Source organism: Bidens hawaiensis, unplaced genomic scaffold (genome assembly GCF_021521415.1).
Source record: "Bidens hawaiensis isolate Kalapana, Puna unplaced genomic scaffold, B.hawaiensis_p1.1 tig00012834_1, whole genome shotgun sequence".
NCBI lineage: Eukaryota > Viridiplantae > Streptophyta > Magnoliopsida > Asterales > Asteraceae > Bidens > Bidens hawaiensis.
In genome coordinates, this window is record NW_027492070.1 from 674,113 (window position 1) to 746,201 (window position 72,089).

At 36.6% G+C, this 72,089-nt stretch overlaps 4 protein-coding genes, 2 long non-coding RNA genes and 1 pseudogene across 7 annotated transcripts in view; 5 read left to right on the top strand and 2 right to left on the bottom strand.

The window, feature by feature from the left end:
- Positions 1-1,979, top strand: part of LOC143542357 (putative E3 ubiquitin-protein ligase XBAT31) — a 4,724-nt gene extending 2,745 nt beyond the window's left edge. Inside the window, exons 7-8 of the mRNA XM_077034961.1 lie at positions 577-838; positions 1,526-1,979. Coding sequence (XP_076891076.1) covers positions 577-838; positions 1,526-1,804 — 541 coding nt within the window. The 3' untranslated portion in view covers positions 1,805-1,979. The remainder of the gene's footprint in view (positions 1-576; positions 839-1,525) is intronic.
- A 16,789-nt stretch (positions 1,980-18,768) lies between these two features.
- LOC143542385 (putative protein phosphatase 2C 4) lies at positions 18,769-21,344 on the bottom strand. The gene is made up of 4 exons (XM_077034982.1): positions 19,713-21,344; positions 19,488-19,601; positions 19,137-19,401; positions 18,769-19,051 (listed from the first exon to the last, which is right to left on the bottom strand). Exons 1-4 carry the CDS (start codon positions 21,258-21,260, stop codon positions 18,936-18,938), a joined length of 2,043 nt encoding a protein of 680 aa, XP_076891097.1. The 5' UTR covers positions 21,261-21,344; the 3' UTR covers positions 18,769-18,935.
- Positions 21,345-35,740: 14,396 nt separating this feature from the next.
- LOC143542359 (uncharacterized) lies at positions 35,741-36,994 on the top strand. Its single transcript, XR_013136887.1, has 3 exons — positions 35,741-35,900; positions 36,005-36,067; positions 36,651-36,994. It is a non-coding gene; the product is annotated as an uncharacterized LOC143542359 (long non-coding RNA).
- Positions 36,995-41,910: 4,916 nt separating this feature from the next.
- Positions 41,911-42,773, top strand: LOC143542360 (uncharacterized). The gene is made up of 2 exons (XR_013136888.1): positions 41,911-41,981; positions 42,499-42,773. It is a non-coding gene; the product is annotated as an uncharacterized LOC143542360 (long non-coding RNA).
- Positions 42,774-44,434: 1,661 nt separating this feature from the next.
- LOC143542361 (mitochondrial import inner membrane translocase subunit Tim9-like) lies at positions 44,435-45,910 on the top strand. Its single transcript, XM_077034962.1, has 2 exons — positions 44,435-44,619; positions 45,704-45,910. Exons 1-2 carry the CDS (start codon positions 44,525-44,527, stop codon positions 45,891-45,893), a joined length of 285 nt encoding a protein of 94 aa, XP_076891077.1. The 5' UTR covers positions 44,435-44,524; the 3' UTR covers positions 45,894-45,910.
- A 13,540-nt stretch (positions 45,911-59,450) lies between these two features.
- On the top strand, positions 59,451-63,461 carry LOC143542387 (putative serine/threonine-protein kinase PBL9; annotated as a pseudogene). Its single transcript, XR_013136892.1, has 6 exons — positions 59,451-59,890; positions 60,882-61,192; positions 61,969-62,104; positions 62,204-62,346; positions 62,444-62,567; positions 62,878-63,461. The product of XR_013136892.1 is annotated as a putative serine/threonine-protein kinase PBL9 (transcript).
- Positions 63,462-64,188: 727 nt separating this feature from the next.
- LOC143542386 (serine/threonine-protein kinase PCRK1-like) lies at positions 64,189-67,409 on the bottom strand. The gene is made up of 4 exons (XM_077034983.1): positions 66,921-67,409; positions 65,465-65,732; positions 65,272-65,394; positions 64,189-64,800 (listed from the first exon to the last, which is right to left on the bottom strand). Exons 1-4 carry the CDS (start codon positions 67,313-67,315, stop codon positions 64,228-64,230), a joined length of 1,359 nt encoding a protein of 452 aa, XP_076891098.1. The 5' UTR covers positions 67,316-67,409; the 3' UTR covers positions 64,189-64,227.
- Between the last annotated feature and the right edge of the window lie 4,680 nt (positions 67,410-72,089).

Genomic DNA, 72,089 nt, shown 5'->3' on the forward strand with positions numbered 1-72,089 from the left:
AACCAAACAAATTACGATTGAACATGACGTGTTCGTGTTCGTTCGCCAAGGAAATGAACATGTTCAAGTCCGTTTATGTTTGTTAATTAAAAATGTAAACAACGGTTCACGAATGTAAATGAACGAACATAACTTATCATAGATGGAAGGCAATAATTGATCTTAATACAGTTAAAAGTAATGTGAAGAACACTATGTTGTGACTAAACTTTTTTAAAACTAGACTAGGTTGTAATTGGTCAGTTTTTAAATAAATATATTAATGAATTTAAAGGAATTTAAACAAACGTGAACTAACGAACATAAATTAACGTAAACGAACGAGCATAAACGAAATTAAATAAACGAACGTTCATTATCATAAATGAACGAACGAAGCATATCTTCATATTCTTTCATTTAACTAAATGAACAAAATTTTATGTTCTTGTTTGTTTACTAAATAAACAAACTTTCCACCGATTGGTTCATGAACTGTTCACTAAACATCTGTCCATTAACAGACCTGGAGTTACTAAAGTTTGTGTCTTGCAATGATTATTTTTTTTTTTATAACATTTTTTCAAATAAATGCAGGAGAATTCCATATTTGGTAGCATTAAAGCATAAGAATGAATCTTGTGCAGCTTTATTAGATCCATCATCTGCAGAGCCTTTAGTTTGGCCATCACCATTAAAGTTCATTAGTGAACTTAATCAAGATGCAAAAGCATTATTAGAGCAAGCTTTAATGGAAGCTAATAAGGAGAGAGAGAAAACAATATTAACGGGTGCAGGTTACTCGCTACCGTCTCCATCACATTCGGATACTGGAACCGTTGATGATAATATCTCTGAGGTAACTTCAATTTTACCATTCTATGTTTAGAAAGTTTGGAATTTGTTACTATGAAAGCATGAAACATTAGGCAAAAAAGTTGGTTTGAAAGGGTTAAAGTTAATGACTTTTGACTTTAAGTGCATGTATCTTTGTTGACTTTAGTCAATTTTGAAATCTTTATTGAGAAAGATTAACTGATTAAGCATCCTTGATTTTATTTATTTTTTTGGTGGTATTTCACTATTTTGACTATTTATTTTGAATAATTGCAAATTCAATCGTGGGTTTCTCATTAAGCAATAAAAGGATTTTAATTTACTATCATTTTGATGTTTATTTGGTGTGATATTATCCAAATTTGATCATGGCCTCATGGGTTTATGGCTTTTTGACCCAAAAAACTAAAAAACATACAACTTACTTGATTTTTTTGTGTTTCTTGGTGTTATTATCCAAATTTGATCATGGGTTTATAGCTTTTTGCAAAAAAAAAAAAAAAAAAAAAAAAAAAAAAACATACAACTTACTTGATTTTTTGTTGTTTCTTGGTGATCTGATCCAAATTTGGTCATGCTTTTGTGTCTTTTTGCCCAAACAAAATAAATAATACACTTTACTTAGTTTTTGGTGTTTATCGGTAGTATTATCATAAATTTATTCATGGGTTTTCTTTTAACCAACAAAAGATTTATAATTAATTTGCAGGCAAGCGAAACCGAGCTATGTGGTATATGTTTTGACCAAGTTTGCACCATTGAGGTCCAAGATTGTGGTCACCAAATGTGTGCTCAATGCACCCTAGCCTTGTGTTGCCACAACAAACCCAACCCAACAACCACTTCACTTACCGCACCCGCCTGCCCATTTTGCCGAAGCAACATTGCCCGTTTGGCGGTTGCAAAAGTCAAAGTCAACGATTTTGACCGTAACCTTGACCTTGACCTCTATTCTTCTTGTAAACTGCCAAAATTTAGAGAAGCTTGAAACTTTAGTGAGGGAAGCAGTAGCTTCAAGGGTCTTTCGGGTGTACCATCGTTTGGGAAAATGGTGGGCCGGGGATCCGGGAGGATATCCGTGGACAACGGGTGCGTCAACAAACTGTGAAACAACACGATTAAGACATTTTGACACGTGTCAAGAAAAGATCGGTTGAAGAAAGTCAGGGAAGTTGAATACCTGTTAAAAAATGTCTAGTTTCTATTCTTCAAAATGTGATTTTTGAATATTTGGAATTCTTTTCGTAATTTTTCTATTTTTGAAGGTTAGAAAATCCATAAATGTTTTTCTACCCTTCCTAAAGATTGTCCCCTACTATATATTTAAGGTAACCCTTATTTAGTTTTTACCTAATAAGTCTGTGTACTTGGTTTTTTATAAGTCATGTGATCAACTGATCATGTTTGTAGATCATTTATTCACCTCCTAACTTTATAGTTTCTGTTATTATTAAAAACGAATATAATACTTTATTTTGCAAAAAAAAACGTAGTTCTTTTAACTTAATTTAATACATGCGAAAGAAAGTTAAATATGCATGTTTTTTATGTTTTCATTTGTTGATTTTTAACGTGAATATCATGTAAACTCTTTTACAAACAGAGGATGGTATTTTATAAAAACTACGGTATCACATAAACTTTTAACCGATAATAATATTTTCAGAAGTTTAAAGATTTTAGTATGCCAAGACTATTTTCATACAAACAATGGAATATGTTAAATTTTTTAACTTTACTAAACTTTAAGGTTTTATTAACGTGTTGTGACTAAAGCTAAATCACACTCAAAAACTTGCATCAGAAAGAGAGAACAAGGGCTAGCTCACTTGATAGAGATACGTGTAGGTCCAGGGTTTAAATATTGACAAATGTTTAGATCTGTTAGCCTAAAAAAATAAAAAATAATAAAAATAAAGAGAAAAATTTTAAAAAAAATTACAGCAAGCAAGTGTTGATAAAATGGGTTCATGCTACAATTGAGAGGGGTGTGTAGTAAAATCAGTCAAGTCAAAAGGAGAAAGAAACACACATGGGAATCAGAAAGAGTGGTGTTGTTTTTGGTCTTGTAATTTGGATTGATTGATTGATTATGTCAAGGTGAAAGAGACAAAGTGTCCTTTCATATGATATCTTCATGCTACTACACTCAAATAAATGATTTTGTGAAGCATGATGGGGACAAAATGCCTAGGATTCTCTCCCATTGATAATTCAATTTCTTTTTCTGATTTCATTTACTCATTTTCTAACGTATGATTGAAAGAAATATTTAGTTTATATCACTGTGACTCCGTGAGTTGTAACTCGCTCCTAACTAACTCTTTGAGTTAAGTGCTATTTTAGTATCTGTGGTTTTGCCAACTACGCAACTTTAGTATATATTCTTTATTTTATGTAAATGGCTACCTCAGTTTTAAAAAACTTGCATTTTTAGTACTTTTTTTTTAATCCGGTCTATTTTTTCCGTTAAGTTATGAATAATTTGATAACTTCATTATTTTCTTTGTTTTTTCTTTTCTTTTTAACGCTTATATATTGTAAACCTTAAATCCCCAAATCATAACATCAAAAACAAAATCCTAAATCCCCAAATATCGTAAAAATTCAAACCCTATGATGATATGGAGAAAGGGTTTGGGGATTTAGGATTTGGATTTTGATGTTATGATTTGTGGATTTCGTGTTTACAAGATATAAGCATTTAGAAGAAAAGAAAAAAACGAAGAAAATAACGAAGTTACCAAATTATCCATAACTTAACGGGAAAAATAGACGGAGTTAGAAAAAAGTACTAAAAATGTAAGTTTTTTGAAACTGAGGTAGCCATTTGCACGAAATAAAAATGGGTACTAAAGTTGCGTAGTTGGCCAAACCACAGGTACTAAAATGACACTTAACTCTAACTCTTTTAAAAGCATGATTAAATTCATCCAGGGCTAGTTTTACTCGAGCAAGTTAACTCGAATAAATTTATGAGCGAGTTTGAGTTGAAATACCTCATTTAATTAATTAATTATCTTTTATTTATCTTGTAAATTGGTAGTTTAGTACTTTAGTAATATGTAATTTCAAACTTGTAAAACTTGGTATTGTTAACTTCTTATTTAAGATTTGTACAAATAAAATATAGATAAAGCAACCAAAAAAAAAGTCAATTCACCAAGCTACCATTTCTAGCAATCATTGGACCGGATGGGTCAGATTGGGCTTTTTTTTTTAAATAATATTTGGACCGGGGGCCTTTGCTCATTGGGCCTACTTTAGTTATTGGTGTATAACTTATAAACATGGAGATTAATCTACTATATTTGCATGATAAAAGTCAAACCTATTATCAAGTTCATACAATAAGGAATGCAACCAAAATAACATGGGTCATCTACTCATCTTTACCACCTACATAGTAATTTAAAGGGCCCAACCTCGTGGTTTTGATGTCTCTTTTTCTGATTTTCCATCGACTGTCTAATCGGCTTTGCTTCAATTGCTTTCAATGACTTCAAGTTAAAAAATTCCGTCTTTACATGTCATTGCTATCGACCCTTCACAACTATTGCTTACGTAGTCACAAACTTTTAGAATAAGAACCAACACCATAGATCTTTCCCAATTCAAAATCATGAATGGTAAAATTCTCCTGTGGAACCCTAAATTTGAAGCTCTTAGCTTTATCATTATTGTTATCATCATCCTGAATACTATTTGCCTTTGATTCAACATCCTTCTCCATTTCACCCCCAATCATTTCTCTCCTGAATTTGCCCCAAATTCGAACCCTAGATCATCAATCGCATCCATGCGAAACTTGTGTGCGTAAATGTTATATGATATACAGAGCTCTTAAGCTATTGACCGTTAAATCTTTAACATGAAGAGTTTATTCAACTAAAATAACCCAAATCCTATTTTCACTTTGTACATTTAAAAAGGAATCATCATCAACTAAAATTTTGAAGAAAATAGTTTGCCCGCCAGGTGTTTGACAAAACGCCTCAATGAAATAATCTTTGTTTTTGGTGTTTTGAGGAGGGGAGGGCAACGGGTGGTTGCTCTCCTCCTTCCTCTTTGGTTCGGGTGTTCATTCCTCAAACTCAACTCGAGTTTTGTTTTATTATTATTTTTCTTGGTGTGGTACTTGGCTACCGGGGTGTTTTGTGGGTCGGGGGTGGTATGACCGGGGCTATTGAGGAGGTTGTTTGGCCGTGTCCGTTTAGAGGCTTCCACTGTTGCCCGGATGGATTACCGGGGTCCAAGGGGGTTCGATTGGCCGCACATATTAAGCGGCTTCATTTGTCATTGGATGACAAGAAAGAGACCTTACGGGAGGCGATCTCGACAAATTTGGATTTGTTTATTTCGGTTGGTGAGGCTTTAAAGGTCTCGCGTAGGTGGATGTGTGGAGCGTGTATGGAGTCACATGCTCTCCGTCGGGGGTGCCATCATGATGACGGGTCGGTCTGGTACAAGTGTGTCACCGGAGATGTGGAGGAATATATAGTGGGGATTGGGAAGCCACATGTTGGGAGGGAAGTTGTCGCGGTGGGAAGGGTGGAGGTGGATGTAGCTCTCCTTGAGCGTGTCTTCACTCTTCCTATTACGACTGTTAAAAACATTCCTCATAGTTGTCGTATGGCTTTTTCCCAAGCCTTAGTGGGTGCTCTGGGTAAGGTGGCGGCTATGCCAGAGTCTGTTGAGGGGTGGGTAAAACTGTTGTTGTTACCACGTTGCACCTTACGAGTTTTCAGACCTTCTAATCGTCAGCAACGCAGGTCTGTCAATAGAAAGTCTGAGCAATGCCGAATTATTCAACGGTCGCTATCCGCTTGGGGTGACCGTGATGGTTTCTTTGAGCTCCTTATATCGCTTTTTAACCAACCCCTAGGAGATGCCCCGGGTGGTGATGCGTTTGTACCCGAGTCTGACAACGCCGGGTTGGGCGCCAATGTTAAACAATGTTTGCGAAAAGTTGCGGACGGGCATTTCACTGCTGCGGTCAAGGTATTATGCTCTTCAGGGGTTGCACCTTTCGGTAAGGATACTTTGAACGCTTTGTTGTCTAAGCATCCCATCATGGCATCTCCGATTATGCCTGCTTCCTTGCTTTCTGAGTCTCCCCTTGTCGTGGACGTTGATAGTGTGCTTGGGTGCATTAAGTCTTTCCCTAAAGGGACTTCGTGTGGGTGGGACGGTTTGTGAGCCCAACACATTTTAGATGCGTTGTGCGGAGAGGGGTCTCCGATTGCGGATGGTTTGCTCAAGGCTATCTCTGCGGTGGTTAATTTATTTTTGGGGGAAAGTGTCCTAAGGTGTTGGCAGAGTTTGTTGCGTCTGCCCCACTTACGCCGTTGCTTAAACCGGACAATGGGATTAGACCTATTGTCGTTGGGGCCATTTGGAGGTGGTTGGTCTCTAAGGTGGCTATGAGGGGTGTCGGGAAGGAGATGGTTAAATACCTCGGTGACTTTCAATTTGGGGTGGGAGTCCCCAGTGGGGCAGAGGCCGTGCTTCATAGCGCGAACAGGTTTTTAAATCAGTTTCATTCGGATGGGTCATTGGCTATGCTTACTGTTGATTTCTCCAATGCCTTCAACTTAGTAGATAGGACGACCCTTCTACATGAGGTTCGGAGTTGATGTCCTTCCATTTCTCTTTGGGTGGATTTTTTATATGGGCAGTCGGCTAGGTTATATGTGGGTGATACTTTCATTAAATCCACCACTGGGGTTCAACAGGGGGACCCTCTTGGGCCTCTCCTTTTTGCCTTAGCTTTGCACCCACTTGTTCACCAAATCAGAGATCGGTGCAAGCTTGTCTTTCATGCTTGGTACTTGGATGATGGCACGATTATCGGGGATACTAGAGAGGTAGCCAAAGCATTAGATATTATCAGGTCTGAGGGGCCTCGTTTGGGTCTTGAATTAAACGTTAAGAAAACAGAGTTATTTTGGCCAACATGCAATGGGGTGAAGGCACAGGAGGGGTTGTTCCCTTGCGGGATTGGAAGGCCGGTGCTTGGCGTGAAACTCCTTGGTGGTGCTGTAAGCCAGGATGCGGGGTTTATCAGCAGTTTGGCTATGAAAAGGGCATCTAGCACTGTGGAACTGATGAGCTGTCTCCCAAGACTTCGGGATCCTCAATGCGAGCTTCTTTTGCTTCGCTCATGTATGGGAGTCGCCAAGCTTTTGTTCGGTTTGAGAACATGCCAACCTATGTATGTGGGGGAAGCTGTTTCTATATTTGACAATGGTCTTCGAAGGGCGATTGAGGACATCGTGGTTTGTGGAGGTCCGTTCTTTGGGGATCTCCAATGGAGGTTGGCATCACTTCCGATCCGTTATGGGGGGTTGGGTCTCTGTTCGGCCGAGGATGTATCTACATATGCTTTTGTGGCTTCGAGACCACAGTCGTGGTGTTTGCAAGACCATATTCTTCGGGGTTGTGATTTTTATGGGTTGGACTCTGATTATGGGTGTGCGATGGATCGTTTACGTACTTCACTTCCAGATTTTGATCTTAGCGGGTTCTCTAATAAGGACACCGCCCCCCCTAAAGCACAACATGTTGTGGCGAGTGCCTTATTTAGTGGAATCGTCAAGAGTTTAGAAGTGAAGTTTGATCTATCCCCTCGCCAAAAGGCGGTGTTTGAATGCCTTCGGGCTCCTCGGGCTCAGGATTTTCTAACGGCCATCCCCATTGAAGGATTAGGCCAACGTATGTCGGGTTTGGAGTATCGGGCTATCCTTAAGTACCGGTTAATGATCCCTATGTTCCCGACGGATGAACCTTGCCCAATTTGTCGCAAGGTCTGTTTGGATTCTTTTGGTGACCATGCGGTGCATTGCAAAGAATTGCCTGGCTTTAAATACAGACATGATCTGGTTAGGGATGTTCTGTGTGATGTTCTTAAACGGGCAGGAATTTCTGCTAAAAAGGAGGCCCCTGTTAACTTTCTCACGGATCCTATTGAAGGGAGATCTACTTTACGACCAGCTGATATTCTTGTGTTCGGGTGGGCAGGGGCGAAACACGCCTGGTGGATCTTACATGAGTGTCTCCTCTTGTTGGGCTCAGGGACCGTGGGTTTGTTGTGGGTCAGGCTGCGTTGAAGGCTGAATCGGGCAAAGTTGTTAAACACGAGAAAGCTTGTTTAGATAATCAACATGTCTTTCTACCATTTGCCTTTGATATATTTGGTTTTCTGGCTCCAGAGGCTGTGAAATTTTTGAGTAGGATTCAGCGCGTCGTACACGGAACCTCTTCAGCTTTTAGGTCCCAAAGCTTCGTTTTTAGCAGGATTGGCTTTGCTATTCAAAAGGGGGTTGCGGCGCAGCTTGTTGCCCATTTGCCTGCCACTTTATTGTAATCGTTTTATTGTAAATTATATAAAACTTCGATTGTGATGGATTCAAAAAAAAAACTTTTAGCGAATTCAGGGTAGAGCTCAGCTTCACTTCAGGTTAATTTGGGTTGGTCGTTAACACTTAACACCGCACCAACCCCACTGCATGGAGAAAAGGGGGCACCAACCAATTAAAATATTCTTTCTATTTTATTTTTATTTCTTTCCTGCATAAATTTCCATACATGCCTAATAATCTTCAATACTTCATTTCAAAACATAAATTAATTTTTTTAAAATGCTCATACTCATAGATTTTTCGAAATTGCATATTTGAAATGTATGGTCTTGTCATGTGATAGTCTACTTACTATTTAAATGTCAGTTTTTGTTAGGTTTTTATCATTTATTACATCAATCATCAAATGGGGCAAAGCCCCCAAAAACCCCAAAAATAAAATAAGAGAGAAATGACACAAAATTGACATAAACCCAACGATTCCAACTGTAACATTTAATATATTTCGAAAGTTATAAAATAGACACCATATTTTACCGAACACTTGTTTGGACTTTTTGCCACTATCATATCATCTCCCACATGCTATCATTTATTTCACAACCTTCATTTGACCAAAATACTATTTATTTCACTCATTTAATCTATGATTTGGATTTTCAAATTCAAAACAACATAGAACATACATTTAAAATAAAATACAAAACTATTAATTTAGTGAAGAGGTATATCCCAGCAGAGCCCAGTTGGACCCACAGGACTCACCTTGAAGAGAGACGTCTGCGCAGAAACCAACTGGATCCGCAGGACCCACCATGTTCAGAGACGTGACGTCCTTACGCGCAGTACGCAAGCTGTTCCCGCAGGAAATGCCGCCCAATGGTGAAGTACTCCGCCTGTTCCCGCAGCTGCGGATACAAGCCATCAGGGAAGGCCACCCGCGCAGCAAGGCTACACGCACAAGGCACTTAGCTCTCAATAATTCAGTAGTCACCTGAGGGAATGAGCAAAGCCGGGAACAATCCCGCACAAAGGCGGGAGGGGGAATACTCCCGCCCAAATGAGCCAGTCCGTACGATACTGGAAGATCTTTTGTACTGTACCTGACGAGGTATGGGCAAAAGATCTGACCAGAGATACGACAGCCCATTGACAACAGTATGGCGAGCAGCATGCTCTTGTACTGTATGTCACTATTAGCCGCTACCTAGTTACCAACTCCTGTCATACCACGTGCATAGCCTGCAGTTGGTGAAAAAGGAATAGTACACAGCAGGCCTGGTCACTGTCAGCCGCTGCCTACCCACCAACTGCCAGCATGGCACGTGCGCAGGCCATAGTTGGTAGAACAGGAACACTATTCAGCCGGCTAAACCTTCTTGGAAACCTACCTTCGGCTATAAATACCCCAGATGGTATGATCATTTCACCTTATCTTGTATCTTACATCTTATACCTGATATCTGCTCTAGCAATATCTTAATATACACTTATATTCAAGAAGAATCTAGTTTGATTCTCACGCCGGAGGGTGGTCACAAGGAGGTACCCCCCCCCCTTCTTAGTGACGAGCTCACGGTGTCTGTTTTGCAGGTTATCAGAAGAACCATCTTTGCCGGATCTAACCCCTCGTGGGAAACATCTATTTAACCCCCAGATTATCCGTAATCTGCCCGGGGTCGATTAGTGTTTCTTCATTGGCGCCATCCGTGCATAAAAGCCAGAACTTCATTTCTTTTCAGTTTTTTCAAACTTCTGGAAAGATGGTTAAAGAAACTCCGGTAACCACAACCCCAGCTACTGAGGGGAATACCGGCAACTACACGGTTCTTACGAACACTACCCCAGTTACCCAAGCTGGGGTAAGTGCAGTAAATAATCGCTCACTGGGATTCACCGATACCCAATTAGAGAGACAACGAACGAGGCTCCCCGCCAAACACTCGATGAAGTTAAAGCGTAGGCGGAAGCACGTCAAAAAGAATTCCAAGCCGAGTTGGATGAACGCTTACGTTCACTCCAACAGCCTGAGGAATTCGAAGAGTACTGGGACAATGATTCGGAGGAATCCGATAGTGACGCAAACCCTCGTCATAGGGCGAAAGGGAAGCGTAAGGAAACGGACTCCCAACCGAGAAGGCGTTTTGGAGAAACCTTCAAACCAAAAAACGCAGGTGGAAACCCACGTGACTTCTCCAAAACATTTACACCAACTGCTGCAAAGGCGGGAACGTCCAAATTTGCAAGGGACATTGCGGAAGCAATCGTCCCGAAAAGTGCCAAACAGATGTCCAACATCGGCACTTACGATGGTATATCTGATCCAGACGATCATTTGAACAGGTTCATAGCGGGGGAACCGTCAGTAGTTGGACGGAACCTACGTGGTGTTACATGTTCCAAATGACGCTTGTTGGGGCAGCTAGAGCGTGGTTCGATCGTCTACCGGTACACCACATCTACGATTGGGAAGACTTCCAGCATAAATTTAGCCAACACTTCAGCCAACAGAGAAAGTATACCGAAGAGCAATGGACAATCCTCAAATGCATTCGAGAGGAAGATGAATCTTTGCCAGACTTCATCACTCGCTTCAACTCAAAGAAGCTAAGTCTGGGTAATATTAGCGAAGATCTTGTTCGCGCTGCTTTCATCCAGGGCGCGAATGACCCAGAGCTCATCCGCACCTTAACGGGTAAGGATGGCATGCCATCCACATGGGACGCCATCATGACAGCAGCTAAACGCTTTGCGGAAACGGAGAAGCAACTGGGTAGAGACCTCCCCCAGAGCACAAACCTCTACACCCAGAAAACAAGAGAAGACAACGTCCTTACCGCCCGACTAAACAAAAAGCGGAAGCTAGGCATTTGACAGTCAAGGGTAAACTTTGACACCTCATCCGGCTTGCAACATCGGTTAGGCGGAAGGGATAACGTACAGTCGAACCAGAACTCCAGATGGACGCCACTCACCAAAAGCGTCACCGAGATATTCGCCACTGAGGAGCTCCCATGGCCAAAGGCTCCAATAATCCGACATCGTCACAATGCTGATCGGAGCAAGAACTGTGACTTTCACAGGACAAAAGGCCACAACACTGAAGAATGCACAGACGTAAAGGACATCGTCGAAGCATTTGTCAGAGATGGGACGCTCGCACACCTCGTGGCGTAACAAACGCTGAGCAGGCTGATGCGTGTAGAACCCCAGCTGGGGAGAACAAGAATAAAATTGCAGCTTCAATGCCGGAGACTACATAATGCGCAAACAACGAGATCCCGAACCAGGTGCATATCGGCTCGATGGCATTCCCATCCCAACATGGAAGGGAGCTCAATTACACAGTTTGCATGTAGATCAATTCCAAATTTGTAAAGAAAAGGCCCAGAGCCACTTCTAATGGAAATGATTCTCCTTAGAACATCGATGCTGATGATTTTACATTTATACTTATGAACTTTCCACACGAATATGCCGGTTTTCACCGCATAATTACGTGGAAAGTCGTTGCGTGGGGAAGGCGGCAAAACCCGCATAAACCCAAAAAACGGCAAACCTTCACGCAGGGCAGTTAAAGGTAAAGTTCAGTCATCCCACTAAATGAAAGTGCCGGTCTATCCGCACGAATCATGATAGAGGAAACTGAACACTAACCTATTAACAACCGCGCGTCGAACGGTTAATTTATTCAACACTGATGCCGGTACTCACCGCATAATTACGTGGAAAGTCGTTGCGTGGGGAAGGCGGCAAAACCTGCATAAACCCAAAAAACGGTAAACCTTCACGCAGGTGAGTCATAGGTAAAGTTTAGCCATCCTACTAAGTGCAAGTGACGGTCTTACCCGCACAATCACGAACGAGGAAGCAAAACTTCAACCTATTATCTACCACGTTCATAGGTTAACTTATTCTAAACACTTAGAAAATTTCAAAGGAAAAGATGAGGAAAACTTCCACGCAGGTCAGATATAGGTAAAGTTTGGCCATCCTACTAAGTGCAAGTGACGGTCTTATCCGCACAATCATGAAAGAGGACGCAAAACTTTAACTTATTATCTACCACGTTGAAAAGTTAAATTATCTAAGTACTAAAGAAATTGCTAAGTTAAATCAGAATATGCGTGAAATAAACAAGGCAAGGGATTGGCAAATAATCTTTATTCCATCGAAATTCAAATATTACAAAGATTGCAGGGTACATACCCGCATACAAAAGAAGCTATACAAAAATAAAAATCTACTCTAATGGTGGAAAGGGATCTTCAGGATCAAGCTTCAGGACCACTTCCACTTGGACCCGCACCATCAGTAGAGCGTGGCGGTTCAAGGAAAGCTTTAAGGATAGCTAGCCCATCATCAGCAGCGGCAACTTCGTTTACCTTCTCCACCACCGGATGCGGGAAGGCGGCATACTGATTCACTGCTTGGTCATAAACAGCTTCAGTATCCACATCATACAAAGGGAAGTTGGAAGGCGGGATGCCTTTCTCAACAAACCCTAGACCAAGCAGGAAGCCGGCCTTTTCCCCATCCTCATGAGAAGCGTTGAGGGCTGCGCTCATAGCATCGTCATAAGACGTATCCGTGAAGACCCGATGCACAACCTACAAAAAGAAAAAATACAAGTATCAAAACCTTTTCTATTCACAAAGAAGCGTAAAGACATTATGAAGTTAAGCTTACCTGAGACAACGCTTCTCGAAGAAGCCATTCCTTGGCAACCAGAGCTTCTTGGAGGGCGGCTTGAGCTTGGTTACGGGCGCGTTCGGCTTCACTTTTGTTGAGGTTGGCAAGCAACACTTCTTTAGCCGCAGCCTCTTCAACGCCCTTTAGCTTCCGCTCAGTCTGGTCAAGCACCCCCCTCTGGTCCAGGATCTCTTGGAGCTTCTTCGCGTCTTCCATCGCCAAGGCATCATGAGCCTGTTGGAGCGCCTCTAGTTTAGCTTTAAGTTCCTCATTCTCGAGGCGTAGAGGCTCAGCAACAGCTTCAGCCTTGGTGGCCCTTTCAGTTGCGTTCCGAGCAGTTTCCTTAGCCAGCCGAAGCTGTTCGTTAACAGCTTGGGCAGCCTTGGAACGGGCCTCGAGACGGGCCTGAACTTCAACTTCAAGGGCCTTGAACGCCTTCTCCTTCTCCGCAGCAGCCGCGGAGAGCCTCCTATTCTCCTCCCGGACAGCCCGCGCCTGAGCTACTTCTTGGATACGAGCTGCTTTTAACTTGTCGTTTTCACGACAAAGCAGCTCGACGCGCGGCTGCATCCGGGCCAGGAGAACCCGAAGCTCATTGGTTAGCCTACCCTCCTGGTAGCTAGCCATGGCTTCCCCCAACGCACCACTGGGAGCTGCGTGACGAGCCCACTCCACGCACTCCACAGGTGTGCGAAGGGTTGTTCCTCGGCGGATGTTCCATCGTGGAACATACACTTCATTGGAATCCGACACTGCAAAAAACAAAAAGCAGTTAGGAAAAGATGATATAAAAAAAAAAAAAAGAGGCCAAAAGAACCCTACGCACCTGTAGGGTCAACAACAGGCCGATAGCCGCCAAACCCATCACCTGAACCCAAGGGAAATCCGTCCAAGAGGTCAGGTAGATGGGAAGGAGGCAGAGGTTGGCGAGAAGCCCCATGCATACCTGAAGGATCGGCCGTCGTTGCCGATGACGGAGGAGGCATGGTGAAGGCCGCTGCGGTGGTAGAAACCAACGGAGGTGAACTCACAACCGTGGTCGCCGCTGCGAAGTCCGCAGGAAAAGTAACCGCCGGCTCAGTGAAAGATGCGGTAAATATAGCACTGACAGCCGGCGGTGATGTCATCACAGTTGGAACAGTTGGCACAACTGGGTGAGCAACTGAACCAACTGAAACAGGCGCAGCCGCCTGAGTCGTCGCCTCAGGTAGGCTGACCAAGCCTACCGTCATGGGTCCGGAGGTACTCCTCCCCGCTCCACCCTGGAATGCGGTAGCATCCACGCCTGCACAAGGAAGATAAGTATTAATGATGGAAAGCTATGAAGGTAAAAATAAAGTTTGTACTTACGGGTTTTCTTGAGCCTAAAAGTGCGGACAGGCGGGGATGAACCCGATGGAGCCGGCCTCTTCACGCCGCTCACCGTTGTCATCCTGGGCTCTCCGGAGGTGACAGTCGTCGCAGCCTCCGGAGCAGTGGTCTTATCACCACCGGAGTTCCCCGCCACCTCCTCGCTCTCAGTCTCTGAATCAGACCGAGGCACCGGATCGGCAGTGGAGGCCACCTTCGCCTTCCCCTTCCCGCCGGCAGCCTTCTTCTTCCGCACCAACGGGGGACCATCTGCGGATTCCTCATCAGAACACAAGATTAGAGGAATTCCAGCAGAGGTTTCAGCATTGAGGGGTCGAGGGTTGAATAACGCCTTACCTGGCCGCCTGGTGCTCAGGATCTCGTGGCCTGGCGGGTAGACCTCCACGAACCGATCCGCCGTCTGTTCAAGGATGGGCAACTCGTTCTCATCTAGAGCACGAGTACCCATCCGAGCGGGACTATCAGCCTCCCGCGGATACAGGAGCGACTGCAAGTCGTTCCCCTCTGAAATAAAAGAAAAACAGTTAGAAGACAAACCTATATAAACAAAGAAGACAGAGCATACCGTAAGGGACAGAGTTCAAACCGTATTCAAGGACGATCGGGATCTTTTGCGCCTCCGCATCCTTCCACACCCGGCTCATCCCGAGCATCACCATCCCGGACTCCGCAAAGCGGTAAACCGGAGATTGGACTCGGGATATCTTTGAGAACCATTCCGCCTCCTGGTAGTTGGAGGCGTGAAGGCTGGGGAGTGCTTGCCCATTCTTGAACTTCATGGCAAGGGGGATGGCGCGAGCGTAGATAAAAAAGAACTCCCGCTTCCATGAACGAAGACTGCGCTCGGTTGCGCAAATCTTCAAACCCTTGATCCGGGTTATCAGAGTATACCACCCCTGGATGCACCTCCAAGAGTAGAAGGTCATCAGGTGGTCGACGAAGGGCTCAACGCCCAGAATCCGGCACACCCACTCGAAGTGGCGAATCTTCGCGATCGCCATCGGGTGCACCTTGGTCAGGTGTACACCGTGCCTCTCCAGGACACGGTACACAAACTTTGTCAAAGGGAACCTAAGATTCCCATAGACAAAGAATGCGGCATATACCCCAATTTTGCCTCTGGGGGCATCATACACCGTCTGATGAGGTTCAGGAAACTCAGGCTCGAGAGACTCGAGCATGAACTTCCTGACGATGTACTGATATAGATCGACAGGCAGAGCACACTGGCACTCGCCAGCAGTACTCTTGTCATCCTTGTCGAACGTGGATGACGGGTGCTCGGAGTACACCCCAGCCTCCTGGGCTGTAGCCTCAAGATCGTGAGCAGAAGACATCTTGCAGGTATGAAAAAGAGAACGATTTCAAGAGAATGCTCGACTGAAAAGGTGAGTATTCGCCGGAAATCGTTTTGAAGATGAAGAGAAAAGTGAAAGTGTGGATTACAAAAGACCCTCTCCCCCTTTATATACTAATCGCAATTAATGCGATGATTTAATGCGGAAGAGAGAGAAATCGCAGGTGCAATGAAACTATGACACGTGGCAAAAAGCAAGCTGGCAACAGCTGTTGAAAGGACGCGTGCCAGTAATTTCGAGGCCACGCGCCCGAAAATTCGCGCCCACGCGCCTGAAAAAGCGCCTGGAATGACCATATACTGTTACGTCGCCATAACTTCCTGCACGTCCTGACACTGTCAGAAGAAACCGTCGGACGACGTTTCAATAGTTTGGACTGTTCTTATCCTTTCACCAACTTTTCGAATTTCAAAATTTCAAAAAGATTCAAAAGCGGGAAAATACCCCTTACCTTGGCAACCAAGTAACTGTAAGACAGGTGCGAGTACAGTGTTAAGGCAAAACCCTTCACATACTTAGCACCTGCAGGGAATTGAAGCCAAGAATACCTCGGCGACCAACTATAAGACGGGTGCGGGTACAGTGTTAAGGCAAAAACCCTTCACATACTTAGCACCCGCATGGAATTGACGCCAGGAATACCTTGGAAGTAAAGTAACCGTAAGACGAGTGCGGGTACAGTGTCAAGGCAAAACCCTTCACATACCTAGCGCTCCGCAGGGAATTGAAACCAAGAAGGATCTTCTGGGCAATGCTTGCGGAAACGGGAATAACATCCCCGCATAGCGGGAACGTCGAGAACTACATTGTTTGAAGCTTCAAGATGGAATTGGTGGTTTTAACATAATTGATCACTATGTTCAAAACTACCAAAACCTCATGGAGAATCCACACAAGTGTGACTCAACGCTCCTGACTTGCGAGGAGGTTACAGACCTACCCGCATCATACCCAAAGATCAAGCAGGAAAGTCGGGAATTTCTGCAAGTGACATAAGGACTTCCGCGGGAAGAATCCCTAGGGAAAACCTTAAAACTAAACCCTTTTCAAAAACCCTTTGCTTAAGTCCAAAAGTTCACCTCACTTATTAAACACTCATGAGAAGAACATTGGACTGGGGGGACTTGAAGAGGTAGGTCCCAGTAGAGCCCAGTTGGACCCACATGACTCACCTTGAAGAGAGACGTCTGCGCAGAAACCAACTGGATCCGCAGGACCCACCATGCTCAGAGACGTGACGTCCTTACGCGCAGTACGCAAGCTGTTCCCGCAGGAAATGCCGCCCAATGGTGAAGTACTCCGCCTGTTCCCGCAGCTGCGGATACAAGCCATCAGGGAAGGCCACCCGCGCAGCAAGGCTACACGCACAAGGCACTTAGCTCTCAATAATTCAGTAGTCACCTGAGGGAATGAGCAAAGCCGGGAACAATCCCGCACAAAGGCGGGAGGGGGAATACTCCCGCCCAAATGAGCCAGTCCGTACGATACTGGAAGATCTTTTGTACTGCACCTGACGAGGTATGGGCAAAAGATCTGACCAGAGATACGACAGCCCATTGACAACAGTATGGCGAGCAGCATGCTCTTGTACTGTATGTCACTATTAGCCGCTACCTACTCACCAACTCCTGTCATACCACGTGCATAGCCTGCAGTTGGTGGAAAAGGAATAGTACACAGCAGGCCTGGTCACTGTCAGCCGCTGCCTACCCACCAACTGCCAGCATGGCACGTGCGCAGGCCACAGTTGGTAGAACAGGAACACTATTCAGCCGGCTACACCTTCTTGGAAACCTACCTTCGGCTATAAATACCCCAAATGGTAAGATCATCTCACCTTATCTTGTATCTTACATCTTATACCTGATATCTGCTCTAGCAATCTCTTAATATACACTTATATTCAAGAGCAATCTAGTCTGATTCTCACGCCGGAGGGTGGTCACAAGGAGGTACCCCCCCCCCCTTCTTAGTGACGAACTCACGGTGTCTGTTTTGCAGGTTATCAGAAGAACCATCTTTGCCGGATCTAACCCCTTGTGGGAAACATCTATTTAACCCCCAGATTATCCGTAATCTGCCCGGGGTCGATTAGTGTTTCTTCATTTAGTCAAGACTAAAAGACAAGTTTTATAATTCTATTATGTTATATTTGAATAAATAACTAAAAAGAGTTATTAATTCCAACTCAAGAAATGTTTACAAATAATCTGAACTTTGAACATATTTTTCTCAAGCGATCTCACACTAACTAAATAAACTCCGTTAGTTTTTTATAACATGGAATGCTTATGTGTCAAAAATTTATCTTCGTTAGTGGTTGCTTATGTGGGACTGGCCTATAATTAGTGTAGGATCATTGGAGAAAAATATGTTTAAAGTTTGGACTGTGATGCATTTTCTGAATTGAAATTAATCTCGGCCAATAGGTGAAAGTTGAGATTATTAAATTCCGATCACTCTAACTGAGATAATCGAACTAAAGTGCATTAAAACTCAACCTTTATATCTAATTCGTTTAAATTGATAGTTAACCAGGCCTAGAACTGGGACTCTGAGAGTTAATCGATAGTTAAAACGGATTAAAGAAAATATAATCCCGTGTGACAAAAGGAACCAAACAATTTGTAACAATACGGATGCGATAAGATATGAAAACCTCTAAAACAGAAACATTAATTATAGGTTCGGTTTTGACCCATATCCAAAACAAATGGCCCATATTCTCTTTAGTGACATCAGGTAAGTAACTTGCATTTGATTGGCAAATGTTGTTGGTTCAACACAATAACTCTCACCTGCATTTTGTGCATTTACTTCCTCTCCTTAAAATCCCAGAAATTGGTTAGAAGTTGGAAAAAAGATGAAGATCATTAAAAACGACACTATGATTATGACCGAACCCCACACAAAATTTGAACGAATGCACGGAGTTTCGTATACCCACGTGTCACACCATGATACGTCTAGTCTAGTCGAACAAGTAGCGCTATAAAGAGCGTAAAATTTGATTGCATTAATCATTTGTAGGTGAATAGCTACCAGACTATGTTAATGAACTTATGAACTAGTTTATGTGTTACATGTGCTCTTTAGAAGCAAAGACTTGAAATGTTTGACTTTTATTTTGTAAAAAAAGTCAAATTTTCACAATTTTGAATCTTTGACTTTCCTTCTATTTGGAATTGTTGTATGAAACATTGTATTAATCAATATGGGAATATATTTTTACACAATAACAACTAAAATATCTTGTTTGTATCTAATATAAAGATATAAAATAATCAAAAATTCGATCACGCGACGCGAGTTTCCTCAATATTTATGTTTCGTTTACTTAAACGCTTGATCTCCATATCCTTCCTTCGAGAGAAATGACAATAACCGACACGTCGTCATGGTAACGCCTTCGGTCCCCTTGTGGTATTTCTAGCAGCTCATGAAAATCCAAACCTACAAACAAGAAAAATGACTCAGGTTATTACAAGATTTTCGGATTTTTACGATTTTATAATTTTGTAACTGTTTTAATTAGTACCTGCTTTCTTGGCAGCCCGGAATAGTACTTCCTCGACTAAATGTTGAGCGGGATCACCTTCGGGTGACCATTGAATAAAGAGTTCAACTTCAGAAACCGCTTCTTCGTTTGTGAAGTATTGATATAAACCATCAGATGATAATATCAAAAACTGGTCTCTCGGCCCGAGCTTGTGATGGTGAAGATGCGGGACACAGTTTAGGTACGGCGAAGTGCCAACGTAGTCGATTTGAAACATTTCTAGTAATGCATTGTTCCATTTAGGCTGCAAATATCAAATGTAACAAGATTTTTAGTATTATAGACACATTTTAAACACAGACCGGGTTCAAAACGAGTGATGATCTATACCTTTTTAAGATAGCCAGCACCAAAAGCTCGAGTGACCTTTAACGAGCCTTTAACACGATCATTCATAACCGCACAAGGATCATCTACGTGCTCGGATTTTATTCTTTGAACTTCCTACAAAAGAAAAGGCGAAACAATATATAAATTATGACTAAAGCTTATATGTCTATATGAATAATGATTGAAACTGTAGTGTTGGTTTACGGTTTAGGGTTTAAGGTTTACCTCTGCAACTGACGTACTATGATCAATGCTAAGTTGACACGCGGTCAAGCTAGGATTTATCGCGCCATTATCAACATTTGAATCCTCAAGATCGTATAAAGTTTCTTCGGTAATCCGTTCAAGATCTTGCATAAAAAGATCGGGCTCGGGTTTTTGAGCTAAAACTGCTCGGCTATCGCCTACATTCATCACATAAACATCTTCCCCTTTCATTAACATAACAAGAACACACGAACCCATCAACGCTAGTTCGGGATTCTCAACGAGCATCTGGTCCGCAATATCCAAAAACGACTCCTCTGTTTTCTTTAATCCACGCGATAACGCTTTCAAAACCTCCGAATGATTTGAATCCGACCCGTTTGAATTTGAATACTCTTTTAACCTCCGGTCCAATTCTAACCGTTCCCGATTGAATTCACATTTCCACCAACGCGTATTCTCCGACACGCGATGCCGGCTCTTCGAACCCTTGCTTTTCTTCCTTCGTGGGCCCTGCAAACCCTCGGTTCCGGACGGATAACTTTCTTGCGAATCAACCGAGTTCGGATTCGAAAACCGATTCGTTTCCCTTTGATCATCGCCACTCGACTCGACCAATTCCAAAGATTGAACCGAAGAACTCGAACCCGACGAATTCAAATTATTATTATTACTATCATCCCATAACAACCCTTTGAGTTCTTTATAAACCGATTGATACAAATTTGACGACAAGAAATCGGGCGCATCCGGCCCGTTAAACCCGTCATAAATCCCGACAAACACCCACCCGTGTTCTTCGGATACCACGACTTGCACTCGATCTTCACCCGCTTTCCCGCAGGCCCATTGAAGATTCTGACTATGATTAAAACACTCATCATCATCAAGGAAACTACTCTCACTACTCAAATTTGCACTACTAATCGTTAACTCATTCGTTTTCTCAGAACCCCCACCGGTCCACTCAGGTTGTTTTATAGAAACAACCCGTTTAGTAACCGGTGCAACAGGGTTGTGAGCAACAAAAGTCCTTGAAATTGCAGTCCGTAGGACCCGCATCAAGGACTGTTTCCTCGATCTTTGTGAACAGCTTCTTGGAAACTGTTCCTGACTACCCTTTTCCAGGGACCCAGAAAGGCTAGTCAGGAACAGCGGGCCCGACTGAAACCCGCATTCAATCGGGCCCGATAAAAACCCGCGTTCAACCGGGCCCGAATACGGTACCTGACCCGAATACAACGGGCCAGAGTTTACTGAATTCCGGGGCATCGGTTGAAGCGGGATCGACGTGAAAGAAGTCGAGCTTTCGAAAGCGGAAGCTCGGTAATCGATCGCGTTGTAGATATCGAGAACGGAAGTCGAAAGAGGGGTGGCGGTGTTGGCGGAGACGGCGGCGCCGGAGATTGACCGGAAAGTTGTTTCTTCGGCGGATTGGTCGGGTCGGACGTAACAAAACGAGTGACCCAGATCGTCTAACGGGTCGGGTATGACAACCGGAGCTTCTTTTCGCCGGTGACTCACACCGTTGAAACATATTGTTAATTTCCCAACGCCATTTCCCATCGGAAATTATTATTATCAAAATAATATTACAAAACGACGGCGTTTTGTGAAATTGAAACTTGTGAGAACAAAATTATAACATAAACAGATGAAATAATATTTGAATTGTGAAATTTGGATATTATTTAGGAGGAATTGATGAGAGAGGTGGAGTTGACTTTTGGGTTAGAGATGATAAAAAAACAAGCTTTCTATTACGGCGTGTACTTCTATAATAAATATTTAAATTAGTAAATTTAATATTGAAATTTAATTTTCTGTTTTTTCTCTAACGCCACTGTTGTTTGAAAAACGGAAAGTTGACTTTTGGTATTGGGTTTAAATAATAATATTAAAAAGAGGGTTGACAATGGAAAGTTGAGTTAAAGGTTGGAATCAAGAGTGGAGCACCACTTGAAGTGGTGGAGCGTGGGTGGCACCTTCCGGGGTGAAGATATTATAGATTTATAGCAAGTTGATGATGGTTACTTGTATTAATATAAGGCTACGCGTAGTGAAGGGGCTACAAATTGGGAAGTTTTTTATCGTGTGGCGCCCAGTCAACAAAGGTTGAGAATTTGTTTTTGAGATGTAATGGTGTAGGGGCTACAATAGTAATATGATAATATATATATACATATATATATATATATATCTTACACACACATATATATAATAATATATATATGCAAACAACTCAGACATGAGGGCGAGAATAACTCACCGCCCCCGCCCCTTTTCGCCCATTTATCGCCGGGGGGGGGGGGGGGGGGGGCGTGTTCGCGCCCCTTCTCGCCCCATTTCGCCCAAACCCGAGCCCCACCACACTCGGCCTAATAGAAAATTTGTATTTTCAACTTTGCCCACATTTCTTTATTTTGTCTTTTTAAAAAGTTAGATTGAATGAGTTATGAAATTGCGTATGGAGAAGCATAACTCTTAACGACTCAACCCGTCATACAAAGTATACCCGGTAATTGGTATTGTATGCCTCGGAGGTTGCTACAGATGGTTTAGTGAGTCAGGATATCACGACTAGTTGATGAATTCACTTAATTTAGGGTGAAAGAAGCTTCACACGTGAAAGAGAAATAAAAATAATTTAATGGTTTTGTGTTTTTTGAAGCTTGTAAACTAAGCTATTGGACTACCGAAAAACTATACATTCAATCATCCACAACTCACATGTGACACAATAGAGTAAACCCCTTATAAACCATAACAATGTTTAAAATGCTGAATTAAAACAAAATACATAGCAGTATTCTATATGATCTATTCATAACATTGAATGTTAAAGAGGGAGACTTGCCCAACCGATGAACAATTAACATCGACGTCACATGTATGTGTGTGTGTATAAAAGAGGATCGAAGGAGACTGAATCATGTCTCATTTAGGAGACGGGCCATTAAAATTGAAGGTTGGCATGTTCGCGCAAACTGAGTGTGTTCAGTTTGACATGTTAAACACATTAAATATAAGATTTGTAAGGCCCCGAACTCGGTAGCCCTACTTTAGCGTCGGATTTACTCATAAACACAGTTCTACAAATCAGAGTTTATTAAACTTTCGCGGAATATAAAACTTTAACCGTTTATTACAAAACAATTAATCTTTTCTTTAAAACCATAACATAAATTATCATATTTAAAACATCGTTTCTTCCATCTTCAGATGCCAGACGTTCAATCCATGCCATGTGCCGTCCTCATGATAACTCTATAATCAGCTCACCTGCGTGCATACTAAAAGTCAGCTACGCTGAGTGAGTTCTAGTTAATCAGACGCCATACAATACATACACATACATACATATCCGAAGATACATATCCATACTTAATCCGTTACCCTACTACCATACATACATACATATCTACAATCACTAACCTCAGTCTACTGAGAGTACTTTCATAGTCCGTTGTCTATACCTGTACTCAAGATCGTGAACACGTAAAAGGTCCGCAGTCCTTACCTATGTTCACCAGTTATGGTACGTGCAAGGTCCGCAGTCCTTCCCTGTATCATCCTATATTGACAACACGTACAAGGTCCTCAGTCCTTCCCTATGTTGCAACCTAACCCATAGCACATGCGAAGTCCGCAGTCTTCCCCTATACTACCAGAACACAAGTATAGCACGTATAAGGTCCACAGTCCTTTCCTGTGCTGACGCCTACCTATAATACGTATAAGGTCCGCAGTCCTTATCTACGTTGGCGTCTATCACCTATAACCATAGCACGTACGAAGTCCGCAGTCCTCCCTTATGCTACCACAACACAAATATAGCACGTATAAGGTCCACAGTCCTTTCTTGTGCTGACGCCTATCTACATTACGTATAAGGTCCGCAGTCCTTATCTACGTTGGCGTCTATCTCCTATAACACGTATAAGGCCCACCGTCCCTATCTACGTTTACATCTATCATCTACATCACGTATAAGGCCCGCAGTCCTTAACTACGCCATCACCTGCCAAGTCTATGTCCAACAGAAGTTAGAGAGATTCGCCATCCTAACTTACTATGTCGAACGTAGGACTCACATACCATTAGTGTACCTGTACACACATATTTCACACATACAATAATTACATTATAGCATAAGAACACTCTAGGCGTTCTTTACATCATTCATTTAACAACCATACCCCTTGTCGATACGTGCAATATCCGAAGATCGTTCACGCCCCGACAAGTGTTCATTTGTAATGTTCATACATCTTCGATATATAATATTCGTACCTTTATTTTTAACCTGACAGTACGCGCAATATCCGAAGATCGTTCGCGTACCGACAAGCAATCATTCATATCCATCACATATATCACATATGGCATACACTTATCACTTAGGATAAATGTATTAACAACACATCGAGTATGCACACAGCCCCGAAAACATAACAAGGAATGGGGCTAGAAACTCACCTGAACTTGGTTACTTCTTCGGCTACTGATTATTCCTTCTCGAGCTGTGCGCGTCTAACTGTTTAATAATTGAATATCAAATACTACTCTAGTCATCCTCATTACTACTTAATTAGTCTTACGTGTCTAAGCCGATTTTACTTCATTGAATCATTACCCGGTTAGTAAATCGTTACTCGTTAATCCTTTAAGGGCATCTTTTATAAATTATCAAAGTCTAAGGGCTACTATGTAATTATCTCATTCCTTTCTAAGTCCAGGGACCATTCTGTCTTTATATTAAACTCCTAGTTCTTTACTTTGCCCTTAACGAATTGGGTAAAGAATCATCCTCTGATTCGCTAAGCTCCCATAACGAACTAGCTAACGAATCACCCTCTGATTCGCTAAGCTCCCATAACGAACTAGCTAACGAATCACCCTCTGATTCGCTAAGCTCCCATAACGAACTAGCTAACGAATCACCCTCTGATTCGCTAAGCTCCCATAACGAACTAGCTAACGAATCACCCTCTAGTTCTCTAAGTTTCCTTAGCGAACTAGCTAAAGAATCACCCTCTAGTTCTCTAAGTTTCCTTAGCAAACTAGCTAACGAATCACCCTCTAGTTCTCTAAGTTTCCTTAGCGAACTAGCTAGCGAATCACCCTCTAGTTCTCTAAGTTTCCTTAGCGAACTAGCTAGCGAATCACCTTCTAGTTCTCTAAGTTTTCTTAGCGAACTAGCTAAATAATCACCCACTGATTCGCTAAGTTTCCTTAGCGAACTAGGGTTAGGTCAGAGAACATTCCCTGACACCTTTATCTTTTCCGGCGCCGCCTTTCCGGCGTCGTCATCGCCGGAAAACCGCGTTTTCGCCCGAAAAACGAGATCTCACTCGTTCTTCCACCGTTTTCATCGTTTTTCGTCCCGTCTGATCCAGATTTGAGCTAGGGTGATCCCTAAACTCATCTTAGGTCCGGTTTATACCCGATTCCACCCGGATCTTGTGATTTAAACGGTTTAACGGTGTCGGCTCGTCGTTACGCGACTATAACTAACGTTTTAGGCTCGTACAATATTAAACTATCATTACCTCGGGTCGGAAATCGATTATCCTTCTTCTTCCTCTTGATTTCGGCTATAGAGAGAGAGAGTAGGATGAGAGAGAGCTAAGTGTATTTTTGGTGGTGTATGGATTATGTGTGAAATGAATGGAAAATGGGGATTAAGGTTTATATAATTATGGATCATGGGCTTAAGCCCATGGCCTCTCCCTTCCTTCCCAAGTCCATAACCCATATCCATTACCCAACACTAGCCCGACCCATACTAGCTTCTACTCTATTAATTTTTTCCGACTAACCCGAGTAAACTTTCCCACTGATATTAATTTATTTAATTATAATATTCTTAGAAATTTCGGGATGTTACAAGATTGGTCAACTTTCAAACCTTTTTATATAAATCGGTTGACCCGCTAACCTATTTTGACCCACGTAACCATGTTATTACAACCCACCAACATAATTAACAACTTGATTACTACATGCCAACTCATTCGCCGCGTTTAAATAAATGCATTAAGCATGTCATTTTAGGGGTACATGATTTTTAAGTGTGTGCTAGTTATGGTTGATGTTTGGCATAAAAAATATGCATCATGTTCGGCTAACAGTTCAATTCACTAACTCACCTGATCGAAACCTATCAACCTGACAAAATTAACACTATGGTAGCATTTAGAGAGAGTTCCTAGTGGCTTCCGTTTCTATCCAAGATACTTAACACTGTGCAAACGTATGGTCATGTGAGAAGGAGACAAATAACCATAATTTAAAATAAAAGGTAAGACTTTCTTCCATAAGACGCGTTAGATTAAGCACAATTATTTAGACCTCATCGGGGTCAAGGCTCAACGTAAATTCCAATAGAGTCACCTATAAATGATCATAACTTACATATCCTTATAATCAAATATTATGGGTGACAAAAAAATTGTCATTTTGAAAAGTGATTACTCCATAGAATACTAACTAACTTTGAAAGTTGTTCTAATCAGGTCACTGATAAAAATCTTTGTTCCAATTAAGTCATTGAACTTTCATTTTTGTTCAAATTCTAGATATTTTACCTGGATAGCAGGTAATTTAGGTTTTTTTTTAATTTTTCAATGTTTTTACTTTGCATAATAACTTTTAAAATTTGTGAAAATTAGTAAAAATGCGAAATATAATTTTAAAATTTCAAAAATTTGCAAAACAAGTTTCAGCACCTAACGGCTCGTTTAAGCGATTTTTCAGTTCGTTTCAGCACCTAACAGCTCGTTTAAGCGATTTTTCAGTTCGTTTCAGCACCTAACAGCTCGTTTAAGCGATTTTTTAGTTCGCTTCAGCATCTAACAGCTCGTTTAAGCGATTTTTCAATTCGTTTAAGCACCTACAGCTCGTTTAAGCGATTTTTTAGTTCGGTTCAGCACCTAACAGCTCGTTTAAGCGATTTTTCAGTTCGTTTCAGCACCTAACAGCTTATTAAAGCGATTTATCAGTTCGTTTCAGCACCTAACAGCCCATTTAAGCGATTTTTCAGTCGTTTCAGCACCTAACAGCCGTTTAAGCGATTTTTTAGTTCGTTTCAGCACTAACAGCCCGTTTAAGCGATTTTTCAGTTCGTTTCAGCACCTAACAGCCCGTTTAAGCGATTTTTCACATTTCAGCACCTAACAGCTCGTTTAAGCAATTTTTCAGTTCGTTTTAGTACTTAACAGCTTGTTTCAGCACGTTTTGACAAAATGGGTTGTTTTGGTTCGGGTCGGAACGGGTTAGGGTCAACAGGTTCGAGTCAGAACGGGTTCGGGTCGAAATGGGTCCAGGTCGGAAAGGTCAAAACGGGTTTCGGGTCGGGTTTTTTTTGTTTTTTTGTTTGTTGAACGAGGACAACAGACGAAACGCTTTAGTTTTTTTACTTTTTTTGTTTATGTTTTATATTTTGAATTATAGTTTTTTTTATTAATTCTTTTGAATTTTTTTTGATGGTTTTTTTTAAAAAAAACCTAGATTACCCGCTATTCAGGTAAAATATCTAGAATTAGAATAAAAATGAAAGTTCAATGACTTAATTGGAACAGAAGTTTCTATCAGTGAACTGATTGAAATAACTTTTAAAGTTGGTTACTATTCTATGGAGTAATCCCTTTCATGAAGATGTTGGATTGAATTGTAATTTGAGTGACAATATAAGGTATGAAATTGTATTTTCAATCAATACGTGTTGAAAGTGTGTTCATGTGTAGAACACGCGCTAAGGAGGTGAAAGTGGTATTGATATATGATTCTAGAATGAATAATGTCAACAGAAAACCGAATTGTTTTGTTAATTAGTGTACAAAAGCATGTCATAGTGATCGTTGGATCAAGCCTAAGAGTAATGACTTTTTATAATAATTTGGTCAACTTTACACTGTATGACTTTTCATTGCCACTTAGTCTCATCACAAATTAGGTCAAAATATTGAAAACAATTTATAAATTGCAACGACTTAAGTTAAAGAATAGTCGTAACCATACATTATTAGTTTTTGACTATTTATATTGTCTTTAGATTGATTTATGGTTACTCGTTTGGATCTGTTTAAATCTTATTTGAGTCCTATAATTTAGGCTTCAAACCATGTTAGTGCCTGGTAAGTTGTGTTTTTTATACAATCTGAGTACTAGGTTTTTTAAGCAAGTAATAACTTTATTTTTAAACGAACAAACAAGAGACAAAAATGAAAGGAGATTAATGGGTGTTAGGCTTGGTATGTGGAATGCATTGCAAATTTAAATTGTTTCTTAACCAAGTAATGGGAGTTCAAGTCTCGTGTAAAGAAATGCATATAGCGGGTAGGCGTATATATGAATTTTAACCACGTTACTGCCTATGCAGCAACACAAGATAACACTCCATACTTTTTTTAGGGTGTAGCGTGTAGTGCGGGAACAAGGAAAGGCGAGTGAGGAGGAGGGCTATCTAGGTGTCAAGAGGCTTAGACGGTTGTGGAAGGCGCTTGTGTGACAAGCGGTAAAGGCGGGATGACACTTCACATCCTTATAATCTAAACATGGTGAAGGCCAGATAACACCTCACACCCTTATAATTTAAACATGTAGAACTTAGGATCAATAGCAAACTAGAATACAAAAACGGTATAATTTCTTATATATAAAAATTTAAAAAACTAAAATATAGAAAACAATATAAATATTTAATCAAAACACAGACACGTTCAAATTTTCTCATCATTTTAAACATCCATAAATTTTTATACGACATTTAAAAAAATCACTATAATAATAAACATTTTTAATCTTTAATATGAGCATGACATTGCTATATAAAAAATAAAATAAAAATATGTGTAGGATTTCTTATACATTGTTTTATAGGTTTTGGTCATTGGTTTTTTATACATTTTGTTACACGCTCTGGTCATTGTGTGTTTTCAATTGAGTCCACTGTGTTTTTAGTCGTCAATTGCGTTCTTCAATTATATGTTTTAGTGTGTTGTGTTTAATCCATTGTATTTTACGTATACTGTTTTTTTTTTCAAAAGTATAATAGTTTACTCATATTAAAGATTAGAAAACACTCGATCTTATGGTGCATTTTTTAAATGACGTATAAAAAAGTTATGAATCTTAAAAAATAATGAAGGATTTGACAGAGTTAATGTAGAGAAAGAGAGCAAGTTTTTTTTCCCTCTTTACTCTTCCTTTATGGTCCCTTTTGAACACATAACATTCAATATTAGCTTCTTAGCTAGGCCTCATAGAAAAAATATAACTTCTCATGAAAACATATGCATCATTATAATTATAAATTGAAATATAACACAAAAAATAAAGAAGAAGAAAAATCAAATAAAATATTTATCGGCCACAAATCCCACAATACTAGTTTATGGGTCGTAAAATTACTTGGGCCAGAAGAATTGGACCTAGGTTGCCCAATACAGAACAAGGCTGTTACAAGCCCAAAAGTATACCACGTTTACGATCACCATTCACAAGTGCCAAGTGATTCAACTTGTTTCACCATTCACAGGTGGCTAGGTGGGGGAGCTTAGTGTAACAAACTTGGTGTATAAACGAGTTGAAGCTAGTCTAAGCGTAAATTCCGCTCGTTTGACTTGTAGACATCAAGCTCGGGCTTTGCTAGTTTCAAACTCTAGTTTTAAAACTAAAGCTCGGCTCTGAAGTAATTTTTCAAGCTTGATATAACTTTAGACAACCCACTAGTATATATAAATCTATTAGTTTAGAACAGTAGCAGATTAGAAATTTTAATGTATGTTGTACAACTAAATAATAATGAGAAATAATTAGTTTTATTTTCAACTAGTAAGATTCCCCGCGCGTTGCGCGGTGAAGTCAGTCAATAAAATCTGACGTTGCATTGGCGAGTTAACACAAATTCGGTCGATATTGACTACGTTCGTTATGGTCCTGAAACTAAACTTAAAAAATAAATTCGTCTTATTATGATATCCAAAATAAAAAACCAAAAAAATAACATAAAATAGCGATACTTGTATAGCGTATTATAAAATAAATTAACATATTCATTTGGTCGGTAAACTATGGGGTTAGTAAACTCAAGCGTTACGACGGTGAGTCGACGCAAATGCGATTAATAACGTTTACATTTGTTACGTTATAAATAGCGTTAGTAAAACCCGAGAGTTAAAGTTAAAACACAAAAAATAAATTCATGAAATTAACATATAAAAAAGTAACATATGTGAAACTAAAATATTCAAAACGACATTTGTTTGGTTGTTAAAACCCGTACGGTTGTAAAATCCCAAGTGTTGTTCCTGGGCGTTGAGGCGGTAACTCGACGTGAATTTAGTTGGTTTTGATTGAGTTTGCTACAGTATCGGAACAAAAACAAAATATATAATTTGAGGTGGACTAATAGGGTGACGCGATTCGGTAAAAACCAGATGTTGGGAAAACCAACATTGTTTGTTGCGGGCATTGAGGTGGTAAGTCTATATAAATTCGGTCGGCTTCCGTCATGTTCGATACGATACCGGAACTAAAAACAAATATAGTTGTTTGGTTACGTTCTTTACGATACCGGAACTCAAACATAAAATTCGATACGCGGACTGTACACGTGACAAACGCATCGCTAGGCCCACCCAAAAAATAGTATATTGGAAAAAAAATTTACAATTTACCAAAAGTTAAGTTAGATGATATATTGCAGTTGACTGGACTCGAGCTTGTGTAATAATCGGCATGGGAACTTAGCACAAACAAACCCAGCCAACACACCACCTAGCAATCTTATCTAAAGTCAGCAAAAACAAATCCAAATTCTCAAAATATATGAAATAACTGCGGCGCCAAACTTTCTTTTTATACTATATAGATAATTTAACCCCTCATACGGTAAACAATATACGTTTTTAACTCATATGAGTTTTAGCATTATTATTTTGTTAATAACTTGCGCTCGTTAACTGAAAAACTATGTACGTGGTTGTGACTTGTGACTAATTGTTTCTCAAAGTTTTGATAATAGTATTTTTGAAAACATAATTTTATTTGAAATAATGCAACTCTTTTAGTATCACAAACTGTACGGAGTGTTGTTACTGCGCTGGTGTATGGTACCATGGCAATCCGAATCCATGCCGCCCGAACAACATAGGTAACATTTTTTATATTTGTCAGTGACTGACATCCGTATTTGTTTTCATGGTTTTCTACCGTTATACTAAAATAATATACATATTTATTTTTATCGTTTTCGATTAATGTAAAAGTTTCAAAAGTAATCCAAAACCTGTCTCATACCTAAATGAAATAAATATTACGCGTATCGAATGTATCTATCGGGTTTGAGTTTCATTGCTACAAATCTACAATGCTACCTGCTTTAACTTCTGGGCCCTGCCCACTTAATTCTTACATCACCAAATCTAGTTGAGTTATAAGTCTAGCCCAATTTAAAATGATGAATTCGGTGGCCCTTTCATTCAATCCAATTAACTTTTCTTTTTTTAAGTCCAAAGTCCAAACCAAAGAACACCTTTTTTTATATGTAAATTTTTAGTTATGTTATATACTGTCAAAACCAAAACCCGATGGGTAATTACTCAACAGAAACCCACCGGTTTTTTGCCGGGCTTGGGAGTTGGGACATGCTTTATAATCTGGTATGGGGTTTGAATTACCTAAACCCGACCAATTGTCATCCCTAAAAGCAGAACTTGAAAAATAGTATATAAAATATAATCTATTTACGAATTACAATCCACAATGTTACAAGAAAACCTTGTATATATTTTGTTATGATTGTTTAAGATAACTTAATTAATAATAGTCTTAAAAACAATAATGGGAAAAACTAATAATGCTTATTTTATTTTCCTAGAAGAATAAATTTAAAGGTTGAAATTGGTGATAAAAAGAAAGAAACTTTAGGAAAAAAAGCAATGGCCTTTGAACAAGCATAACATAGTCTGGGTGGGGAAATAGGGAATCCCATTGACCTTTATTTGATTTGATTGGATGGGGATGATAAATATTCTCATGCATGGAAAGTTGTACATTATGCATGTCTAGTTGCAATGAAATTACCAAAAGAATAAATAAATAAACATTAATAGATACACCAAACATGAATCAAATGTTATTTCAATTTGTATTTGGCTATGGAAACATATTAGTTGTCAAATAGTAATCCTTTGTATCCATCTAGAAATATATTAAATTATTAACTACAACAAAATTCATTACATCTTCATACCAATGGTGGATTGGTGGGTGAGCTTATTACAATATAGACGGGTCGGATAACAAGTCAGTTTTTTTTTTTTTCAGATTAAAACAGGTGATATTAAAAAAACTACTAGTTTAATAAGGGCAAAAGCATGTTCTATGAAAATGAGTTCACAAAGAGTCGTTTTAGAATATAAAATTCTATCAAAATGGGTCCCACCCGCTACATTTTGATTTAATTGTAGCTGATTATGAAACTTGACCCAACGCTATCTGATAATCGATTAAACAAGACCATAACTAACTGAACCTGATAAAACATTAGACTCGAACCCGATTGAAAGTAATCAGTTCGGTATATGGTTGGGAAGTACCCTGGTTGGGTTCACCCGAAAACCTCACAACCCATATTTTTCTTGGCTGGCTCAGCTTTAACATATCGGCAAAGTCTACTTCCTTCAACCAATTAGGATTGTTATTTCTTAAACATCGATCAAGACTTCAAACATTTTATAATCAATCAACACAAAATTCGGTTACTGCTCCAATTCAACAAGATTATTCCAATATTGTCACTATCATTGTGTAAATGGAAACTCGGTTTAACCCAACCAGCTCTAGTCTGAATACCTCGAAACATGATTTACCGATCATGTATCGGATTAGTATTCAGAATTATTTTCACCAAGCCAAAACCCGAAGAACGGGTATGATAGGTAACATGCTCAATTGTTCTACATCATTCCAAATCAATTTACACATGCAAGTCATACACGTTTGCTAGTGAAATACTGAAATTGACTCTAGGAACTAATGCATTCTCGCGTTTATCACTTGTAAGCTCGGCTGGTTATCAGCTTATGAACACAATATCGTATTCTTAATGAAAATCCTAATTTGAAGTAAGATATGAGGTTTGATTGTTTTCAAGGGCCGTTTGACATTAATAATATTAATTAATACCTCGTAGACATTTTGAGATATAAAGATAATGTGGAGAATACTTCTTTATGATTTATGAATGTCAAGTGTGAATTTATTTACTCTTAGTTAATAGATCAAGTTTGGTCAAATATAATAGCAGTATTTGTTCCATCATACATCATTGCTAGACAACTTGGACACTATTGCAATATTAGAAACGTTGTTGTATATCAGTTAGACACGTCAATTTATCATGGTTGGACAATTCGTTTTTTGTCACACAATGCATTCACTTTTTAAAAATCTTAATTCTTTTAATCATCATAATAGATTTGACACTTAATTAAAAACATAAAATAAATCAATCCTAAGATATAACAGTTTTTCAAAAAATAACTTATAAGAAAGTTATTTTTTTCTTGTAACAACGACAACACACACATATGAAAACCCATTGGTTTAAGAAAACCCACTTGGTTTAAGAAATCTATATGAAAATCCGTAAAATGTTAAAAAATTTATTTTATTTCTCAAAACCATGCTTCCAAATTCCAATTCAACGTAAGCAAGATGTTAGTTATCCCGTTAAAGGAGACCCGGTCTAAAATCAATTAATCTTTCATGCAAGTCTAAACAACATTTATAAAAGTTATCAGATTTTAGAAATGAATGAAATAGATATAGGGCATGTTTGGTTGAGAGCTTTTAGGAGCTTATAGCTTTTAAGAAAAAACTCAAACTCAATTAAAAGTCTTGTTTGGTTAGGAGAAAAAGCTAAAATCTTTAAACTCCTACTAGTAGCATTTAGAAAAAGGTAGAATCTTTTAATATTTTAAATTACTTAAATAACATTCCAAAATAAATACATTTACTATTATTTTTTTTAGTTATGCACATTTTGATCATTTTATACATTTTATTAAAAACTTCAGCTACTTTGACAAACATCTAAATATATTTAAAAAACTACAGCTAATAGCTAACAGCTTCAAGCCACCAGCTTCAACTACCAGCTAGTTTTGACAAACATACCCATAAACAAAAAAGTCTAGCATTTGCGTTTTTTGTTTTATCGTCCTTTTAGACATTGTTAATTGCTATTAAAGTTTTATAACACTTCAAATTTCTTCCTACGATTTTTAAAAAGATTATAATTTTTTATAGTTGATTTTCTAGTATTAAAATATCCATTTGAATCCTTAAATCTTTTGAAATAGGGTTTATCACACCAACAAACAAAATCCCACCAATAAGTCCTTACATTGACATAGACATAATAATTCTTTATCTTCTTTTAGGAACATTTGAAACTATCCCTAATATCCAAATAACTGGGTGAAACTTCTTGAAACGAAATATCAACGATTTATACTAACTTTGACGCTTAAGTCTGACTCGTCCAGAAAAATCATAAAAAAAACCCACTACTAAAAGAAACCCTCTAAATTAGATTTAAAACATGAGACCTCAAGAATTCTTACATCCATAACAAAAATTAATGTTAAACACAAATGCTTAGAGCATTCACAACCCATTCCCTACTATATATTCATATATATCATATAATTACACTAAAAATTACTGTATTTTCTCTCTCCTGTTTAATTAAATAATATTTTTTGTACCTTTATCATTATCTTTTCTCTCTCTTTCACTCACAACCACTTTTAGAAAATATTAAAATATTATACAGTATGAACAATGAAACCCAAAATTTAACTTTCTCAGAGCATTCTCAACCCGTTCCTCATCCATATCTCTATAAAATACACTAAAAAACACTACATTTCTCTCTCCTTTTCAATTAAATAATATTTTTTAAACTTTTATCATTACAGTTTTTACTCTCCTCTACTCACAACCAATCCAACAAATATTTAAAAATAAATAGGGGAAACAATGTTTCCCCAAATGTTTCAAAAAATTTACAAAAAATCACTATATTCCTCTCTTCACCCTATAATTTACACTCACAAACTCACCATATAATTTGCAAACTTCCCTCACATAATTATAATGAATGGGATGAGAATACTCTCATATAACATTTTCTCTCTCCTTTACTTACAATCCATTATAACCATCTATAATATATATAAACGAAGACATAAAAATCATACGTGTCGCGATGTGGTCGCTTCCCTTTTTTTTGGAGTCATCAGATTTGCTTGATTTTTAAATTAAGACTTCTCATGCATTTGACCCGAATTCATGGGTATGGGTCTTACCAAACCCAGATATTTCTTAAACGGGTTATAACATCTCATTAAATTAAAAATTATTATTCTCACCAAATTATATATGTAAAAATCCTATAAAATAGGATATAAATATCTTATTTATTTTAAAAAAGATATATATATATATATATATATATATATTATTTAAATTAAAAAACCAATTTGATAGTAAAAAAATAAACGGGTATTGGGTCTCATCAAACCATAAATATATTATTAATTTTCATAAATATTATTTATAATTAAAAATCCAACTTCATAGTAAAAAAAAAAATAAACGGGTCTTAGGTCTCATCAAAACCATATAGCTTTTAAACCGGGTTATAACATCTCATTTATTTGTCAAACAATTTATCATCAAACTATAAGTATATTATTAACTTTCATACAATAAAAAATATAAATACAAAAAATAAATAAATATTAGAACAACAATATAAAACAACTCCGTAATACAAGGGATAAAAACTAGTATCATATAATTTACAAAACCTCTCGTCCATATTACTAAATCTTTTAATTTTCCGAAAGTCACATGAAATAAAACAATGAAAGTGATGCATGGAATAAAATATATGGAGTGAAAAACCCCTATACGCAAATGCCATCACACCCATACACGTGTACGGTGATCTTCCTTTTATTACTCTATAAATAGCACCTATTGATCACACATGAAAATCACCTGCTTTCATTAATTCAATCAAACAACCTTTGTATTTACGAAACTAAAACCAAACCTTTGAAACATGTCGAGCAAGTGCAACTGTGGCTCAAGCTGCTCATGCGGCAGTGGCTGTAACTGCAACACGTAATTTATTTTCTTTTTTATATTAAAAAATTTAAATTTATTCATTTTTGTTTCTTGTAAACAATTTAATTTATATTTTCTGATCGAAACGGGTTTCTTGACAGAGCTGACATCGAGAAGTCGACCACCACCACGATCATCGTTGATGGAGTTGCACCCGAGATGACGTATGTGCTTCCGTTATTTTAAATAAAAGTTATTTGAGTTTAAAAAAGTTGATACGACTATTATTAATATTTAATTTAAAAGGTTAAATAAGTAACAAAGTTTCGTCTTTTACTTCTATAATCCTTACTAAGGTCGATTAATTATGAAATTTTTATCGTGCTAATATAATATATATGAGTTGTTTTTATAAGTTATATAACCAGTATTTAATTAAATAAAAATAAAGTAACGATTTTTCATCTTTTACTTTTATATGGGTGGGATCCAGTATAAATAAAATTAACATACTAAACATACAGATAACTAGATTAATTATAGTTTTAAAGTAGAGTAATTATGTTATAAAAAGTAATATAGTGTAAGAATAATTACTCTAGTTATTTATATCATTTTCACGATAAAAGTCATTTGTATTTGATCCAGACCCTACTTTTATATTCCTTAATAAATAATAAGTTTCAGTTAATTATAAAACTGTCATTATCGTGTTAATTTAATATTTAAATTAATTTGATCAAAGAACAAATTGATTCCTATACATTTGTTGAGATTCAACAGTTAAACTTGATCAATTTTATGCAGATTTGCTGAGCGGACCGAGACCGGAGTGGCTGCCGAGGGCGGACACGGGTGCAGCTGTGGATCAAGCTGCAAGTGCAACCCTTGCAACTGTTAAGCTGAGATGGAACCATGACCCAAACAAGAAATTGTGTTTTGTGTTCATGCATGTGATAAATAAATGAAACCTATCTATATATGTTATGTGTTATTTGGATTTGTAATGATTTCCATGGCTTAATGTTTCTGTAAAAGTCAACGCTATTTGAATTGACTTGTTTGGGTATATATTAAAAGTTTGGATGTATATTTGTGAGAAATGGTTAATGAAGTTGTATGATATATCCAAAAAGGTTAGTTTATTGTTATTGCATATTGGTTTAGTTTAATGTTTTTGATTTAGTTGCATAAATTTTGATGTTGTTGTTGGACTTAATTGGATCAAACAATACGAACAACACCGATATTTTGTGAGAACTTCTCACGACTCTTTCAATATTATTAAGAATGAAAACCACACAAAACACAATAACTCTAAACCATCTATTTATACTAAAACCTTAACTTGCTCACCAAGAAACCTAATTAGACTCAAACTAGGAAACTAAATAAATTAATAATAATAACCAAAACTTATTTCTAATTTAATAAACTAAACCGACTCAAACTCAAACTCTTTAAACTTTAAACCTTTATTAAGATTAATTTTTCATTCACCCCCTTAATCTTGATATGGACTCGTTACTTTTCAAATAGTGTTGGATCCAAATCTTCACGAACCAAATTAGTAGCTCATTCTTTTGGTTTTGGCCCGGGACATTCATATGCAAAGTGACCATACTCAAGACAATTATAGCATCTGATATGAGCTTTACCTCGACCCATACCTTTCTCCTTTTGATTTTCACTTGGTTGGAATCGACCACCTCTACCTCGTCCAACGCCACGTCCTCTACCTCGGCCACGTCCATGGTCACTTTTCCCTCGTCCACAACATTCACAAACATCCTCTTCATTCTTCGAACTTTCCTGTCCATCAGTTTTAGTTAGCAACAACTTACTTTGACCGCTATCACCCGTCTCATCTTGCTCTCTGATTCGTTCCTCATAAGCCTTCAACCTACCTATTGCTTCTTCGAATGGCATGGTGTCAAGATCTGAATATTGCTCAATAGAAACAACAATCTGAAGATACTTCTTTGGCACCGAATCTAACAACTTTCGTACTAATACTTCATCTTCGAGATTTGAACCAAGACTAGTATATCTTGAAACAAATCCGGCTAACTTTCCAGCAAACTCTTCAATCGTATCTGTCTCCTTCATTCGGAGTTGCTCAAATTCTCTTATTAAATTTGCTAAACGTGCCCTTTGGACCCTGTCAGCTCTAAGAAACCTTACACGTAAAGCTTCCCATATGTCTTTCACACTTCGGTTCCTAGCAACTTGAAGGAGTATATCCTCTGGTAAAGCTTGATAGAGAATCGCCCTTGCAATCTTGTTCTTCTTTTCATCAGCGGCTCCACCAGTTACCGGCTTAATTGTCTCCCACAACCCTTGTGCATCCAAAACTGGCTCCATTAGAATTGTCCAAGTGTTGTAGTTCGTTGTTGTCAACTTTGGTACTTGAAACAAGGTGTTGTTGTTTTCTCGAACCGGGACATTCCCTGCATTGTTTGCATTATCCGCCATTCTTTTCTTCTAATCTTCTTAACGTCACACAGATCGTCCTCTTTGATTGTTCACACAGATACGATCACAGCGAATCACACAGATTTACGCTACTGCCTCGTTCAACGAATCACACAGATGAACGTTGCGTCTTCTTCTCTCAACGAATCACACAGATTGACGTTGATTTTTCTTCTCGATCGTTCACACAGATATGACCGTCCTCGTCTTCTTCTTGATCGTTCACACAGATACGATCGTCTTCTTCACTGTTTGATTGCTACACTATTTCAATCCGTCTTCTCAGGTGGCCGGTTCGTTCTTCTTCCTTGTTGATCTATAGTGATGATTCGGGATTTATAAACAAAACTCCAAATCACGAGACATACGAGACGCCATACTAAAATACCCAAACTAGTGATATCTAATTAATTCTCTTCTGGTTCAAAATTTTTCCTTCCACCCACGTGACTTTTCTTTAATTCCAAGCTTAAATAATTGTGGTGTATGCCTGTTATTCCACTAAATAAGTTGCCTGCCTTCTTTTCTTTATTATACCTTCTCGATCCTTCTGTAGCGCCAACTCTCTTGCTTTCTTGTTTTTTTCTCTCGATCGACCCACTTGTTGTCGCCTCTCTAATTAGATCAACTCTATCGTGGCTTCTTTCCTTCCCCTAAGCTAGCCAAGTTCTGATACCATTTGTTGGACTTAATTGGATCAAGCAACATGAACAACACCGATATTTTGTGAGAACTTCTCACGACTCTTTCAATATTACTAAGAATGAAAACCATACAAAATACAATAATCCTAAACCATCTATTTATACTAAAACCTTAACTTGCTCACCAAGAAACCTAATTAGACTCAAACTAGGAAACTAAATAAATTAATAATAATAACCAAAACTTATTTCTAATTTAATAAACTAAACCGACTCAAACTCAAACTCTTTAAACTTTAAACCTTTATCAAGATTAATCCTTTAGTTGTAGTAGTTTAGAAAAACTTAAAAGTTAAAAGCATTTTATACAAGTAATAATTACGTGTTTGTTTAGTTAGAAGTTTAGAAGTGACGTTGTGAGGTTAAAATAATAAAATAAATATATTTTAAGATGATTCATACATTATCAACGCCAACTCAAATACATTTAAAATTGTCTAATCGTTAATAAGTTGAATTAAAGAAAATACGAGTAACAATTATTAAACATGACTTAATAGGTCCACAATAATGGATCATCTATACTTGCTACAAATGACCTTAGTAACGGCTTAAATAGTATTGATAATAAATATTAGATCAACAAATATGGATAAAACTATACGTAGTGGATAAGCTAAAATTAAATAACAAAAAAAGGGAAAAAATTGTGGTTGGTTAAAGTGGTGAAACCCATCACAACTTAGATATTGGTCTCTTAAGGGCTTGATGAAGTTACCCTTGGCACCTCTTTCACTTGGCTTGTTTTGACGTATGGCGCCCATATGGTTTGAGATAGTAATTAGTGAATCACACCTACCACGGGCAGTCAAAGAGGGGCAGATTTTGGTCGTTTGACACGTTTAGTATCCTCTAGCTAACATTAACTCTCATTCTGTTACGTCAAGATAACTCACCAAACGTATCATACATTCATACATGCTATCATGTCCAAGTTGAATAACAAGTGACCCACAATGTAGAGGCTAACAGTGATTTGTGTTACCGAGTCAACAACCGCATTTGTTATAACATTAAAGTACAACACACAACCTTATAAATAAGATATTTGTGATAAACTAAGCAATAAAAATGTCAAATTTATTTTTGACAAAGACTGAATCTCATCAAAGCGACCCAAATCTAGAATCTGCCGTCCAAAAATACATTTTGGAACTATACAAATTATATGGATATAAATATATAATAGGTCTTCCTTAACGTAAGAAATTGTTCCATATCAATTTACATATGCAAACCGGTTGCTTGTAAAAAAGAATTAAGACCAAATGCTTTTACCAATTCGTTGGTTGAAAAATTCGATTTTCGTTTCAATATCAATCTTTAGAATCTTATTCACTAGTCACCGCTTGTTGGCTCGGCTCCATGTGAACATAATATAGCTATAACAAATGCACATATTTAATTACAACCATATAAGTCGAAACATATAAGATATGGTTTTTACTTCTTTTTTAAAGGCCGTTTGACATTGGTTATTTTAACTTTAAATGGACCCGGTATCCATTCTAAGATAAAAAAGATAATGTTATAAAATAGGGATCATTTTTTTATTTTTAATGTCACGTATGTGTTTATTTATTTTATATCAAATTGGTAGAATAAACCTCTTGTATACTCCTGTTATAACATTAAATATACACGTATGCATACACACATATATTCAATACACATATACATACAAGTATACATACATATAGATAAGCAAACCGTGTTTTTTCCGTGTAAAATGTAAGAAATAGTCAATGAGGTGGTATATGTGTTTTAGCGCGAGTGAGAATATGTACACTAGATTAAAAGTGTTTTTAACGTAGCATGGATGTGGCATTATAATCTCATAGTTTGTTTATTGTCCTCTCCGAAAAACATGAAAAATTATTGTGAATTTATATACTCAAATAAAAAATAATAAATTTCCGTTCTTATGGTACAACTTCTTTTAAAAATCAATTAAATATATTCAATTATTTGAGTTATAAAATTAGATTTAAACGAAAAAAAAAGCTATGTTAACATTTGTGGTGGTTCTTTTTTCTTTAAAAAAATCATTTCTAACTTTTTATTAAAGTTTTGTTATCGTATCAATCTTAACCATTTAATAATAAGTTTGATAAAAGATTAGAGAAAATCACTATGTAAGTATGTATCATACATCTGTCAGTGATCCAAGCAAAAATGTTTCTAACTATTAAATTTTCAATTACAACTATGCTTGAGGATACAGTTAACCAAGACGGAACCGAAATAATCGAATTAATCGCACCGAACCATTCGTTTTATTCATTCATTTCATGTACCTATACCGCCATTTCATGCATTTGTAACTTTATTTCATATATTTATACCTCTATTTTATGTATTTCTGAACCATAGATACCCCTAACTAAATCCCTATTGAAAAAGGGTTTATTACACAAAGCCTAACTAAATTTCACCAATAAGTCCTTACATGGAATAAATTACGAAATTTACATTTCAATTTAATAAATTTATATTCTCAACATTTGCTGTAAGAAATGTGTTAAATGTAAACACATACAATCAATCTTTATATTCTTCAAAAGTGACATGAGATATGAAGTCAAAAGATCCCTATATACGCAAATGCTAGCTTATCTATACGCGTGTATGGTGCTCTATAAATAACACACCCCATTGATCACATGAAACTCACCCTTCTTTCACATATTAAATCAAACAACCCCTTTGTATTTTCAAAACTAAAATCAAACCTTTGAATCATGTCGAGCAAGTGTAGCTGTGGCTCAAGCTGCTCATGCGGCAACTCGTAATTTAATTTCCTTTTTTTATATATAAAAAACTTAAGTTCAGTTATATATTTTCTGTAGACTATTTAATTTATATTTTCTGATCAAACTGGGTTTTTTTGGAACAGCTGTGACATTGAGAAGCCGATCACCACCTTGATCATCGTCGAAGGCGTTGCACCCAAGATTACGTATATGTTTCAATTTTTTTTGCGTGCACGAGTATATATATTATGTCGTTTTTCTTTTCGAGTAACTCAATTTTAAATTATAAACAATTTGTTAAAATACAATATTTATTCATCTTTTTCTGAATTTAAGAAAAAGTTTGTTTATAAAAATTACACTTTGTAATTCATGTTTATAGTAACTGCACGTAACTTACACATGTTAGCTAAATGCCTAAATGTTTAAAAATTTCAAAGACAAACAGTTTTTTTTATCTTGTTTTTTTTGAACGACCAACGAATAGGAATATATTAACACAACAACATTACAAAGAAAAAAACAAGCTGTAACAAGCAAGATACTCGTTTCTTACTTAACATACATGTTTGTATGTAAGAAATAAAATTATAAAATATGAAACGTTGATAAAAAAATTAAAAGATTTATGTTTGTGTTTTTTTTCTTCGTAATAACTTAGTGTTATGTAAGCCTTTTGCTTTTATGGTGATCCAACAGTTAATTATACAAACTATGTCGCAGATTTGCTGAGGGAACCGAGACTAGCAATATTGTTGCCGAGAGTGGTAACGGGTGCAGTTGTGGATCAAGCTGCAGGTGCAATCCTTGCAACTGCTAAGTATGAGATCGAACCATGACCCAAACAAGAAGTTGTGTATTGTTTTAAATATTTCATGCATGTAATAAATAAACGAAACTTGTGTATGTGTTATTTGGATTTGTCGTCATGGGGATTCCACGACTTTATGTTTATGTAAAAACGCAATTTTAGTTTACTCGTTCGGGTATTTAATAAAGACGTATTGAATGTATACTTGTGAGAATGATTAACGAAGTTGTGTGATGTAGACGTAGTTTAGGCCTGGAACATAATTTAACTCATTTTATAAAATGACATGGGTTTTTATTGTAATCTGGTATCATCTAATGAGGCATATAATTTGGCTCCCAATTCTTATAAACTTTTTTGTTTTTTTGGATGACAAATTTCATGTATCAAGTGAGACTCGAATTCAGGACCTTAGAATGATTATATATGACAAGTTCAATTACAAATTCTATTTTGTACAAAAATTCTTAGTAGATTTTTCTTACGGTTTTAGTCTTTGTTTAATTGCACGATCACCAGCGTTGTTCGTTTATTTAACCTTGTTAAGCAATACAAAGCACAAGTAAACGTCAAAAGCTTATATTATTATTATTATTATTTGTAACATTAAACTAATACCATGCTATATTATAAGTTAGATATTTTAGATAAATAAATTAGCTATAAAAAATGGTATACGTCTTTGTGTAACAAAGATATCAGAATCATATTTAGGTGGACATAAATCAATAATATACCGTTCAAGAAACCATTTCAAAATTTAAACTACACAAATCATGTGGATATTATAGGTCTTCCTTATACGAAATTGTTCTCCGTAATTCCATGGTTGCTTGTGAGAATCTTCTTCAAGAGTCACCTACCCCTTTGGCTCGGCTCGTATGAATATAAGTATATAACATCATATTTTAAATTTGAACTAATGAACACTAACAACACGAAATGAGATGTGGTTATTAACTTATTATATGTTTTTAAGGGCCGTTTGACATTGATTATATTTATTATTTAAGTAATCTCATTTATTTAATCCACTACCCAACCCGAGTTATATTCTTACAACACATCATTTTCCTAAACTTGTTAAAAGTTATACTGTATAATAATTTACCTATTTGGTCTTTTGTTGAAATCAATACGCCATTACAGAGAGGAAAAAAGTGGTTAGGGTCAGGTAAATCGATTTCTAACCCAACCTGATAACACAAATAAACCGGTTTGTTCTACCCCAACAGTTTGGATACCGGTTCCCTCTCTCAGAGCCCAATATGGTTCATAACCTGACCCGATAACACAAACCGACGTTTTTTACCCGACTCAGATCGATTTGTATGGGCTTGAATATTTTGTAGAAAAGGCGCTTTATGACCTAAACCAATTTAGTTTACTAGTTTAACCAATTTAGTCTACCAGTTTAACCAGTTTTGGCCCATAACCCCGATTTGTACACCTCAACTATTATATGCCTAAATAGAGGTGCACATCCCAACCAATTAACCGGTCACTAACCGATTCTCTAACTGGTCCCTCTTTAACCAATTTCTACCCTGAAAAAAATCAGCGGTTAGTAACCTTTTTTTTCATTTTTTCCCAAGTACCGGTTAACCAAAACCGGTTTTAGTTTTTTAAAATTATTTTTTAAACCGTTTTTTTTTCCGATTAATTACCGGTTATACCAGGGTTTTGTGCTTGAGTACCGGTTACTAACCGACTTGATTAACCGTTCTAACCGATTAATTGACCGTTGACCAATAACCAGCTATCAAATTAACAGATTTTCGAATAACCAGTTAACCAGTTTATGCCAAAATTACTACAGCCCAAAGCCCATTACAAGCCCAAACATTATCTCACCTACGTATAATCAATTAACCAAAACTCAAAACCCTAGTTTATTTCACACTTTCAGCTGAACAGTGGATCTAATCGCAGTCGAAAATGGACAAAAGTATGCTCGGAGATTTGGGTACTCTTCCACCGGAAGATCAAGCTCGTATGTCCACAATGATCGAGCAGCTTCAAATTCGTGACAGGTTATTCGTTATTAATAATATTATTATTTATGTCCTGTATAACGTATACAAATCCATCATATCTGTATGACTTATTGTGCTTATTTATGTTCGCGTGTGACCCGTTGATGAGTATGTATACCTTATAATTTTGATTTAAATTGTTTAATAAATTCAAGATTTGTGATTTTTTGTCGTGTGTTTGTGGTTTAATTCGAAATTTGCTTTCGGCTTTTAATTGTATTGTAATTGTTTTAGATGTGGATGAAATTATTATTATTATTATTATTATTGATTTTGATTGTTCTCTGTAAAACTTAGTGGTGTGCATGGTTTGTTTTTTCTGTTGGTTTTGGTCTAAAACTGATCCAAAAACTGAAGCTTTCATTTTTCGGTTTTGGTTTTTGGTTTTGCCATTTGAAGTGGAGAAATCTGGGATCATAAATTTGGGCGTAAAGTAATTTGTTAATAAATGATTATTATACATTTGGGCTAAAATATTTGAACTACATATTTTGGCTAAAATTACTTGAAATAGAAAATGAAAATCTATATATTTGTTTCAGTTTGTTGGGTTTTATATTAGATGTAAACTCATTACCGAACCGTAAGTTCAGTTTAATTGAAAAACATAACTCAAATCCGCGGTTTTTTATTTGGTTTTTCCGTTTTTAGGTTTTGGGCAGGCTTTATTGGTTTGTTGCACACACTAAAACTCAATCGATAAAGAATTGTAATTGTCGGAATCATTTTCACTTTTGTGCGGATTTTTTATTTTCTTTTTTCATATTTGCATTTTCAAATCTTAAATCGTTTCAATTTTTCAATCGATGTTGAAATCCTTCCACGTTTTGATTTAGGTGTAGTTTCCGATGTTTATTATGTTGTGAATGTTTGTGATAAGTTTGATTAGTCTTTTTCATTATTACAATTTGATTCCAAATTAGTTTCAGTTATTTAATAATATTGTAATCCTTTTATCTTTTTAATTAATTTATCATTTCAGACCTGAATGAATGATATGAATGTTATTGTTTTAATCCTGTTGTGAAAGATTGTGATAACTTTGACTTGCTGATAATTGATGTTTAATTCTCCATTGCAGTCTAAGGATGTACAACACGCTTGTTGAAAGATGCTTCACAGACTGTGTGGATACATTCAGGCGTAAAACTTTGGATAAACAAGAGGAATCATGCGTGAAGAGATGTGCTGAGAAGTTCTTGAAGCATTCGATGCGGGTTGGGATGAGATTTGCTGAACTTAATCAAGGGGCTGCTACTCAAGACGAATAGAATCAATAGATGATAAACCGAGATTTTAGTTTCTGTTTTTGGTTATGGAAGTTTTCTTTCAGTTGATTTTGCTTTAGGGTTTTAAGTTTTTAAGTAAACAGTATAATTGCCAAGTGATGTATACTCACTTGCGAAGTTTTATAAATGTATTTGTGTTATCGTTTTTGGGGTACGGAATCATGATAGCAAAGAAAACCGGGAGGTGTTGAAAGTTACATAGTGATTGTCAAGACTGATATTCTGTTTGCGTCGTTTAAATGATATACGTGTAAAAACGACTGTAACAACAGAAAGTTACAAACATTGGAACGTTCAACCAGTAAAATAAAAATCGGTTTTAAGATTGGTTTGATTAATTAGGTTGTTTATGCGCATAGTGCTCCTTCAAAACGATACCCCATAATTTTTCATGGTCGTCATGAAACGTTACTGACCAGACCTATCCCGTTTCTGAAGTTTCGTGTTGATTTCGATTGACTAAGGTTGCTAGTTGGTTTTGACTCTTTTATCTCTAGTTCTTTTGTAACTGATCAGTATCCAGAACACTCTAACATTATTTTAATTTAGAACCAAAATGACATTTTCTTAAAACAACACGTCATGTCTTGACCCGAACCCATTCAAACCCATTACCCTGCCTGATCAGACCCACCTTTTCTCCAGGTAAGTTATGGTTATTGGGCATGAATATTGTTGTTTGAAGACAAACTGCCTGTAAATTAAATAAATTAAAAGGAGAAATGCCTATACATTCTAACTACATATAGTGATGTTAGTTACATATAAGATTAAGAACCCCCTAAGATCTAAAAGACAGCAAAAATACAAGACCTTAAATATATGAAAATAAAGTGAAATTATTTTATTGCTAATAAGAACACCCCCCCCCCCCAAACACCAAAAAAAAAAAAAAAACCTCTAGTGTAACCCACTATTAAAACTTAAAACTATTCATTAATAACAAAAAAAACAATGTTTCATGATAATTGAAAAAACATGATAAAAACTACACAGCATAAAACTAAAAAAACATCATTAAACATATTTTTTTGCAATTCTTTCTTTAAACAATTCGGCCTCTTGAAGTGCCGCTCCCGTAAGATGATCGATTTTAGCCGTCAAGATTTTAAAATCTTTCCTCTCGATCGCTTATTGCCTTAACTTTTCCTTCAACCGGTCTCTTTCCGATTGTATCTTGTAAAATTTGGACAACTTGCCCTCCAAAGATTCCGCATTTTTATCTTTTGGCCTAGCTGACGATGTTGCTCGTTTCCCTTCCTCGTCATGTGCATCTTCACGATCTCTGTTTAAACGCACTTTTTTTTGCTCTTGGACGCGAACTTTCAGCTTTCTTAGTTAAATTATCGGATAGAGCTAAGATTGAAGCCGTAATGATGTCATCCTCCTCATCCGATGATGATGATGATGACCACAATGGCAGTGGCAACAACGATGACGATGACGATGACGATTCCATCTTACAATTCCTACAATGTTGTAAAATGAAAAAAAAAAAGATATCTTTGTGAAAATTGTTAGTGATAGCTAAAGAGTTATTTATATAATAAAAATGTGTTAACAAAAAAAACTTTTTATTTACCGTTTTTTAAGGGTCAAAAAATTTCATTTAATTTGGAAGTAAAGAAGATGAACGGCCAAGATTGCAGATTGGAGGAGGGTAATAAAGGAAGTTTAGTTATGTTTTGTATAAAGTAACTTCGGGATGGACCAATAGGATAATGGGCTTTTATTTGTTGGGCTAAGTTTACCCATTAAGGATTATTTAAGTCATCAGCACTTGGGCTTTTTTTTAATGGGCTAACTTTACAATCAATTCCAGGTTATTAATTCATTTTTATTTTAAAATTTGCTACGGTGCTTGCTTATAAATAATCTCCCCAGGTCCAATTGGATGGAGCTAAACCTAAATTCAATTATTATTTTTCAGGGTTTCATATTTCTCTTTTGATTTTAGGTTTTTGTCAGTTAGGGCTTTTTTCTTAATTCGCTTATCATTTTTTTTTTCAATTTCATCTGTCAATTATTGCTTTTCTTTTTAGTTGTAACATCTTTTTTAGAAATTGGAGTTTTTATGTTGTGCGTTTATGATTGTTTTTTTTCATTTTAGCAAGATAATATATTAAATTTTTAGTTAATCTTATGGTTTCATCTATATGCTTGCACATTTGTGGTGATTTGCTTATTTTCTCATGTCTTTGTGTTTAGCTATACTAGATTGAATACACTCTTCTGTCTTCTTTAATTAATCGATTGTTGATAAGTTTGTTTATACTTGTGTTGACGTAACATTCTTAAATAGTTGAATGGTTTTTAATTAAGGTTGTTGTTGAAACTTGTCAACAGTTGAAATTTGAAACTATTTTTTTGTTTATTGATGTATCAACCAGGGCATATGGATTTGAAGCTTCTAAAAACCGTCTAGCCAGCGAAATTCAGGTTTGTTAATTAGCAGATCTTGTATTTCTTCTATTATGGTTTTAATTTATGATCTTTCATTCATTCTTTTAAAATTGTGTTAAATTTCTTCAAGTATTTAATACAAAGTAATTGGATATATTAAGCAACTAATGCATATTTGTTGTTTACACCGTATTTTACTATTATAGAAAAGCGTTGGTATGCAAACTGTAGTCTGCAATACATTTTTATGTATGCGGCATCTTTTCTATTTCAGCTTTGCATGTATGGATGATAGACAACCTACTGTCACCTGCACAGCTCCATACAAAACCTTCTTTTTTTTGGTGGCATAACCAAACCACAAATAAGATAAGGAACAGAAGCCCAACTCACCAGTGTCAATGTCACTCACTGCATACCTACTTGCATTTGACATCATGTGCTGCCATATTATCATTAATGTGTTAATTTAGATATTTGGGTTGAATTTTGTTCTGTTTTATGGTTATCTGCTTTTATTTGGATTCTTGGGTCATGTCTCTTATAAGGATACAATATACATATACTGAAAACACATTCACTAAGTTCATTCAAATATATTAAAAGTATATTCCAGGTTATTTGGCCCAATTTAGATAAAAAAAATGATAATTTTTGTTATATTCGAGGTTTTATAAATATTTAAGCGTGACGAATTGCAATCCATGTGAATCAAGCAAGGTGTAATTGGAAAGGATAAAATGATGATAGGTGTAGTTTGAAAACTATTTAACGGTACTTGTAAACTCAGATGTATTTAATTTTGAAAACTATAGAGTGTTGGAAATCAAAAAACAAAAATTGATTTGAGCAAAGATAAACACACAAACTTGAATTTTGATTTCACTATTCTTCTTAAGAATATCTTTTTTGTTTATGTGTATTGATGTTTGTTGAGCTTTCTGATCCACTTCCAACACTCCACCTGTGTGACTAGCTATGGGTTATTTTTTTGTTTTTCTGCTTATTTCTTGGACATAACTTTTATATATTGTCAATAATTTTTAAAGCCCATAAAATTTACAGCATATTTCACACAGCAGATGTGGTCTTCCCAAGGTTCTTAATGGAATCTTTAAATAAGGTTATACTGTGAGTTGGTTATTAAATACACTTTTGAGTTTACCATATGATAACAATTTAATCTTTGGCAAGATGCATATTGTAGGATGAAGTTTTGCTTCGTCTTAGGTTTGTTAAATGCGTTAAAGAATTGAGGTTTTGCTTTTGTTTGTTCTCGATTAAGATTTATTTTGTCGAATGATTTTATTTAGAGGTTTACTTTGTGGAGTTAGTACATGCTTCAATGGTTTATCATCATTTTCTTATGAATGAGAGTCTATAATTGTGCTCTCAATTGTTTGTTGTTGATTTGATGTTATGTAAGTTGGAATTTTTACTGTACAAAGTTTATGAATGAGAATCTATATTTGTGCTCTCAATTGATCTTTATATAAGTGGTTATGTCTAATCCTTTCAATTATAAATGTAGAAAGATTTGGTTCACGAGTGGGGTCTAGATTTTGCTCTGCAGAAATTTGTTGAGGTAATTAACCACCTCTTTCATTTAATTTTGTCAATTTTAATGAAACAATACGAAGTTGATCATGTACTCTCTTATTATTATTATTATTATAATTTATCTTATCAAAATAAACATAAAGAGTTTAGGATGCAATGGATCTTTTAAGAAAATGGTAATTTTGGTTCAAGATAGAAAGGTGTTTTATATATATATATATATATATATATATAAAATGGTCATTTTGGTTTGGTTCATATTTGTTTCAGCTCATATTTGGTTCATGCCGTAACGAGTCTTTTCAACGAAATGGTGATTTTGATCACACCAGAAAGGGTCTTTTTTATTAAATGATCATCATAACGAGTCTTTTTAACGAAATGGTGATTTTGATTCAAATCAGAAAGGTTCTTTTAGAAAATGATCATCTTGGTTCGGGCCAGTGCGGGTTTTCACAAAATACTAACAGTTTATTTATATGTCAACTTTTTTGTGATATTTTGTATCATATTACAACAATTTTACAACATTGTTGGTTTGTAAATTTTACCATGGTGTTTGAAAAAAATAAATAAAAGGTTCTTTTAGAAAACCTACGACTTTATTTGATTTGAATTGTTTAGAAAACTTAAACTGTTGTCCATCCATAGCTTATCAAAATGCTTTATATATTTTAGTTTTTGTCTAAGAGCCAATACTCCTGTGCTTAAAAAGTCTAAGCTTGATTTTCTTTTGATCTTCACACAATTTTTTTCACTAATTTATAGTATGCAAATGAATATGTTGTGATGTTATGTTTGTAGGCTGAAGCTAATGATGATGTCACGGCGGTGGGGATGACTAGATCGAACGGTTACCTAATGAACTCTTCTCTGACCTTTTGGTATCTATTGCAACAAAACTACAATGCTTTCAGGTAAAAAAAAGGGGACTAAAGTACCCTTATGTTTTTTTAATCTAGGGTGTAAGCCAGCCAAGGTCGAGTTTGTCTAGGCTCAAACTCGACTTGTCTTGAGAAGCTCTCGATGCTTATTTATAAGTACAGTAGACCAAAATACTCTTATTCACAGATTTCATGATAACGTGAGTTTGCATCTTTAAACCTCTTATTCATTAAATATTGTAAATTTATGCGTTTTATTCTCTAAAAAATGCGTCTTTATAACTCCTATCACAAAATCACTCCGTTGCCTTTTTTTTTTAAATTATTTTAATGCCTTTTATTTTTTTGAAATAATTTTGGTCAAAGTTTACTTTTTTGTGTGGTTGACCAAATTTTGGCCAATGTTCACTTCTGTACACTTTTATTGAAAGATCTGGTTATTTAGTTCGTGCTAGCAAGCATAAGGGTATTTTGAGTATAACTGAGATTATGAAGATGGGTAGTAAATCATATTCAATATTTGGACATATTTAAAAAAAATATTAGATGTACATATTTGTATTCAATTTTTGGGAGAGTTTTGAAAATGTACTCAATGTCGGTTTAGTACTAATTTTCTATTCAAAGACAACTGAATAATTTTTTTGTTTTTGTAATTTTGTTAGGAGTAACAATTCTTTCGACCCACTAGAGATAAAACATAATTTTTTTATGGCTAACTATTTAACCTCACATCATAAGAGTAATTTAAAATTAAATGCATTATTGGACATTTCAAAAATAAAATCGTGCATATTTGAGTTAAGTTTTCGACTCATTTTTTAGATGTCCTTGATGTCGGTTTAGCAGTTCTTATTGAACGAAACTAAATATGTCTTATTTGGTTTTTATCAGTTTGCGTTGGAGTTAGATCTTTCTCTACAAATCTGGAAGCTGGCGATAAAATACAAAAGCCGTAAGCGAGTGCAGTGAAATTTGAAAGTCTGGGCCATCACTTTAGGACAAGTATAACTGCTATTTAGTGACTAAACAATAAACAACATCAGCTAGGAAACTATGCCCATCTTTTCTAAATTATGGGTTAATTTAGAGGTGCTTAAGAGTTATTTCAAAAAATGGTTCCGGGTATAGTTAGGTGTTTGACCAGTTCAGTTCCAGTTTTTTGTCCGGGTAGAGGAAGAATCGGTCAACTAGGTACTTACGCTAAACATATTTATGTAGTTAGTTGTAAAGTTGATGTTTGTTCGGAAATGTTTAGTGCCAATTTGGTACATTCTCTTTACCAGTGAACTTTGATCCGTTTTGGTTGATCATGTTATAAACATAGAAATTATATTAGGAAGTAACATTGAAGGTCATCATTATATTCTCATAATTACTTTGATACCTATAGACAAAAAAAAAACTTCACCTTAAGTTACAAAGTAGACAATTCGTGTTTGTCGTATGTTTGGCAATGATCATAAACAAGAGTCAATGACAATCACTATTTAAGGTTATTTAATATTTTATGCTACTATATTTTCTTTAGTGCCTTAATATTTTTAATGTAAATGTTTCTTAAGCATACCTATTAGTTAGTTTGGTTAATGAGAATTTATTTGAAAGTTTCTCACCCAATTGAAGAAATTGAAGATTAAGTAGGTTTATTTAGGGTTTTTAATGTTACATATGATTTCAAATTTCCCAAGTATATGGGTTTTCTAATAAAGCTTTCAAATAAATTTTTATGACAAACCTTCTAAACAAATATATCTTACTAACATTTGTGAAAAGGGAGACATGGACTTCTACTTGGTGATAGGAACCGACACATGTACAAATATTCTAACTTAACTTATTTAGGTACATAATTATACATATTCGATGCGAAAAATTTTTAAATACAAACATCATACTCTCTATAACAAATACTCTCTATAACAAGGTGTTTAGAAATTAGTAAATGAAAACTAGAATCTATGGTTAGATGAATTTTATGGTTAGATGTGAAATTGATTTTTAAAAATTTTACACATTTTATTATATATTGTTATTAATATGTTTAAGAAAATATATTTTCTCAACCCGTGTAGCACACGGGCATATAAGCTAGTACTTAATATAGTTAATCACTGAATGCGTTATTCTTTGACATATCTAAGTTTTCAAGGTGATTAAAGATATCAAATCGTTAGCGTTTCTTTGGCTAACTAATGATACGCCAAATTGCCCGAAGCCTATGCTTTTTTGAATTTTGAAATATGATAAAAATGTTTAGTGAAGTGATGAGGAAACAAAGGAAACGTATAGGCCTTTATATATATAGCAGATTATTGGCACTCATATTAAGAAAAACCTTATTAGACACGCAAAAATCGTTATCTAACAAGAAGAATCTAATTTGGCGTGCATTTCAAGATAAGCATACATACCGTATATTATAAGGGAAAATTCTTAAAATGTCCATTTTGAATAAGGTGGTCAAGGTTTTGTCCATAATCAACATAAATTTCTCAAATGTCCATTATCAATACTGCATGATCATCCCTTAAACTTTGTCAGACTCACTTATTTTAAACCAATAGCTACTTGCCATGTGTCATACATACCGTCAGACTCTCATATATACTGTCGACCTTACATATATACCGTCGGAAGATGGTATATACCGTAGGCCTTGCAAAAACTTAGGAAATGATTTAAAAATAATTCTTTTACAAAAGAAATTATTAAGTTAGGATCCGACGGTATATTTGTGAGGCCGACATTATATACCATCTTCCGACGGTATATAAGTAAGGCTGACGATATATAAATAAGGTCGCCGGTATATACCACACGTGGCAAGTAACTACTGGTTTAAAATAAGTGAGTGTAAATAAGTTTAAGGGAGAAGCCAAGGTTATTGGTAATGGACATTTGAGGAATATATAATGATGATAGACAAAAGCTTGACCTTAATGTTTGAAATGAACATTTAGGAGATTTTCCCTATTATAATACATTTCATTTGCCTGGAAGACAATACAGGTTATATGTGTCTTAGTGTCTATGCAATTGACTGATGTGATAAGGGTGGTGGAATGTCGCAATGATTGGGGTGATATGACATGTAGGGTTGTTCACGAGTCAAGCACGAGTCGAGCAAGGGTGGTTTCGAGCTCGGACTCGAAATTAAACGTGGTAACTCAACTAAGGCTCTAACTCGATTTTGAAGTTAAACGAGATTAAGATCGAGCCAACGAGCCGAGCCATGATCAAGCCGAGCCTAGGTCGATTTTGGCTCGGTTACAAAAATGAGCCAACTCACCTCTGGATGTTTCAAATCAAGTTTTTTTTAGCTAGTTTTATTCAAGTTTTTATCGAGCGAGCCACGATCCCGAGCTTCCAGCTTTTTAAACAGCTCTAATGACATGCATGTAGTATGAGTGCAAAATGACGTATATGCTTTAACAGAAAATTGGTGTTTAGAAAAGAGGGAAATATACCAATCCCAAGATCTCTGTGTGTGTGTGGTGGTCTTGGGGGGGGGGGGGGGGGCAGATTTAGGGTAAAGTTATTCTTCATAGTGATGAACGAGTGATGTATAATATTATGTTTAACAACTGCATTAAAAGTTGATGGAGTAATATAAAAGAGAGACATAATTGATAGAACAAATAATACCAAGGAGATGCACATAATTGATGGAACAAAAACTAATGCAGGATACTATGATGAACGATGAATGAATAAAAGGTTAAACTGAGGGGCCAAAAAGACCCTTGTCCACAACTGTTTGTCCCCACAAACTGTTAATCAGAAAATGACCAATGCACCGTCCTTGGTTTTTCGTCCGTCAGGTGTGACGTTTTCCTTCAATAATTTGCAAATATATGAACTTACTATACAAGTATTAAAAGCTCGTATATATCGTATATAAGATAATAAAACCTAAACATCTTACATTTACCAATATAACGTACACAATTTCTCTTAAAAAAATTTAAATGACAAGTGAAGAAACATCAAATCCCACCCCTTCTAGGTCGGATGGATGTTCTCCGGTTTGAACACGAACGAGCCCGCACCTCGATCTTCTTCTCCAGTTGTTCGAGACCTGTCGTGGAAAGACTGAGGGGAGTGGAGGTGACTGCTAAGAGTTTCCTATTTTTTACGGACACAAAAATGTAGTGGAGGCCAAGAGAGTCATTGGGCCTTGACTGGTAAACAAATAATAACATAACAAATATAACATCTGTAACATCCTAAATTTTATAATATTGAATAAATAAAGACTTCGTTAAATGATTGAGCGTTTAAGCAAGAAATGATCATGGACTTGGATTTAATTAAGATGGATTAGGGGTAATGGGCCTTAGGTCCATGGGCCTTGAGGAGCATAAATACCTCCTTAAAACACCTTTAAACCCTAAACCCTCATTATTTCCATCTTATTCTCTAAATACTCCAAACACACACACCACCTCCTATGGCCGAGAGAGAGAGAGAGAGAGAGAGAGAGAGAGAGAGAGAGAGAGAGAGAGAGAGAGAGAGAGAGAGAGAGAGAGAGAGAGAGGGCGGATTCGAGTCCGAAGATCAAGCCAACCATTATTGGATCTTCACTATACGAGCTAGATACAATATACCAAGCCAACCGCTACCGCATCGATCGCATAAAGGTAAGGCTTTACCTTAAAGTTTATGTTTTTAGGATCGGTTAGCCTCGAAACTTAGAACGAAGATAGATCGAGTGTAAACAAAATGTAAAGTTATAAACTTGATGTTAAAACGAACCGAACGAACCCAAGAACATAAACGGCTCGTTAAAATGGAACCCTAAGATCTAGTGTTAAACGTTCTAGCTTAAAGGCCCAAACTGTACACTTATCCGAGTCAAGTCTTGTCCGAGGTTGGCTATGGGAATGTTTACGAGGACGGTTAAACGGTTTATACGTTGAAATATAGCCGATTAGCGGAGTTAAAACCAAACCAATGGCCGTCACTGGATAACTTCGCTGTAAGCAGGTTCATGGTAGGCAACTTCGCCTGCAACTACCTTCGCCAAGCAAGTTCTCCTAGTATGTTCGCCAAGCCATAACTTCGCCTGGTGACAAGTTCGCTTAATGTTAAGTTCGTTTAACACTAAGTTCGCTTACAGTAAGTTCGCTTAATGTTAAGTTCGCTTAATGTTAAGTTCGCTTACAGTAAGTTCGCTTATCGTTAAGTTCGCTTAATGATAAGTTCGCTGGAGTTAGCAAATTGGAAAATAAATTAAAAACCTAATGAAAAATGTGTTAAGATAGTTAATGGAAATAAAATTTTTCCAAGCTGACCTGGCAGCTCGACCCCAGCCAGGGGCTCTGCCCCTTGGACCCTGCTAGGGGCTGCCGCCCCTAGACCCCGCTGCCAGGGGCGCTGCCCCCGGACCCCCGTTCGTTGTGGGTAGTAGCTAAGACTAGAAAGATGATATGAGTAGTGGTAGTTAATTGATACATGTAAATATTATACAGTTAGCCGTGCACAGCTCAAGAAGGGAATAACGATTAACGGAGAGCGTAACAGGATTCAGGTGAGTTTCTAGCCCCATTTATGTGTTATGTTTTCGGGGCTGTGTGCATACTCAATATGTTTGTTAATACGCTTATCCTAAGAGATAAGTGTATGCCTTATGTGAATAATGTGAAATGTCTGAATGATTGCTTGATGGTACGTGAACGATCTTCGGATATTGCATGTACTGTTAGGTTGTAACGCTATATATAAGGTAAGTATGATATGTATGCTTATGTGTATGAACGTGATAAAGTTAATAAAAGAAGGAAATGATGGTTGTATGGTTACGAAAAGGGTACCGAGCCCTAATAATACTCGAGGAAGGAGGGTACCGAGCCCTAATAATACTCGAGGAAGGAGGGTACCGAGCCCTAATAATACTCGAGGAATGTAGGGCGTAATGCTCTTTATAACGTAAGATATGAAAGCAAGTTAGTATAAAAGAAAGTAAGAAAGTATGAAAGTATGAATGAAAGAATATAAGTTTGTGTGTATTGTATAATGTATGATTAACTAGAACTCACTCAGCGTAGCTGACTTTTAGTATGCACGCAGGTGAGTAGGATGAGGCAGCTCGCTTGAGGGGACACGTGGCGTTGAATAAGAGACTGGCATCGGAAGGCTCAGGGCGTGTTATGTTTTAATTACTTAGTTTTCGAAAGACAAGTTGGTTGTTTAAGACAAGTTTTGAATTGTTATGAAATGTTTTATTAAAGTTTTTATATTCCGCGAATGTTTTTAATTAACTCTGATATTAGAATTGCGTTTATTAGTAAATCCAACACGAAAGTAGGGCTACCGGTAACGGGGCCTTACAACATCTCATGTAGAGGTGCACAAACCGGTTAACTATTAACTGGTTAATTTGGTAACCGTTTTTTTTTTTTTTTTTTTTTTTTGCGGGAATTAACCAGTTAGACCGTTTTTCAGATAGGGTAGTAACCGGTTTTGACCGGTTAGACCAGACCGGTTAACCAGTTGATTACTGGTTTTTAATAAAATAATAATTAAAAAAATCGGTTAACCGGTTTTAAAATCAATAATACAAACCGGTTACTAACCGGTATTTAGAATCAGTTAGTAACCGGTTACAAAATCGGTTAGAAACCAGTTAACCGGTTTCTGTTTGCATCTCTAACATCATGTAATAAGTAAAGGGTCGTACCAGTGGTTTAGGACCCTACCTCTACAACAAGAATTGAAAACCACATAGAATACTAGAAAAAATAGACAGAAAACACGGTTTTTATCAAGTCATAAAAAAGGTAATTAACTTTAGATTAAGAGTAGAAGTACGAAATTTGTTGTAAAAAAGAAAAAAAACAAAAAACTTTAGATGAATAACTATTAACCACAAAAGCAATGGTGATAATGTCATGCTAGAGCATTTCTTCACCACAATTGTCTTTATCATTAGTCGTCACTCTATACAACATTGAATGCGTAAGCATCAAACACAAATATCTTGTTAACCTTGCACTTCCTAGTACACAAATATCTTGCTAACATCGCACTTCCTAGAAGCAAAGATCAAGTGTTTTACAACTACTCTTGATATCTAGGTGTTTCTCACTACAATCAGTTATATAGTTTCACGTGTCGAGTTAAAATCTTATTTGCTATAGATGACGGTCATCCATACTCGCCTAATAAACAACACTATCGCCACCACTAACGAATACGATCATTGTCAGTAGAAAAAGACGAACGAGAAAAAAATAATATTCGTGAGGGGATATTGTTGCCTTTTAAAATTTCCTTTTTGGACTATAGATATACGTATACGGGTGTGGTTTGTAATTTATTAAAAATCGTATTGGTCATTGTGCCATCAAACAAAATTAGACTAGGGGTAACTATGTTGACCACTTGCAAATTGAGAGATTAATTTATGTAGTCCTTGTCTTTATCTAAAACTATATTTTGTAATGTTCTGTAAAATGGAATTAAACCACATAAAAAAGCATATCTTAAGTTCGTTTGTACGTATGCACACAATAATAGTGTATTTAAAATTTAAAATTCATCAAATATCTTATTTAAAAATACAGATATATTAGCAAATACACAATTTTAAGATTAAGATAGGGATATGCTCTTTATAATATTTATTACTTAGGGATACATTTTTATTAAAGAAAAAATATGTTGAGCACTAAGAGAATCAGATAATACTTGCACATTATGCATTGAAGATAATCAAGGTTCAATAAGAGAGAAATTGTGATGGTTACATGACAATCTTATGCATTACATTCAAAATACCATGTATTATGAGGTTCTTACAGTTCTCAGCATATTATTGGTTCTGAAATGAACGCTCTTCTATTTAATCTTAATTTTTTTTAAGAGAAAAAGTGTTCCAAGTGATTGTTATTATTGTTTGTTAGAGATTCTGGAAGGCGAGGAACGAAATAAACTCTCTTCTATTTAATCTAAACTAATAACGTGATCAAATTGGTGTCGGTTTATTTTAATGTAAGAGTCTGTTTGGTATGAGGTAATATTATGAATGAGAGAATGAAATAGATAAGGAAATTAAATTCATTATTACCATTTCATTGTCTTGTTTAGTTACCATGTAAGAATGAAATTAATCATCATTTTATTACTATTTTTTTATTAAATAGTAAACTATACACATAATATTTTTATCAATTAATAGAATGGTAATAACATAATATGATATAGTAATAAAAATATAGTAATTATTATAATTTAATAATAGTTATACTATACTATAATAAAATAATAATATTGATGATGATGATGATGATGATAATTGTTGATTACTTTTCATTATATTCATCGAAGGAACGAAAGAATAAACACAATTTTTTAAGGAGTAAAAAATTGTTATATATGAAAAGAATTGCATTACTTAGAAATAATTCATTTCATTAAAAAATGACAACTCTTTGGAATAATCTATTTCATTCCATTTATCATTACTTAGAAACAATTCATTTCATTGACGAATGACAGCTTTTTAAAATGATCCATTTCATTTCGTTTATTATTACTTTATACCAAACGCTATATAAGCTATTTTAGGTTATGCTCCTCTTGCCTTGACCTTGAGGAAGGGTTGCTAATTTGTTGGATGTGTCTACAATTAAAAAATTAAAAAACGGGTTAAACCTTCATTTTTTTTCAATTAAATTTAACAACTCTTGCATGCACCTAAAAGTTGCCAATATGAGTGGGACTTGTTTACTCATACATACTTGTAAGAAACAATCTCTATCAATGTCATGGGCTTCCAGCCATTAATGCTGTCTCTCTCTTAACCTTCATCATCCATACCCTTTTTTATTAAACCACATTCTTCTCTATCTTGCTCACAAATTTTAGTGTTTTTATCAAAATTGGAACCAATTGCTTCCATGTTTATGCAATTAGACTGTTTTTAGTGAAACCCGTATCAAATTTTACAGCTTTAATCCAATATTTTCACATCCAAATCTGTTTTGCATGTTCTTGATAACAGATTACTCTGTTTCTTCACACACTTCAGTTTCAAGAATTTTGGGGAAAATTGTTATTTAAAGTCAAGAATTGATATGGGTGTTTGCTTCAGTGCTCAAACTAAAGATAAGAACTCATTTCATAAAGGTATAATTCATCAATTTTTTAAATTTATTTGGGTATTTTTGTGATTTTCTTTGATTTACCCTGTTTTTTTTTTAGTTTTCCTCTAAAATCTTGATACTATGGTTATACTGACACATCATACAACCGATAATGTTTGGCGGGTTAAATGAGGTGTTATACTAACATGGGTTTTGATCAAATACAAATAAAATCAACATGTTAACTGTGAGAATAGAGTATGATAATTATATATACAACATAGTGTATCTATAGTGTAGTGTAATTACAACATAGTGTAATTACACTATGATATAATTACATAATTACAACGCTTATAAATATAATTAAACTATTTGATTTTCACAGTTAACACGTTAATTTAATTTGTACGATAACTTTCCTCACACTAACACATGATACCAGCCGTGTGTAAGGTTGTTCAAACAAGTAGAACTTGCTTGTTTAAATTAAACCCCAAATTTTAATAAGCAAATAATAATTATAAAAATAATGAAAAAGAGAAAAAAAATAAATGTAATATTATAAATTCTCTAAGTTAGAGATTTTGTCTGATGCATATACTAAAAAGTTATATTTTTGTCTTTCATATATCAATACTTGTAACACGAGCCATAAGGTGGCTCGAGCTTGATTTTTAAGCTCAATAAAATAAACGAGCTAAGCCTGCTTGGTTGGACTCGAGCTTAAGCCAGAGCCCAACCTGGCTCAGCTCGTTTACAACCCTAGCTGCATGAGGTGGCAAACTGACACATCATATAGGCAATATAACTCTACAGAAATTGACTAACATGATAAAAGTTATATGGACCATATAACCTCATAAAGCCCGTATGATGTGGCAGGACATGCTGATGCACATATAGCATCATCCTTATTTAAACAAATTATACGAGTGAGTGAATTAATGAACGAATTTGTCTACTCGACTATCCAATAAAGTCCATATTTCGTATCGAATTTGTGTAATTTAAGAATATGTGTATGATTTCAGGAGGAGTAGATTCAGATACCAATGATCATAGCAATTCAAACAGCAGTAAGGTTTCATCAATGCCGCCAACACCCTGCACCGAAGGCGAGATTTTACAATCACCAAATTTGAAAAGTTTTAGCTTTGCGGATTTAAAATTGTCGACCCGAAATTTCCGGCCTGATAGCGTGTTGGGAGAAGGCGGGTTCGGGCCGGTTTTCGAGGGTTGGATTGATGAACACTCTTTTGCTGCTACTAAGCCCGGAACAGGAATTGTTGTTGCTGTTAAAAAGCTTACTCAATAAAGTTTTCAAGGTCATAGAGAATGGCTGGTGAGAATATTTTAATTTGTGTATTATTTTTGGCGGGTCAAACGGGTAAAATGAAATAATTTAGCTTAAAAAATACGGGTTTAATGTTTTTTTGTATAAGCCTAGTTTAAGTTTTTAGATTATTATTGAAATAATATAATTTTTGATACATTTGGGTCTCTCGCCCCCGATGCTGCTATGTTTTTAAAAAGATTTCAGCGGGTTGTGCACAGTAACTCAACGACGCCGAAGAACGATAACTTTGTTTTCAGTAGGATCGGGTTTGTTATTCAAAAGGGGATGGCGGGAAACTTGTTGCCCGCTTACCTGCCTTTCTGTCGTAACTGGATCCTTTTTTTAGTTAAATGAAAAGGAAACAGGTCCAATGTTTTTTTTAATGATTAAACCTAATTTTAGTTTTTAGATTACTATTGAAATTACGTAATTAATATAATTTAGCTTGAAAGGAAACGGGTCAAATGTTTTGTAATGCATAAATCTATTAAAGGTTCTACATTAATATTAAAATAATATTTTTGTTTTTTTTTTGAAAAATTAGCTTAAAAGGAAACAGGTTGAATGTTTTTAAATACTTTAGTTTATTGTTGAAACAATATGATTTCTGTATTTATATTTAACACACTAATTAAGAAAGTTAAAATTATTTTGACAAAAAATGTTTTGGGTAAACCTAAACCCGACCCATTTTGACCAGTCAACCAACCCGCACCTTACTTATTTTCCCTATCAATATTTCTTGGTTTGTCAATGTATTATCTTTGGATACGTTTTTTTAGGCAGAAGTGAATTATCTCGGGCAATTTTCACACCCGAATCTTGTACAATTGATCGGGTACTGTTTAGAGGACGAACAACGGCTTTTAGTATACGAATTCATGCCTCGTGGGAGCTTGGAAAACCACTTGTTTAGAAGTGAGTTACTTAGTTCATTATACTTCTATATTTCTGGATTTATTACACAAAACTTACAAATTATATCATATGTTTTTTGTCTTGGAAAATAATAAATAGGAGGATCATATTTTCAACCGTTATCATGGAGTCTCCGTTTAAAGGCGGCTCTTGGAGCTGCTAAAGGACTTGCGTTTCTTCATGGTGCGAAAACGAAAGTGATTTATCGCGATTTCAAGACTTCTAATGTGTTGCTAGATTCGGTATGTCATGTATTTTTATAAATATTTGCACCAAATAAAGTACACATTGTTAAGATTAGTTATAATGGCAATTTTACCCTTACATATGTACATGTAGAACTACAATGCAAAGCTATCGGATTTCGGGCTAGCCAAGGATGGACCGGTTGGTGATAAGAGTCACGTCTCGACTCGGGTCATGGGGACCCATGGATACACAGCTCCTGAGTATCTAGCCACCGGTATGCAGACCAAGGGGTGTAATGAGTCAAATCGAGCTGAGCCCAAGCTCAAGCCAGTTCGAGCTCTATTTCTAAAGCTTGATCTTGGCTCGTGAGTAGTTTTTAAGCTCGGGTTTGGCTCGTTTATTATTTACTAAATGTTTTATATACATTTATAACTGTTTCTTATTTATATCTTATTTAAATATTTCATATATAACTTCTTATTGTTTTAGCTATTTTTATATTGTTTTAGCTTGGCTCGATTCGTGTCAAAATCCCAAATTTGATTCTTTATTGCTAATTATTTCGGTGTTTTCTCACATTTTAGGTCATTTGACAGCTAAGAGTGATGTTTATAGTTTTGGTGTGGTTCTTCTTGAAATGTTATCGGGCCAAAGAGTAGTGGACAAAAATAGACAAATGGGCAAACACAGTTTGGTTGAATGGGTCAAGCCCTACTTGGCCAACAAACGAAAAGTTTTACGGGTTTTAGATAACCGTCTCGAGGGCCAGTACACGTTAGAAGCTGCCTACGCGGTTGGAAATGTATCTTTAAGGTGTTTATCGTTTGAGCCCAAGTTCAGGCCCAATATGGCGGAAGTGGTCAAAGAACTCGAGAGGCTTCAGGAGCCAGTAGAGACCCGGCCCAGAAGACACTCGAGTCATGGAGCCCGGCCAAGGAGAGCGAGCTCGGGAGATCTTTCGAGCAGTGATAGTGGTGGGCCTGCCGCATCTCCCGGGCCTCAAGATTCTCTACATACCAAGTGATGTCAAGAAATGAATACTAATTGGGCCAAAAGTTTGTATAGTTATTTGGACTAAGTTTACCATATCTTTTTGACCCAATTTGTAATTGAGATATTGTGTTTCCCTCTAGTTTCTAGTTATTTACAAAATCATCCATGAACTTTATCTTGTTTTTACTTTTTTGATATTTTGAGTGCTAATTTTGGTATAAAGTAACAGGATATTACACTTTTTTAGTAAGCTATTCTGGGTTGGAAGTTTTAGGAAGTGTTTTTAAACCAGATCGGTCATCAAACCAGGTACACTACTAGCTTGCTAGTTGTGGACCGGTCGAATAAGTAGAATCAAACTAAAAAATATGTAAATTCAACCATGAATTAACGAATCGAGCACAAAAACGAGATCATGTGAGAATTCCTTTTAAAATTTTAAAAAAATGTTTGAATATTCTATACGATGTAATCTAGGATTCACTTGTTCACCGGTCAGGATTTTTTTATCTTTTGACTAAAACCACACTACTGGTTCGGTCTGTTTTAACACCTCAACCTTCTATGTTAGCCAAATTTTAATATATGATATTTCAACACTTATCTTCCACATTTTTTACAAATATAGAATAATATCAGCAAAAGCCCTACACTCAACTCCGACCCGTTTTGACCCGTTGCAAAGTCAAAGGAAAAACACCATATAAAAGAACCATGTAAGAGAAAGAAACATATTTGCAATGCAAACAGAGAAAAAATAATAATAATAACCATTTGGGTTGGCAAATAAAATGTGTTCGTTATATATTCATATAATTATTTTTGCTCCCCATCTTTACATATTAATAGAAAATCACTCCAAGCTTGTATATACCAACTAACCTTAACCACTACTCTTTTAATTATATCCACAAATCTTAAAAAACCTTAAGGCTTAAACATCAAACACTATGTTTAACCATACTTGATGGCCAATGTCTCCAATCCAATCTGCCAATTGACCTATTCCTCAAGTCTTTAAAATCAAAACCTTTCTTTATTGAATTCCCATTAACCTCATGCTTTCTTCTTATTATTTCGCTTCGTCCCACTTCAGTCTCGTTTATAACAAACTGGGCTTCGGGCCTGGGATCGGGCCCGTTAACAGCTTGTGGTGGTGACAAATCATTAATGATTTTCCCAATCATTTCAACCATTTCACTCATTTTGGGCCGGGCTTTCGGGTTCTTGTTAAGACATTTTTGGGCTACATGTGAAAGTTTTTGGGCCGATTTGAGGGAATAGTCTCCTTCGAGACGTGGGTCCATTATAAGATGGAATTTTTTTGAATCTGAAACGTACGGTTTCACCCATTCTAATAGCTTTTGTTCGTTTCTTGGTAAGTTTCGTTCCACTGCTCGTCGGCCTGTGATAAGCTCATATAGGACCACACCGAAACTCCAAACGTCACTTTTTGCTGTTAATCGGCCCGTGTGGATATACTCGGGTGCTGCATAACCTATCGTCCCAACAACCTTAAAGAAATCAAATAGCGGAAAATGGTGGTGTTAGTTATTTCCATTCGTTAAAAAACTGACAAAAAATTTGGTGTTTTGTTCACTTACTACAGAAATTTTTTATAGTTACAATATCAATAAGTCAATAACAATATAATCTTTAAAGTCATTAAAAAGGTTTCATACATTCAAAAGTACATTTTGGGTAGCTTCCATCTTTCGATCCAGTTTGACCCGTTTCATTTTTTTGGATTTAATGTGACACATTTGATTAAAATTTTGTCACCTATTTGAAGATACATTTTGATGCAGTTGATCTGCACTAAAAATGCGCTTTGGGTAAATTTGTCTTTTGACCAACTTGACATGTTTCTGCCTCGATTTTACCCGTTTGACCCATTTGGTATCAAACAATAACTCAAGTTGACCCGTTCGTACACAAATAAGTTGACTTTTTGTAATCAAAAGATTGAAAAGAAAGGAACATACAACTGTTGAAACATGGCCCATTCCATCAGTTGGGCCTTGTCTAGCAAGCCCAAAATCCGAAAGCTTCGGGTTAAAATCTTCATCCAAAAGAATATTCGAAGTCTTAAAATCCCGAAAAATTAACTGCACCAAAACAATTACAAAAAGATTATAAAATCTGTTACTCAAATAATTATTAAACAATACGCAGTACCTGAAAATCCATTTCTTCATGTAAATAAGCCAACCCGCGGGCCGCCCCTTGAGCAATTTGCAAACGGGCAATCCAAGAAAGAGTAGGCCCGACCCGGCCCAACAAATGGTCTTCCAAGCTTTTATTTAGCATAAGCTCGTACACTAATAAGCGTTGGATCCCTCTTTCGTCGTCTTCTGCACAATATCCTATCAATTTGACAAGATTTGGATGGTTGACCACACCCAAAATGTTGACTTCATTGATCCACTCTTTATGCCCCTGAATACTAGAAGATGTAATTTCAACAAAAATCTATAAGATAACAAAAAAGTAGTCTTAACAACTTTACATAAAAGTCATAAGGTATCCCCACATGGCATAATTAATAATCTCATAATCCAACCAGAATATGCTAAAGAATCTTGATCAGTACATTGCATTTGACATTCAAATTTATGCCTAGTAAGTTAATCTTAATCTTAATTATAGAAATGATTATAAACTTTATAAACAAAAGTAATCTTAGTGATAACTCAATCATAATTATAGTGACTGTGCTCAAAAACCTAGGGGTGCAAAAGAGCCAAGCTGCTTGCGAGCTACTCGAGACTGGATCGATAAAAAAGCTTGAAATGAGCCAGAGCCGAGCTCGAGCCTTGTATGGGAAGATTGTTTAGACTCATCAAGCCTTAACGAGCTTAATTGTTTTTTAAGGTTTAACTCCTTTTGACTTATATGTATTAATATCACACTACATAGCAGAGCTCGAGCCAAGCCTTGGCTCGTTAAGGTTTTTTCTCAAATACATAAAAATAATTAAAAGTGTGTATTAAGTATTAACATATAATAAACGATCCAAGCCTGATCTTGAAAAAAAGACTCACGAGCCGAGCTCGAGATTTAGAAAAAAAAACTCAAAACGAGCGAAGATCGGGCTTAGATAGTTTACACTTTACACCCCTAAATTTTCAGTGATTGTGCTCGTAAATAGGGCCCGGTTTGTGGGTAGTGCAAGCCGTACATTTGGTCGAGGCCCGTAATTTTGGGGCCAATACCTTTTTATATTTATATTTTTTATGTATATATTTAAGAATATAAACAGTATAAAATAGGATTGGACCTTAATTACCACATAATTATTGGCCCAAAACTTTTTTAAGCTTATATATTTCGTTACTCGTGAAGGCATTCAGTGATACAGGCCTTTTTGTTTCATCTAGGCCAAGGTATTTAAAATTTAAATATTCAGAGACGGCCCTGCTTGTAAAACCAATTAATAAAATTTTTGAGCCCGTGGCTAATTCTCAAATAAATTTTTCCATAATTATAGTGATTGAGCTCCTAAAACCTTTATTTAAAAGAAAAAACAAAAATCAAATAACTGACAAATTATTATTTCAGCTAGACCTAGGTATTTAAATCCTCGGGAGCAGTGAAAGTGTGAAACAAAAGGGTAAAAACTCATGCCTGGAACCCGTTCCTACTCAACTGTTTAACCGCAACACCTTGAGCATCGACAAGACCTCTATAAACACACCCGAACCCGCCTTCACCAATCACAAGCCCTCTATTAAACCCCTTAGTCGCAGATTTCAACTCGGAGAATTTAAACACTCTTAGATCGTTGGATCGGCGTTGAATTAAAAGCTCAGAGAATCCAACGGCGTCGTTTAAGTCTCTTGAATTATTATTATTATTAGAATCGTATTCTGATCGGCGGCTTGTGTCGAAGCTGGTGGACATGACGCTTAAGGAACGAGTCCACGTGGATGAGGAGGCTTTGGTGGATGTGCGTGAGAGGATGGTGGAGTTGTCGGTTTGGGTGCATCGGCGGTTGTCGCCGATGCTGAAGTGGAAGCATTTTAACATTTTAAGGTTGTTGTTGTCGCCGGTGGTTGGTTGGTTTGTTGAAGACGGGTTCAACTGATTGGAATGTTCTTCCAACGTTGAACTTTATTTATGTGTGTGTTGGTTTATATATTCGGTTTGTGTTTATATTTATAAGTCAAGAAAAGATGGCTAATTTCTTTTACAATGGTAGAATCTTCTTGAGTCAGGCTATCGCACTTTTTAATTTAAAGATTTTGTTATTCTTTGAAGTAATACACGATATGATTAAAATTTGGGTGGGTTTAATATTCAAACTGGAAACCTCACAAAACTTAGATTAATTCTTTTATTACCAATATCTACCTATTCTACCCAAAGTTATTAATGCTTAGAGCATTGGAAATACCTCTCACGGGGGCACCGTGAGAGGCCTTTTGGCGGCGTGATCCCGTGAAACACCACCCCCTTCCTCCGTGAAGGGGGCGCAATCCACTCTCCGCCATATCTTTCACGGCATTGTTGAAGGGGGCCCACTTGATTTCAAACGGCTATATAGCCGTTGGAGGCTATATAATTAAAAAAAATTTACCTATAAATACTCCACTATTTTATACAAAAAAACATACCAAACTCACACCTTTCTCTCTATTTTTTATAAACTTTCTCAATTTTTATAAAAAAAATATCATGGATCCCAACATGCCTCGTCTAACTCCAGAGAAATACGCGTTGTGGCTCTCCAACTATTTCGGTCATATTCCCGCACCAAACGTTAACACACAACGAGGTGTTCCTCAACCACCTCTATTCCAAAACTTCCCAACCCAAACTCAAACCCCGCCGGTCAATTTGGGGGACCCGGATTCGGTTCCGGAAACCCAACCACATGCGGCGGATAATGAAATACCCGAAACCGCCCAACGCAAGAAATCTGTACGTTGGAAAAGTCACAAGAAGCAAACGCCGATGACCGAGGCGGCTCGATCGATTCAAAAGTGGTCGGTGCAGGAAGAGCTTGCTTTGGCGCAGGCGTGGGTTGACGTCTCCGAGCATCCGATCGTTGGTATTTATTTTAAATAGTTTTAAAATGTTTATATGTGTATTTTTTTTAAAATGTTTATTTTTGTTATTTACTTTCTTATTTATAGGTAACAAACAAACTATCGATGATTTGTGGGATCGGGTCGAGGTGAAGTTTTTTGAAGCTATGGGAAAGGGTCCCGACTACCGAAGGAGGGATCAAATCACGGGGAAATGGACTCACATCAACAAGAAGGTGAACAAGTACATCGGCGTGTACGAGGAGTGTGCCAGAAACACAAAAAGTGGCACGAACGACGTCGATCTTCATAAGAAAGTGGCCGCTCGCTACCAAGACGATGGCCACACCGGAAATATCCCTGTGGAGTTATGGGAGGTTTTGACCGCCTCTCCGAAGTGGCAGCAACTACGATTAGACGAGAGGGCGTCAGGGTCAAACAAACGATCCTCGGACGACGCCGACATTGACGCCAGTCCCGGCGCATCCGACGGAAGGTCTAGGACTCATGTAAACCTAGACGACTTGGCCGACGAGGACCCCATTCAGCGCCCGATTGGAAGGAAGAAAGCAAAATTCATTGCTTCGGGGTCTGCGTCGGGGTCCGCTTCCGGAGCCGAGGAAGTCGGTAAACTAATGGTTGAACAGATGCGAGTGTTCAACCTTAGTGAGGATGAGAGGGAGAGGCGGAGGATCGAGAAGGAGGAGATGGAGATAATGGCTGTCGACCTTGACACGTTAACGGGCTTCAAAAGGAGGTGGTACGAGAAAAAACAAAAGGAGATAGCCGAGAAAAATGAGTGGGTTTAGGAGTTTTTTAATAAGTAATGTAGGTTTTTTTTTTAATTTAATGTAGCTCTTTTATTTAATTTAATGTGTTATTTCAAAAAATTTAAATTAATAAAAATATAAAAACAATTAATATAATAATGGTTTCACCCCCTTGTTTCACACAACCCATTTCGAGTGAAAATGTGGATGTGAAAGCTGACATGGCACAGACGTGGCAGAGAGATAAGGTTTCACTAGCTTGTTTCACCCCACCCATTTCCATTGCTCTTAAGGTTAAAAGTGAAAATTAAAATAAGATATAGGTAAAAGATCAAATGCCATAGTTCTAACTATTTTTTAAATTTACCAATGTTGATTATAGTTAAGGTGTCAGTGTTGTAACTATATTAAATAAACGTGAGTTTTAACGTGAGAACGACTCTTTTGCCCACATTTAAGGTTGTACCATGTACAATACTGCTTGTAAATCTGTGCAGCGTTTTTTTAAAACGACGACTTTCTTGTATTTAGGCGACCGCACTCTCCAAATTTAGAGAGCCCCAATATCCCACTCTGGTCCGACTATGTTTTCTTAACCGGGCCCACGCTGGCTTCATAGTTTTGCTTGGGCTTTCCCACGGGAAACCATACCACTGATCGCCACTTGACAGTCATTGTGTCACCACAAGAGTAGAACTCTCTGGCATAACACACGGTGGGACGAAACCAGGGAGGGCTCAGGGTTCGAACTAACAACATTTGCACAAGGCCTAGCTCAAATCCTTTATTGTCAATATCCACCCAAATGCGACACAAATATGATTTGAACTTGAGTCTTCACTGGAGAACCCAATGCTCTTACCTCTAAACCATAAGCGGGGGATAAATATACAGCATAGATATTGTAGCGTCTTAATTTGCTCATCTTTAATATATTATATATAGTATAGATATTGTAGACATTAAATAATTAAATATACATTTAAAACTAATATTTTGAATTGCACATCAAATCATTAAATATAAACATTTATGAGAGACAATATGGTGCCATTTGCATTTTGTTAAGACGGTAAGGTGGTTAGTATGTAAAATAGAAGGTTAATGGTTCAATTTAGAAGCGGGCAAAAAATAGTTAATCGAACCGACCCAAAATCAAGCAGATATCGAAATGGTTTGAAACCGATTTTGTAGAAATCAGTTTGGAAATGACAGAAACTATAGGTTCGGGACCGGTTTGTAATTCTCTCTATCGAAACTGGTTTCAAACCTGTTAAACGAACCAAAACCGGTTTAAATATGTCAAAACTGGGAAAAACATATCGTAAAATAGTCAACAAACCGGTTTCAACCCGAACCACAACCGATTTTGACTTTTTTTGGCTACACTTTAGAGTTTGAAACTGGTTTATGCGTCTATGATTTAATCCTTGTAAGGTGTAACATATTGATGTTAAAAAATTTTAAAAAAATGGAGAGCAAACCCTCCCCTTGAATTGTGGCTTGGCAAAACAAGACAAGCCGTCAATTAGGTAAGCATAAATAGTAAATGATAAACTCATAAACAAGGTTAGCTTTATTATAAGTTTATAATATAACTTTATTTTGGAGAACCAGTCTTAGGTGGACAGGTGGGGTTGATTTTCTAGAAAGAGGATATGGAGATCAAAATTATTTATGCTTACAAAATAAAGTTTATAACTTTATTTTGCAAAGATTTGTTAACATTTTAATTTAAAACTTTTAACTCATAATCTTGTTGCTTTTCTAGGGTATCCAATTGTTCCAACTTCCAAACAAGAGTCAGCCTTGCGAGAAGAAACACTTTGACTCATGTTAACGTTACGTCCTTTTTGTTTGGACGAGCTGGAATCATCGAATATGCAATCGTCTCCTGTGAATGTTAGAGTATTTGAAAGGGCTAGAAACATTAAAAATTTAAGAATTTTTGCTTGGTCACAAGACCTTCATATCTAAAGAGTGTATGATGTTGAAACCACAAATATATTTGTATTATGTTCAAAAAGAAAATAGAAAAATATAAAACTTAGAAAAGCCAATCAAGAAAAAAATAATTATATTTGTCATGAAAGTGATGATCATATAGTCTCAAGTTTCATACCTGACTCAAGAGGGTTTTTTCATAATTGTGTATTTCTCGCTTGATGATGTTTCTAGGTGAGTTGGACCTAAAAAGTAAAAAATCAATCATATCTTATGAAGGTTCACTCGAATATTGAGTTTAGTTTCGAACTATGTTAAAAGAAAAGTAGGAAAAAAATTGCAAATGGGGACCGTGGTTAGTGGTTAGCGATTGGTGAACGTGAAGGAGGTTGGGGTTGGTGACGTGATTTGAAGGTTGGGCAAATATTTGACTAAAACTTTAAGTAAGATTAACTTATTGAGTTATTCTTACTATACACATTACTTATAAATACAAAATATTCTTTTTTTTATATTTATGATTTATGTATACCGAAGAAATACGGATCTAATCTCTAAGGAGTTAGATCAATGAGTCCACAGAATTCGAGTCAAATAATTACTAAACTAACGATTCAAGCTCAATTTCCCAAGTCAAATGACAAAAACCTGCAAAACAACCACCGTGAGCTCGTTACCGGAAGGATAAAAGAGGGGGGGGGGGGGTCTTCCCGTAACCACCCTCTGGCGTGAGAATAAGTACTGATTTTAAGGAGAGAAGAGTACTAAGTATTGAGATAATGAGTGAAGTGTTTATGAATACCTTGTGAAGATGACGAAGGTATTTATAGCCGAAGGGATTAGGGAATATTATTGGTCCAGCCGTCCTTTTCTAGAAGATGCTCTTGTAACAACCTGGACACGTATCCGCATTTGATAGGTCAGACTAGTTGACCATGTGCACGGTTATAACAAACTTGCCACCTGTTCTTTTCCCATTGGTCGTTACATCATGTGCTTCCCAAGGAAAGATCCTGGTAAATCTTCTAGAAGGAAGTTAGTTAATTACAGTTGTCCCTC

Coding starts and splice junctions, on each gene's coding strand:
- LOC143542385 (XM_077034982.1), bottom strand. CDS start 21,260: ATGGGAAATGGCGTTGGGAAATTAACAATATGTTTCAACGGTGTGAGT. Junction 19,602..19,712: donor ATAGTACGTCAGTTGCAGAG/GTAAACCTTAAA, acceptor TTTCTTTTGTAG/GAAGTTCAAAGAATAAAATC. Junction 19,402..19,487: donor GTGCTGGCTATCTTAAAAAG/GTATAGATCATC, acceptor TGATATTTGCAG/CCTAAATGGAACAATGCATT.
- LOC143542361 (XM_077034962.1), top strand. CDS start 44,525: ATGGACAAAAGTATGCTCGGAGATTTGGGTACTCTTCCACCGGAAGAT. Junction 44,620..45,703: donor CAGCTTCAAATTCGTGACAG/GTTATTCGTTAT, acceptor TCTCCATTGCAG/TCTAAGGATGTACAACACGC.
- LOC143542386 (XM_077034983.1), bottom strand. CDS start 67,315: ATGTTAAAATGCTTCCACTTCAGCATCGGCGACAACCGCCGATGCACC. Junction 65,733..66,920: donor AAACAGTTGAGTAGGAACGG/GTTCCAGGCATG, acceptor TACATCTTCTAG/TATTCAGGGGCATAAAGAGT. Junction 65,395..65,464: donor ATGAAGAAATGGATTTTCAG/GTACTGCGTATT, acceptor GTTTTGGTGCAG/TTAATTTTTCGGGATTTTAA.